General features: G+C 34.2%; 1 protein-coding gene across 1 annotated transcript; it reads right to left on the bottom strand.

Annotated features, from left to right (window-relative positions):
• Positions 1-52,858: 52,858 nt before the first annotated feature.
• LOC149412607 (uncharacterized) lies at positions 52,859-69,601 on the bottom strand. The gene is made up of 2 exons (XM_089645377.1): positions 68,138-69,601; positions 52,859-52,864 (listed from the first exon to the last, which is right to left on the bottom strand). The coding sequence occupies exons 1-2, from the start codon at positions 69,599-69,601 to the stop codon at positions 52,859-52,861; spliced, it is 1,470 nt and encodes a 489-aa protein (XP_089501503.1).
• Positions 69,602-72,089: the final 2,488 nt, after the last annotated feature.

Genomic DNA, 72,089 nt, shown 5'->3' with positions numbered 1-72,089 from the left:
CGCAGTAAAAACACTAGAAATTTTCTACTCTACCCACCATTGCTATTAATATTATATATATTAGATTAGAAGATGGAACCAAAAATAGAAACGAAATTTGTTTAAAAGACAACATTCGCTCCACGTAGGAGGCCCAGAGGAAAAATCTCTCAGAGTCTATGTCATATTTGGGGGAGCTGTGTGGAGGACCTTTAAGGGAAAGGAAGAAGATGAAATTTTAGGAAGGAAAAGGGTATCAGGGGTGGGTAATCCGTAGGTTATTGAATCTGTAGGTTAATTTGTCCAGTAGTGACGGACGTATGAATCCATCTATCCCACTGTGGTGCAAGGCGATGGGTCGAGAGAGAGTCCGGCTGGAGAGGTCAAAAGATCTCCCTAAACCAGTCCCTCCCGACCCGCCACCCAGTAAGTGGGCAAACGCATCAGCCGCCAAGACCTGGACATACCTCACCCCATGAACCCGGGCACCCATGCTAAATCACCAAACGTATCGAACCACTTGAGGTGACCTATGGTAGGGGTGTTGGTTATACAATAAATGGATCCCGGGGCGGCGGTACCCATAACCGCCTCCCAAATTAAGAAACTGGAGAATGTATGGAGAATTTTGGATGATGTGCCATACATAACACATCGCAAATAATACTACTGTCATGGAACTAGTGTTTTTTTTAAACTAATTAACTAACTAACCATCATGCCTTTCTCCGCAGGGGTAGGCAGAGCGAACAGACCGCCAAAAAACTCGGTCTTGGCACACACTCCTTGGCTCATTCACATTCATACATCGTCTTATACATACTCTTCTATTATTCTGACTCTTGATATGGCCCGACTCAAGTATCTGATTTACTTGATCGTGCCATGTCATCCTCGGGCGTCCCCGATTTCTGCTACCATTCGCATTCGCATCATACACTCTCCTCTGTTTTTTTCTCTTTGGTTAATTGCTTTTCATTAAAATACCAGCTGATGTCCTCAGCGTTTCTCAGGTTTTAAATGAGTTTTTAAATCAGACATGGACAGTAATTTTCCTATTATTTTGAACGTCAAGTGTGCAAAATTTCACCAAGAAGTATTAAAATTCTGCTTTAAGAAGTGGGAAAATGTGTAATTGACCGTTTTATTTACACTCTACCGATTTTGGAAGAACCCTTCCTTTAATTATTGAAGACAATATTAGCGATCCCTAAACGAAAATCTGAAACAGAAAAATCAGAAAAGGATACGGTCACATCTAGGACTCGAACACAAGGTTGAATCTTGCGATCATACATAAAAATAGTTGCCAATAAAAATATGCGGTGAGAAAAATGAAGACAATGTTGGTAGTTCTTATTTGAAGTATGATATAGTTAAATATGACCGAAGGAGATAGGGTCCCATTAGCTCAGTTGTTAGAGCGGTGCCCCGGCAAGGCAAGGGTCCTGGGTTCGAGCCCTAGATGTGACCGTATCCTTTTCTGATTTTTCTGTTTCAGATTTCGTTCAGGAATCGCTAATATTGTCTTTGATATTTAAATATTACAATTTAAGGTTATACTCACCAAGTTATACCAAAAAATAAAAAGAACCCTTCCTTCATCTGGAAAATATTAAAAACTGTTTTTTAATATAATATTTTAATATATTCTCCCGACGAAGGAAGGGTTCTTTCGAAACCGGTAGAGTGTAAATAAAATTAAAGTGGCCAAAAACAAAAATAAGTATTTTTATTGCTTATTACTTTTAACTAAAACATAAAACATCGGTAGGTATTGGACAGCTAGAGCCGGGGACGATATGTGAAAGAACGTTGACTCATTTGGCCACCTCATCATTATATCAAATATCCCCAGATGGGGTCGCGACTCTAGGGTTGCGGACCACTGCAATATAACACAAATAAAATAGAACGAGGATCAGAAGTTTTGAATATTCAATGTATGAATTATCTCTTCTTGATAAATATATACATAAAATGCTATAATCGAATCGCGTTTTCGGCAGAATTTTTTGCTTTTCTTTTCTCTTACCTTCTTTTAAAGCTTAAGATGTTTCATGCAAGCCTAAAAAACAATATAACAATCAGTCAATTCTCTGTTCCGACATTGAAACGAACGGCTGCGTAAGAAAGTCAACACGCCCCGCAAGAGTCCGCCCGTAGGAAGCCGCCCTACGATATCCGCCACCCGCCATCCGCCATCCGCCATTCAACGTTCAACTGGAGGAAAATATTTTATCTGATTCGGACAATTAACTAGAATAGATTGGCCCTATTTGTGCTAAATGTGACAATTTTATATTCTATCGGATTGGGCTGCTAGAATTTTTCTACGTTAATCTGCTTTTTTATTTACAAGCATTTATTTATAAAAAATGTAGTTTTCAAATAATTTTAACGAATATTTTCTTGATTTGTTGCTTATATACTTCTAAAGTTTACCAAATAATTACAAGTTCTTGCAAATGAAGGACCGATCTCATTGTTCTACTTCAATGTTGCGAGCAAATTATTGCCATTGTAGGTTGGTAGGTGGTATCATGAACCGGCCACAACGCCAAACGGCAACCGCCTGCGCCGGCTAATGAAAAAAAGGGCGGCGCCGGTCACGATGCAAAACGCCCGGCTTCCAGCGCGCACTGCGACCGAGTCACCCAACTACTACCGTTTACAGTAACCAACCAACCACTAAAAAACTACTAACTCGAGGAATGTAAAACTTCGATTATCAAATATTATGAAGAGATGATGGCCTCCATGCTCGAGGGGTAAGGCGCTCGACTATGAATCCGGAGTAAGTAATTGCGTTTGATTAATTTGGTTTGTAAATAGTATATTTGTAGCACGTTCTATAGTGATATAGATACTTTCACCCCGGTGAAAGAGACCAAATAAATTAAAATTGCGATCAATTCGATTTCCGGTCTGAAGGACAAACCGTGTTAATGTAACTGATGATAATATTATCGTATGCAATTTCAAATTTGGCTAGGATGGCTCGTAAGGTTATATTGTAGGTATTATAATATATAACGATGTTTGGTAAATAAATAAAATAAAAATGCAAAATAAAACATTGATAAAGAGAAAGGTTAAAAATAATCATATGCACGGTGTCTGGAAACACAAAGTATAAGCGGGAAGCTGGTGAATGAACATATCGATTATGTTTTCTTGATTGACTGAATAAGTAAATGAAACGGAGTCTTGGAAATGGACATTAACCCACTTCCCAACATCCGATCGAGCTGAAACTGAGAGACTGGTTATCGATGACAATGCGTTTTGTCAATTTTTCGGTACTCTCGCATACACACAAGTATTTCTCTGAAATCAGTTAATATATCTCGGCAAAGAAAAATCTCAGTACCATCCAATTAAGATTTGGCTTAAGTGATAGTGTGGTTTATTCAATTTAGTCAGTTGTTGGGGATGAAGGTTTAATCCTCAGTTAAACCGATATTTTTATGGTTTAAAAGACTTTTTGAAAGTTCACTGCAGTTAAAAGTTAGACTCAACACTAAGTAAATAAAAAGTGTTGTACGAGTAGTTCAACAAAATTTAAAAGCATATGAATTTATTTTGTGTTATTTTAATAGCTTCTAATATCGTAATGTGAGTTGCAGATGGGAGAATTGTACTCAAGTTGACTTCTAACCAAGGCTGAATAAAATAGTACACTGAATGTAATAAAGCTTTTTAGATAACCTAATTATATGTGAATTTCAACATTACTCTTTCACTTGGGTTAATATGTATCACAATAACATTGTTATCAAGGTTGTAATTGGACTATTTGACATATTTAATAATCAAAGTCTATTTTCATTGCAACAAATTTACAATTTGTTAATATTACCTTGAAGAATATTACAATGATAAATATTTTTTAATTATTCTAAAACTTTTCGGGTCATCTGCAAAAAGTAAGACAAAAAACATCATGGAATATTTTTGTAATATCATTTATGACCGTGATCTGAAGTAGTTTTACCAATTTCCCGCTTGTAGGTACTACGAGTTTCCGGACACCGTCTATGCTATCAAATATGAACAATATTCCGATGGAATAATCTATTTAATTTCGGTAACAAAGCTTTGATATGTAGAAAGTTTTATTTCTTCTGTATTAGAAATTGCCTTATCAGAAAAAGTTATTGCAAAAAAATTAGCTACGCAACTCTTTCGCAGTGTTTTTTCTTTTTCTTTTTAGAGTTACGGTAGGTAGTGATATTGCAGTATTTATTTACAGCTATATCCCTGTCACCACACCAAAGTGCCTCCGTACGTTAGGTGGGTACTGTTGTTCAATTTTAACAATAAAAAATAAACAAGTGTTTCCAATCTCAAAATATTATTTAAATTACTTTATGCGAGAACGTTCGGAGATGACGTAGCGTTCATTTTCGGGCATCAAATCAAATCTTTTGTCCACAGATAATGAATGACGGGGTAATTTTCGTAGATGCGGCGTTCTTTTTCTTTGTCGTTTCCAAAATTATTTCCATAGACAATGCGTGTTTGTAGATGCGCCGTTCTATTTATTTTTTCGGCAGGGGTACCTACGCCTCTGGTGTCATTATTCAGCGGCTGTCGGAATCCGAACACATTAAAGTAATTGAATTTATTGAAGAACCAAGTAGCCGCGGGCGCCACAGGAAAAAAATAAGTGAAAGACGGACGCCATCAGGGGGGTATAACTCCGAGAAAAAGGTGGGTCAGAAAAAAAGACACGGTAATCTCTATGGGTAATTTGTGACGTATATTTTCCACATTCCAATACGAACTTCATGCATGTTTATAGGCCGCTGTCACGAACTTCATGCATGTTTATAGGCCGCTGTCATTGGCCGATTTTAGGCTAGCCAATGGGTTGGCTCCGAATGAGAATTATATTGTCTATGGTTACGCCTTTTTTATAGTTTCTATCCTAGTCGATGGTGAGTATGTGTAGTAGTGACGTATATTTTTCAGTTACAGACTTTTATCTATGGCAAACATTAGGACCCATGGGCTCAGTACTAAAAACCCGAAGATATTGATCTAGTGAGTGGTTCATTTATGGACGCCATCTTAAATTCAAAATGTCGGATGGAAAATTATTGTTGTCCGCGTTTGAATTTAGAATTTGGAATCGAAGAAGTCGTAACGTAATGACATGTGAATTTATTATTTATGAAGGCGGTTAAGAAATTTATATTTATTATAGAAGGAGCTGCCTACCAAGATGTTGTTTAAGATTGTGGTCTAAGAAATCATAACCTGCGCATGCTCAGACCGATTGGCGCCTATTTTTTACTATGCATTTACAGCGAAATGCTTGTTTGAGGTCACTGCTCTCTGAAAAGAAAAGATCATAAAATAGTGATTTGCTTACTGGCAATGCTCGCATGAGTTTATGTATTACATATGCATAGACTACATACATAGACTAGTGTTTCTGTTTTTATGTATCTAATTTTATACAGTTAGTAAATAAACACACAAAATTGCTTCTGAAATCACCTGATTTGTAAGTAGGTACCTAAATACCTACCAACTTAATTATAAAACATGAATATTTAGAGTAACATTTAAAAAAATTCAAATAAAGAATTTGTATAAAGAAATGTCTCAATGACAATTATTTTATCAAACTTTCTTCATACCGCTAGGTACGATGATGTTGATTATTGACAGCTAGTTGTAGGTACCATGTTCGCGGCCGGACAAAAAGGTAGTATCCAAACGGCCACCATCTTGAACCGGAACCGGAACGTAATAAACCAAATTATAGTCAGATGAAATGCCAAATGATCGAGTAAGCCAGGTAATTAATAACAATAACAAGTGATTTGAAAGGACACTATTGTCGCCAATTTACATAAGACCTTTCGAATCCTGTACCCCGAACAGGCAAATGAAATAACCTTACTACTTCGGAGATGCAGACACACGCGCAACCTACGTCTGCAGGGCGAAAAGTGAGTGTTGTTAATTTATTAAACATCTCTAAACATATTAATTATGTAGTTTGTTAAGGGCCTGCAATCCCATTTTTGGTAAAAATTTACCTACAACTACCGTTTTTAATACGAATTAAAAAAATAACAATCATTTGATTCAACTTTATGACAATACACAATTCCTTTTTGCATTTACAATTTAGAAAATTATTGATATTTAATATTATTTACGTAAATAATAATTTACGAGAAAATTTGCCAACTGACGCACCATTTTGACAGAACACCGATATATAGTTTGCTTATAATTCGCGTTTGTTTGTAGGCAGTGTAGAAAACTTGAAACACACAATCGGCATAATAGACAATTATTCGGAATCGGTGGCCACGCATAGGATTACCAATGATTTGAAGAGATATAAAATTTTCAATACTCATTTTTCTTCGAGTAGAACCTACTTATTTCCTTAAAAGACCCCCCATACATCATCCTCTCAGAGAAATCAGTTTTTTCAACTTTATTTAATTTTCAGTTTAATTAATTTCTCCTTTCTTCCATCTCCTTTTTCTTCTCATACACCTCGCAACAATATCGGTAGTGACATAATCCCACTGATTTCAGGCTGTTAGGATTCTTGTGTGGTCATCACATAAAATAAATGAGATTTTGGTCCAAGCCTTCCATGATAAGCTTTTCTACATTTGTTTCTGTGTTACGTATCTCCAGCGAATCACGTACCTAGTATTATCGGTGGAAAGAAGCCTTTAATGTCGAAGTCCAAGGTCTAATTTGTGTAATAATTCGTGATTAAGGCTCTAAATGCAGTCCGGTGGCGTACGGGAGCGTTTGAAGTGAGGGCCGATCATCCTATGGTGCACCTGGCACGTGACGGAATGTGCAGAAATGCAGGGACTACACATCTTTATTTTTTTGAGTTCCTAGTATTCATCAATTTTTTTATATTTTTTTATTATTAGGTTTGGCTTATTACCCAAGCGTTTTTATTTTATTTTTTATAAATATCACCACAGGAGCCCTTTAAATGCTTTAAATTAGTTTAATTTAAAATATCAAAAACAAATCAATTTATTAGTATCACCTAATTTTAAAACAACACAGATGCAAAAGCATTATATTGACCAAGCCAAAAAAAACTACACTAATCTCCCTTCTGAACTGCGTTGTATTCTCAACCAATCAGAACAAATAAATTAATTTTTTTTATTTAAAAAAAAAACTTAACTAAAAATTACATTGAAAAATCAATATTCCATACAAAAATATTATTATAACTTAAAACTTACGTAAGAATCGTGGTTCCCTTATCAGTCACAAGAACTCCTCTTTTCTGATAAGGTATACACATAACCAATGATGATCTAAAATTTAACATTTTAAAATATTTATGTATCTTTATTCGTTATATTACAATAAAAAATTAAGCCTTCTATTTTTAAAGACTGTGAAAATGTTCAGACTTGTGGGTAAACTATCAAGATTGAAAAAGGCACAGAAAACCGAAATTTCAAAATTAAAATGATTATGTTTTATTTATTTATTTTAATAACTTAGTAAAAGCTCAAGTTGCATTAGTTATTATTTATTGAAGATTTTTAAACGAAAATTTGAAACAGAACAATCAGAGCGCAAAAAACAGCAGCTCCAAGGCAAGGCGAAGGCCCTGAGTTCAAGTCGAATGAATTTACAGGTTTCCTGATAAACTTTTGCTAAATTTCGATGTCGGAACATGTGTTCATAAACATCCGAATATGTTTGCATTACAACGAAAATTCTTTGTATCGTCATAATAAATTATCAAGGCAAACAGATAAAACATTCTTAAATTGATATTTTATTAATAAGGCCTGTTAATTTAACGTGAGGGCAAAAATCGATTTCTCTCCGTGTAGGTATTTACATATAAAATGTACAGTTCAGAAATATATGTATATGATTTTTCATAAGTTTGAGTTTTGTTTCGAGTTTTTTATGTATTAATGTATTAATCTAAGTTTGTGAATGAATGCTTATTTCTATTCTGTTACTCCGGAAGTGCACAAAATCAGAAGAATACATGATCCTTGTAGTAAGAACAAAGATAAGGTATATTTTTTTAAATGTCCGCGACCCCGAATTCACCACCCCTTCTAAGTAATCAATCTTATAATCAAACCTTAATCCGAGCGTCTGCATCGGAGAACCAATGACGATTATCCTGGAGTGTTATTTCCCAGTCAGTGACGGCTTCTGCTTCAGAAGTCCCGACCGACTCGTGTGACTCGCCTGGTATCTGGTCTTCTGGACTAAGAACGTCGAGAGTGGAAAGCCATGATGACTTGATGGAATGATTTGCGTAATCACATGTGTTGCCAGATTGCTTTCGACCGTCAAGCTAGTAGCTTTGATGGACGTGTGTGTAATATAATTTATAAATCTGTGCCTGGGCTTCCATGTACCTCTCTTCTAATGTATCTGATATTTATTTATTTATTTATTTTTCATGTTCTCCGTAAAACGGTTATTCACCAATACATTGTGGAGAAGATTACAAATTAGACAAAAAGTATAGCAAAACACATAAAAAGGTCAGTTTCACTACTTTGTGACATACGTCAAAAGATAATTGTTAAACTGCCTGTAGGTTACGTTAAAAATGTCGATGGTCAATGCAGACTCGTTGAGCAGTTCAGTCGCTCTGTTGACTGGGGCGTTCTGATAGGCAGAAGTCCTCGCTTTTGGAGCATAAAAAAGGGTATGGGACCTTCCACGAGTATACTTGTCTGGGACATATAAGTTAATCTCTTTCAAAATAGGTGGATTATGTATAGTTCCAGAGATTATCTTTAAAAAAATCTACTTATTCATCATATGCAATTTTATTGGCTCTTGAAGTAGTAATAAATAAAAGTAATTTAGAAGATATTTTAGATAATTTTAGAAGATAATTTACAAGCGTATTAATATTATTTATAGGCTTGCGAATTTCATTTGTTCTTTGCTCGCTAAGAGAGATATTTACGTTCATCAAGTTGCTTTCTGGTAGGGGCCCTGACAAGATAAGATGACTGAAAGAATGAAGTTGACTGTCTTGAAAGTGCATCGCATTGTTATGGCGATAATTACCTCGAGGTATCGCAGTGGAACCCACTGTATTATGATTGTGTTTTGTGCTCCTTCTACTTCACAAAAATACTGAGGTAAGTGATTGGTCTTCCTGTTTTATTTCTTTCCATACCTTGTTAATTCCTACACACACTATTTCACCGCGTTTAAATTATTTACAGTCCACTTCCACGTTCATCTGAAGCTATAATTCATAAACAGTATCGGATGCATCATTCGTGTTTTCCATTCTCAAAAGTTGCATGTATCTCCGGAGGTGGCAGTGTTTCGTTAGTAGTCCTACCAGTGAGTGCACTTTCCAGTCCATATTGATGGCTATTATTCTTCTTCAGTTTATATAGTTGCCTGATTCGTCAAGTGGGGTAACAATGATTACTATCAATAATTTTAGATTTTCAAATATCATCTTCTGAATGCATCTCAGGTTTAGTTCATTCCTCACTCCTGCCCATCCTGCTCTTTCTTCCACGCGGTTAGTCCTCTTCTCATTCAGTCTGAATCTGGACACTTTCAAGGGGGGTCCTTTTCAGTCTAGCTTTTTGACTTTTTCGGTGTCTTGTCGTCTGAGATTATATCCATATGGCTGTCTGTGAGACCAATAGAATCTTACATAGTCTCGTGCTCAGTTTGTAATTAATTTCAAATCGGTATGATTCATTTTATAGAGTGGCAATTTGGGAGAAGGGTTTGGGTTCCGCCGTCCCGGAACCATTTATGAATAGCCAACACTTAGGCCATAGGTCACCCCAAGTGGTTCGCTATGTTTGGTGATTTAGCAGGGGTGCCCGGGTTCATCCAAAAACTTCTAGATTAAGCCTCTTAGGAGGTTTTGGTTGATCGGGTGAGGTGTGTTCAGGATGCGCCTGCCCGCTGTTTCATTTTGACATAGTTTGAAAATTGCCTTGAAAGCCGAAACAGCTGTAACAATAACAAAAACCTAAAAATATTTGCAGAACGTAAAAATAATATTATTAAATTTAGTTTACATTTAATTTCTTAAAATTAAATGGAATTCTACTAACTAAACACAAAACAACAAATAAATTTCACTTATATACTATTCATTCCTGTATCCATCCTTGTTCTAAACAGGATACTTGATTTCAACACCTTATACATATTTTTAGGTAAACATGTTTCAAGTTAATCTCTAGAATTATACTTAATCCACCTACGTTGAAAGAGGTTAACTTGTATGACTAACAAGTATACCCGAGAGATCCCGTGCACTTTTTTGTGCTCCGAAAGTGAGGACTTCTGCCTGTCAGAATGCGCCAATCAACAGAGCGACTCAATTGAATTAGAGCTGCTCGGGTGTAGACCATGTTAACTGACAAAAAAAGTTTTGAAAAAAACATTTTTGAATGTTTGGATGCATAAAAATAACATAATTCGTAAAAATTTAAAAGAGTCGTTATAATTTGTTCTTTTACTTTTGTTATATGACAAAATAAAGGTTAATTGCAGTATTATGATTTAAAACAAAATAATCAGACTTGAAAAATGGGAAAAAATGTTGTGTACCATCCTTTACATGAATACACGAATCAATTAGTGGTATACAACAAATTTATATGTTTAAAATTTAATAAGTGAAAAAAAATACGACCGCAAAATATATTGTAAGTGAAATTAATGTTAGTTCAAGACATAATTTTTATCCACGATTTATCATCTAAATATTCACAAGATATTGTGAATCACAAAAGATGTAATCGATTGATTGTTATGTTTTGAGAATTTTGTTATGTTTTTTTGAACATTTTGAGATAAACATTGGCATATACAAGTAGATGCCATTAGAAAACCTTTTATATAAATAAAAGTTGTAGCGTTTTAAACGTATTAATTGAACACACTTAACATGCTTTACGTGAAACAGGTTAGAAATACACAAAAATCTTTCGTGGTCATATTTTCCTTACTAGAAATGATATGACCACGGGTTATTGTTTTGGGCAGAAAATTCGGATCTGCTACACTGTCATCACTGTCAAAAGAATCCACAGAATTAAAAGTGTTTGAATCATTTTATCTATCAATGGTGGTATGTGCCAGCCATCCGCCATCTTGCATCACTTACCGTTCTTTACATGAAACAGTATGTCGGATACCATTGATTACATATCTCAAATCGTCTGTTAAACAGTGCTACCACTACAGGAGTGATCTCCAGCGAAATAAAACATCGACAACAGACAGACAAACAAACGTTTACAAGAAAAAATGATTTTTGCAAAAATGTCATTTAACATGGTCTACCTCCAGGAATAGGAAAAAAACAAGAAACCAGGAATAGAAACCTTTTAAGATATTATGTTCAAAATTTGTAATATTATGGAAATTTTTATATTTATTTCTTGCTAGAGCAATCCCGATGAGTTACAAAACTCATTGTAGGACGAGAGGAATTTTGATATCAAAATTATAAGTTTCACGAACGAAACGGTACAAAGATAGAAAAATATCATAATTATAAGTTTCACATACAAAACAGTACATAAATAGAAAAAGGAGGTTAAGTAGAACAAACAGAAGAAACAAAAAAGGAAACGGACAGGGAAAACGACATATACACATAAGCACAGAGCCAAGGTAGGAATTTGGAAGAAGTTACTTACCCACTAATCCATTGGTAAAAATAGATTATGCCTGGTTACAAATACAGGGGATAGAAAAGGATAGAGAGAGAAAGAAAACAAAGTACCACATGACAAGAATTACGTATTATCGTTTTTATATGTTTGAAAAAAATATTGTTTTAAAGCCTTACTTTGAATTTTTGGATTAAGCTGGCTGTTTTTATTCATATCTGAAAGAGAGTTATAGAGTGTGTAGCTTTAATATATTGGTGTATAACTGTTTATAGAAATCATGAAAAATAAATAAAATGCAAAGGAATTAAAGGAATTATGAGGTATAATGTCGCTCTTGATTTTATTCAGTATGTTGCCTGATGTGTCCGATATAATCCCTGAGGCTCAGCCGCCAGTAGTGGCAGTAGTGTATAGTATGCAGCTACCGGACAGCGGATGGCAGCGGACAGCGGGACATGTCACCCGTCGGAATTCAAATAAAACGGTTCACTAACGTGTGAAACACCCTGTGAATAGCGTGGCTTGGGCTTGATAAATTCTTAGGCGAATTCACTCCATTTTACAATATAAAAGAAGGATACTGCGCTCAATTGCCATAATTTGCTTCGGAAGATGTTGTTAAAGAAACATGATCGGTTAGTGGGTGTCAAAATCTATATCAATCAAAATCAATCACCGTCTATTAAGAAACCCCGAAACTTTCAATATTCCTTTCCAAATAACCAACTTAACCTTATTCCAATCTCTTGAGCGAATGTGTACACTATAAAATCCACTGCAGTTTCCAAAGTCCCCAGAACTTAACAACACTTATTGTTGTTTTTTTACATACTTATTGTTTTATTCTTACATACCGTCCTTGGACAGTAAGTTGGTATTTATTATTCGTCATTTAATTTTATGTTATCCCCATTTGTTTTTATGTTATCCCCTGTCTGTTGATAATATACAAATAATGTTGCACTGTTGTTTGCCTATATTTCATTTCATCTCATCTTTTACCGTATTCTCTTGCCGTATTCGGGTCGGTGACCCATGGCTTCCACAAGGCACCTCCAGTCATCCCCTCTGGGCTACTTCAACAGCCTTCATCCATTGAGGGTCCAGTCTCTTCTTGTACAACATCCTGAGTTGATTTCCACTGATTTATCTAAGGTTACCAACTGGGCGTCTTACCTTGTAAGTATTTTGTATGGAAATTGACCACATTATTTAAGATTTTTCTCTGAAGGATACTAGTAGTTTAATGCAAAGCTCATTTTGGATCGTCTAGATTATATATTTAGTTTTATTTTGCCTTTAAACTGATAAGAATGTAAAGGGAAAAGATGAAGGAAGAGGAATATAGGAGAAGGATGCGATATGCTCTCGATACATTGCTTACATATATACCTACGAATGAATTAATTTGTAATCGCACACATTACTTCGGTTAGATATTTCTGAAGGTTATTTTGGATATTATGAAATTGGGTGACTGCGCACATGTATGCATACGGTAAATTGGCAATTTTTTTACTGTTAGTTCTGCATACTGTGAATGAATGAATGAAAAAAAAACTTGATTGTGTGAATTTTTATAAAATTGGTAAGCCCAGACGAGGCTAGGCCATTGTTAATATTTTTAAATAATATGATTTGATCGAAAAATTAAACGTTGTATTTGAAGTAAGTTGAAATTGTGTTTTTTTTGTGGATTCAATGTTGTTGCTTAAATTTTCATTGAATTCTTTTGATTCCTTCAATGGGGGCTTGGTAAAAGGAGTCCAGATCGGTATGCAGTATTCCAAGTGTGGGTGGATATCGCATATATACCTACGCAGAGAAAAGGGAGTACAGAAAGGTTTTTGAATTATGATTCCCGCAAATTTTCAACAGTATTATTAAAACTATTAGGTATTTTAATTTTAATCAACTAAAATGGCTCATGCGTCATCCAACAGAAGTAACATTTCCAATAAAGTCGGACACATCCTCCTTAGCAGCTGGTATCCTGATGGCAGAATACCGCCTGTACCTAATCCCGTCCACCTTCTCTCCATGCTGTCCTGTCAATGTCCGGGATTATACGCGTGTTACGAGGCGACTATACAATATTATGCAAATGCTGGACAGTGGACTCCCGAAAGACACCAAGTGAATTCCATCAAATTTAACAAATATTTTGTTGTGGGTTTTTAATACGAATCTACAGTTTTATTCCGAGATTGATGAAATTTTGTCTTCTTCACCTTTAAAATAATAGAATGTGCTTTTTAAAAACCCCCATTCCATTATAACATACAGAAAAGTCCTAACTGCTCACAAACGTCTGGAGCCAGTGAGAGTCTGGCATCCCCAATTCAGGTATGTTGTGTGGCTGAAAGTAGTGGGGGAAATAATTTCCCTCATGGCCTACGTCACCTTCAAGTGTGCTGTGTGGACGGTATTTTTAAGCAAAGAAAGGAGAGAAAGTTCTGGGAAGGAAAGGGTATCAGGGATGGTTAGGAATCTAGGGATCAGTTTGTCCAGGAAAGATGAACGTATGATCTATCTCTCGCGCTACAGTGCAAGGCGATGGGTCGAGAGAGACCCGTTGGAGAGGTCAAAGTGTCTCCCCAAACCAACCTCTCCCGATCACAGAACACACCTCATCCAATAAGCCCGGGCACATATGGCAGAGGTGTTGGTTATTCAAAAAATAATTCCCGAGGCGGCGGTACCTACCCAAACCCGCATCTCAATCAAAATGTACACCTCTATGAAACCAAACGTTTCGATCGCAATTGGAGAAAAAAATATAAAACCCTATCATTTTTTAATAATTATTTTGCCGACTTCCTGACAGCACCTGAAATATATCGATCAATATTCCAGAGGCCTGGAGGGTTAAATTTTCCAAAAACAAAACTGTATTTCATCATTATTACGAAATTCAAATGGATGACGATATTCGATGTCAGGGAAGTGTGGGCAGATCGCGTGCTAAATGGGCTAGAACCGAAAGGTACTAATTTAGTGGCGACATTGGTTTCCATTCAAATTTACGTTGATGACATTTCTAGTGTGAATTATCTATTCAGTGTATTAACGTCACATAAAGTAATTTTAATTCGTTTCAAAAACGTGCAAATACATAACCACAAATTTTAAAAACGTCTCTGACAAAAAATCCCTCAAAAGGTTCGTTCAAATTTTAAAATACAAAGGGTTGTTTCCCTTTGATAGAAGCCAATGTATCGTTTTTGTCCCCTTTGGGAGTAGAGTTTGGGATCTTTTTGTCGGCAAACAATATCAGCAAGCCACAAGAATTAAATGTGACAATCGAGTGTTTACATAAATAATATACAGGATAGTAAAGTCGCCTTCGACAATTCGTTGTTATATTAAAGGAGATGTCATTGATATTGGGTTACGAGTATATATTATTTTAATTTGTTTTTGAAAGGTTTCAGGCTGATGTGTTATATTTAGTCAATGGTTTCAGGAATCAAAATGTAAGTTTTTCTTTTGAAAAGGGATGCTCTGAATGATAAAAATATTAGTTATTAGGTATTTTTTTAAATGTTCATTGCCTCCGAGGCTTAATTTAAAAATAATTGCTTTCTTTTTTTACATTATTTTTATAAGAATCCCAACTGCTTACAACTGTCTCGAGCCAGTGAGACTATGGCGTCCAGAATTGGGGTACATTGTGAGGCTGACACTAGTGGGGAGGGAAAGGAGATGAGGTAGAAGGTGTGGAAGTACCTGGCTATTCAGATCTGGTCACCAAACACGGCTAAAGCCATTTCAAGCAACGTTTTAATTCTGAATGGTGGTCTTACACCACGGCGAAACTGAGAGTATCTTCCACTCCGGTTCAATTTTTAATCACGCATGCACCTTTCACCGACAGCGTAAGTTAGTACCTATGCTTTTATTGTCTGGTATTTGTTGTGTCTTTGTTTAACGCTTGTATTTAACGTCGGAGGTACCTAAATCTAAATCCGTTTTAACAATCGCAACATGAAAACGAGAAATAACCTAAAAATGTATAAATCCATTAATCCTTTTTTCCAAAGCGTTAAGGATTTGTTATTTCCTTTGGTTTAGCTTCGACTTTTGACAGTGGCTTACCGAGAAATGGGCTCAATGGGACGTCTCGCGGGGTAAATACAATAGACGGCGTCGGAATAGAACCCTGTGTCATCGGCTGCCGAGTCAGGTGAAGACGGACTGAAGTAAGCCGAAACAGTAGACCACCGGAGTAGAAGTTATAATGTATAATAACTGTTAAATATAATTATACTCTTGTAAAATTGTGGGTTTCGAAGTAGATACGCGCGCTGATTAGAAATAGGTTTCGCTAAATACGGCCACTTGAAATTTCTATATCAAGAAATAAATGAAAACAATTAATGATAGACTGGATTTTATTTTGCATTTAAATAGTTTTATCACCAGAAAAACATTTTTATATTTTATCGTCGTACATCTAGTTTTATTATAAAACGTATTTTAAATTTGTAATAAGGATTTAACCTTCTCCCCAGGGACTGACTAAAATGAGTGAAGTACTCTATCACTTAAGCTTAATCCTAATTTAAATTGAAAGATTTATTTCGAATATAAGTTGCTGTAATTTTTTATTATTTCATCCAATTTCAGAGAAATGCATGTGCGGGGGCGTATGTATGCGCGAGTGCCACCAAAAGTTGATGGAATGCATCGTCATCAACAATGAGTCAATCTGCCAAGTTTCAGCCTGATTGTATGTAGGAAAATGGGTTAATTTATACTTCTAAGATTCCAATTCATGAAATCAATTCATTAATTTATTCATTCAATCAAGAAAACAAAATCAAAATTCAAATTGGATGCGTTTAAAAACAGTTTTCGTTTACAAGAAACTTATTTATTAAATAATATAAATATGTATAATAAAAAACTTCATCTTTGGTAGTCGCTTTTCTACAATGTCCAAATGGATTGTTGCAGGCTTGTATATATTTTTCAAGGTTCCATGATAACTCAACACAGTGACAATTCAACACACTTTTAAAAAGTGATATAGAGCCATTAGAAACGATGAAAAAAAATTTAAACCTAACCTAACCCAACCTAACCTACTTAACCCAGTTAATTAAGTTTTTGTTTCAACACTTTCCTTGACTTTATATAATTTTTTAAAGATGTGATGAATTATCATTTTGATGATTTATCCGGTCACCATTTTTCACATTACTTATCCAGAAAAATCACACAAAAAACCTGCGAGAAAGAAAATTGTGACCAATCTTCTACTTCGACTTTGTGTAATTTTAACATAAGTTTCTCCTTGAAATTTCCAGGTACCTGACAAACTTAATTTACACCTTTGAAATAATTATTAGTTTTCTTGTAAGAAATGGAGATAACGTCATATTCTTAAGGCGATGCCATACTTAGTTATGCAAAATCATGTGTTTTTGGTTTGAAAATTTGGTCGCCTAGAAATGTTTCAGATGCTTTATTTAAATACTGCGAGTAGAATACATCTTGGCCTTTGAAATAATCGAGTATTTTTTAGATAAGTCTTTTTACAAGCCCAGAAAAAAATAATGTACAGGCCTATGAAAACTGCTTTAAAGTTCAAAATCTCCTACTTACGAACCCATTTTCGGTTATAATTTTCTTGTACAATGTGGCAAATTAAGTTATTTATAAAATGATCGAAAAAACATTAAATATTTATGCCTGAACATCCTCAAAATAAAATAAAACACTTTTTGGTCATGTTTTTTTCTTGCATAAATCAAAACAGGCGGATGGTGTTAAGCGGGAATTTAAACCTTATCGCCATCTACGTAAGGGGTGTTATTGATAGCGGCTCAATTTAAAATATTACGTTTTATAATGTTTTTTTAAGAAAAAGATGATGTTGAAAAATGGTCGAGTCGAATATTTTTTTTGTAATCGGGGGCATTTCTATCGGTGCAGAAATCTGTAACTTCAATCCAAAAATTTGGACTGTGAGTTTTTGGATTGTCGAAAAATTCTTTCCAATCTACCAGGATCTCAGAAAGCAACAAGTATCATAATCTGTAGGTTATAATACCAAAAAAATTACAGCTTACGAGCGTGTTAGAGCTGCACCCGTAGCGGGATTAGTACGACGGAGAACTCTTCTTGGCCGACTGCTTCCCTGGTATGCGCATTCGGGAAGGCCGATGACTGTGACAGGCGTGCGAATGCATCACTGCGGAAGAAATCAAACCTTTTTCATTATGCAGGGTTTACAGCTTTATAAAGAACATCTGGACATATTGAGATGAAGGTAACTAACTACCCACTGATTTAGACTGCTGAATGAATGACAAGTGATTAGGTAAAAATATTTTTTTTCTGTCCTGTAGAAGGAAAGATAAATAAAAATAATTATTGGTTTTCATCCCATTTGACTAAAATCTACATTTTAGCTTTTGAGTACTAAGACAACAGTTGTATTCGAATTAGGTACCTAATGCTGGAAATCAATTGGAAAAAAACGGAGCGGTATTTGTGAACCCCAACGGTTGTTCTGTGCTTGTTCGTAAAATAAATAGATTCCTGTCTGATGTTAACAGTATAGTTCGTGTCCTAATATTGTGAAAATATTACTAATTATTATAATCATAAAACGCGTTACTGTAATATGTTTGATTTGCACCATAATTGAGAATCAAACCATCAAATGTGGAAAGGTGGAAAGTGTAACAAACCAACATGTAAATTACTTCTCAGATAGTATAAGCCAAATGTTGCACAGATGTGATTTTAAGGCATCCAATGTTAATCAAATAGAATTACCTCACAGTATGTATTTACCAAAGGCAACTCTCACTGAGATAAAAAATATTGTAAAAAAATGAAAAATTCAAAATCCTTGGGAATGGACAACATAAGAATGTACGACATAAAAAGACATATAGATATTTTAGGACCCATTATAACGCACTTAGTTAATAGACTTATTATAGAAGCTGAATTGCCAAATGATCTTAAATGTGCTATTATTAGACCTATATACAAAGGAGGAAAGCACTCAGAAATAGGAAACTATCGACCTATCAGTATCTTGCCTGCACTTGAAAAAATTTTTGAAAAATATATTTCCTTAAAATTAAATAAATACTTAGAAAAATTTGGCATTATAGACCAAAAGCAATATGGCTTTCAAAAGAAAAAAAGCACAGAGAATTTACTACAGGATTTTTCAAATTATATTAATAATGAATTAAACCATAAAAGACACGTTTTAGTACTATTTATAGATAACTCCAAAGCGTTTGATACAATTGACCAACAGAAATTATTAAAAATCTTAGAAGCAATTGGAATTAGAGGTGACCTACTTAATTTGTTTAAAATTATTTATTTAATAGACATATCTGTGTAAAAATATTAGAAAAAATGAGTGGGAGGAAAAAAATCTGTGCTGGAGTCCCGCAGGGGTCAATTTTGGGTCCAACCCTTTATATTATATTTATATAAATAATGAAAAAATATTTAAATATGTAAGACACTTTGTATTATGCTGGCGACACTGCTCTTGTCATATCTGATGAACAATTATCCATAGCTATTAAATATATGCAACATGACTTTACGTCCCTGATAAAATGGTCACATGACACAGGTCTAATCATTAATACCAAGAAAACTAAATTGATGCACATACGGTCTCCACATGCTTCATTTCAGATCATGCCTAAAATAATTTCACATAACTTTATATGTATTCATCAAAACATTTTATGGCCCTGTATGTGTGAAAGTATTGAACTGGTAAATGAATACGTTTATTTGGGGGTGACTGTTGATTGTCATTTCAAATGGGATACACAAATAAACAAAACTTGCAAGCGGCTGAGAGCGATAGTGGGTAGGATATACAAACTGAAATGTTTCGTTCCGGTGAATATTTTAAAAATTATTTATCTATCACTCGCAGAATCAACTTTACGGTATGGTTTAACTACTCGGGGTCACTCTTGTAAAACTAATTTAAGCCACCTGCAATCAGTACAAAATTCTATGGTTAAGTTATTAGTTAAAAAACATATTTTTTCACAGAGATGAAACATATCATTGTTGTATCGGAATTTAACAATATTACCGGTGCAGGCCTTATTATGGTACAAAATATTGATTCAACATATATCTGAGTCTGATTATAAAAGGAAAGTGGAACATGAATATAATACAAGGTTTACAAAGAATGAAGGAATGCTTGTTCCAAAATATAATAATAAATACGGACCCTAGAATTTAACGTGCCAAAAATGCTTAACATGTTACCCATTAATATAAAAAATTGCAATTATACAAATAAATTGAGATATATGCTGAAACAATGGTTACTAAATAGAGATAGTTTATATTAATTTAGGTGTGTTAATTGTATAGTTATAGTAATAATATTATGTGTGTATGTATGTAATTGATCATTAACATCCTGTTGACAAACTGCTTTATTGCAGTTTAACGGGATTGTAGCTTGAAAACCAATAAAAAAAACAAAAAAAAAATCGTGTCTAAAAAAAAAAATAACGATATTAGATAAAAAAAACAGTCAATAGAATAAACTTTGGAGTTCCTCAAGGAACCATACTGGGGCCACTCTTATTCTAAATAAACATGGTCAAACCTAAATAGCTATATCTTCTCATTCGCAGACGACACTGCAGTATTTTATCTTAACTAAAACGTAGAAATTTTATAAATCTCAACTGGATCTCAAACAACTGGTGTAAACAAAAAAGTGAATAAAGGTTATTGATTTTTTTTTTAAATCATTTGGTTTATTCGCGTGAAAATGAACTAACTTCTCGTTTTACGCGAAAAAATACGCGAAAATTTCAGGCCTCCTCTGAAGTATGGCTGATAATGATATTATTCTGTTATATGACTTGTTGAAAGAATCGGAATAGCTAAGTTTTCACAAACTTCCTCATTCCTTTCTCCTTCCAATCTCCATATTTTTTCGCTTCTGACCATTACCATACTGCGGTTGCCAACTCCGGAAAGTTGAAACAGTTATGTGGTTAACGCAAAAAACAGTCGTTTCCATCGCAAAAATAAAAGCGAGAGCTATTTTTTTCTAGAAACACAATTAATACCTACGTTAATTTCGTGACTCTGAGGAGGTACTTTTACCCTCTGGGGTAGGCAGAGAGTATGAACTGCCAAACGAGTGGTCAACTGAGAAAATTAAAAATAGCAAAATTGGTTAATGGAAAACCCGGATGGTTTCAAGCGAGGCCGCCAACACAGACTTCTGATTCATCCAAAGTGCAGTAACTCTAAATGACCAGCTCAGGCACGGGGGCTCCATCGAAACCAGAATCAAGTTAACTTCTCAGAAGATTGGCGAACTGTAGAGGATCCGTGGATACTTTAACAGTAGGTACACAACTGTTGACCCCATACGACATTGATCCCTTGTTCGACTCGTTCTTGAGTTCGGATTTCTAGTCGAGACCCCTCGATCACGGAGGCCGTCATTGTATTGTTCTTAGACTTCTTTATATGTTCATCCGCTCTACATGCCCAAACCATTTAAGCGTCATTTTCTTCACTATTGCATTATTTTGGAATCTCCAGATTTTTCACAAGATGATTTTACCGCATATACGCCTCAGGGATCCCATGTATACAACACCACTAGTGTAGTATAATGTATCTGATCACTCAGATGGATAACATTAACTTATCACACGCTCCAAATTCATATTACGCATCCACTAATTTGTTCGACTTACTTAATTCTCTGGGGGGAGGGTGGTTGGGAAAAATACAGTTCGCAACATACCAGTTGGGCCCATGTCTAATGCGGGATTACTTGCAGCGTTTTGCTATTATACCGTATCGTGAAATATTTTTTTTCTTCAAATAACCAACAACCCTGAAATCGGGGAAAGGTGGCTCGTTAGTTTTGAATTTATGTTATTTGAGTATATTTTTATAAACTTTAGCAAACATTTCTTAAGAGAAACTACATACATGATTTGTGGTGGTTGGTAATGTTTGTCGTGGTAGAAAGCTACTTTAAATATACAATTAACTATTGTAACCGATAAAACTAGATGTCGAATAGCCGCCGCCCCGGGAACCAATTGATTGGATAACCAACATCTCTGCCATGGGTAACCCCAAATGATCACTAGGTTTTTTTTGTATTTTTGGATTAACTCCTAAAAATTTCCATGTTAAAAAAATTGATAAATTTTGTAAAGCTGTATTTTGGGTGTACAGAAATGGTTTTTGGTTCAAATTATAGAGAATTTTGTTTTATTTGAAACACAGTTATCTAAAACTAGTCTTTTAGGGCAAAAATTGCCGAAAACTGAAGAAAAGTAGAAAATTTCGCGGTTTTTTGGATTTTTGACAATGTTGCGTTCGGCATACAAGGTCAAAAACTTGACTTCTTCATTAGGCCAACATCAGAAACAACTCTGCAGAAAGTCAGAACTAACGGATCTGACGCAAGGTCTGATGCATATTGTTACTGCACTATACCTACTTACTTATTTCTACATTGTAAATTTTTTATTTGGCAATTAACAGATATTATATACGGGTATATGTAATAATATACCCAAATTTCGCCTACCATAATACGGGCATGTGCCTAGAGCGATAGTCGAAGAGCTTCTTTTTACATTCCAGACTCTGTTGAAAATAATTTCCCTTAGGGCTTATGTCATCTTTGGGGATGCTGCGTGGAGAGTATTTAAAGGAGATGAAGGACAGGAGAGTTCTGGGAAGGAAAGAGGTATGAGCGGTGGGTAGAAATCTAGTGATCGGTATATCCAGGAGTGTCGTACAAATATATCCTTCCTGCTGTGACGCAAAGCGAAGGGTTGAGAAACCAGTTGGAGAGGTCAAAGTGTCTCCCCAAATCAGCCTCTCCCGATCTGGCACGCCAGGCAGATGGTGGGCAGGCGCATCCTGAACACTCCTCCCCCAATGAATTCTAGTGAAAACACTAATTGTAGAGAACTACTTGGGGTTACCTATGGTATAAGTTATCCAATAAATGGTTTGGTATGTAAAAAACATTGCACAAAATCTTATATTATGAATAAAGAAAAAAAAAGTTTATCGAATAAAAAGAATGACCGCCACTGCTTCGAATCGGGGTTAGATCAGGTTGGTTAGGCCGTGTCCTGCGGCGTGTGTGCAGTAGGTGCCACCACTGCCGCTAGTCAGCAGTTGAGCAGTGTCTAATGTCCCGCCGGGGGTGGTGGGGAGTATTGTTGTCGGGGGGTGGCGGGGGGTGGCGGGCTGCCCCACCGCAAACTAATTTCAAGCTCCGCTGACTCGAGTCCCGCGCGACGCTACTGCGCGACATACACTCATATTGTATAATATGTTGGTATACATATATTGATGGGTAGTAGTATAAGAGACACGCGCGCCACTGTGATGTGATGATGTATATATTTATATAATAATGTGTGACACGGCGCGGCGCTTTGACGCGTGTAGCGTGAAATATCATATTTCTGAATTTCTGTTTTCAGGAGGTGTGGCTTAATACAAACTACAGGTGTAACAGATATGTTCACATGCAGCGTCCTTTAATCCTGTACGTCTACCTAATGGTCTCTGTGGTTAAGTGGTTACTATCCTTGGTTTACTATCAAGAACGTCGAGGGTTCAAATTACGGCATTCGCACGTAAATTTTGTTTGATTAATTGGTATTATATCACAATTTATTAATTAAAAATTATATTTAGGATAATTTTTAGAATCTATACGTTTCTTGAAATAGCTTTAGCCGTATTTGGTGATCAGATCTGATTAGTTAGGTACTTCCCCATCTACCCCTTCCCTCTACTTTCAGCCTCACAAAATTCAGGATCCAGTAGTTTTTTTAATATTAACTCCACGCAGGAGACCCTAAGGGAAATTATTTCTCTCAGGGTCTATGTCATCTTTGATGATGCTGAGTGGAGGGTCTTTTTGATGAGAGGGGAGAGTGAACTTGTGTCTTGAAACGTAATATTATGATAATATGTTAAGAATAACATCCGCATGTACCCTGATCAATCAGTTGCTCAAAGGAACTATCTAAATAATTTGCGAATCGAACTAAAAAATAGGCAATCATCGGGTGAGCAAGACATTACAATCAAGTACATTAATAATCACCCAACAATTGTAAAATTAAATCCAAAAAACTGACCTACAAACTAATAATATATTATCAAAATGTAAGAGGACTGAGAACGAAACTTCAAGAACTAAAATGTACATTACCAACGATGAATTACGAAATTTATGCTCTTACTGAAACATGGCTAAATGCTGGCATAAACGATCAAGAACTGGGATTTTGAGATCATTTCATTTACAGAAACGACAGATGTCAAAGTTCCAGCAATAAAACAAGAGGTGGCGGCGTACTATTGTCAGTATCAACCAAACTGAATTCGAAGAAACTGAAATGCCTTCACAAACATCTTGAACAAGTGTTTGTAATGGTTTCCTTAAAAAATGAAAAACTTATAATCGGTTGCACATATATACCACCATCCTCCGGCCTGCAAACATATAAGGAGCACCACCTTGAAGTTGAAACTATGAGAAGAAAATTTCCTGATGCTACATTTATTCTGATGGGTGACTACAACCTCCCAAATATTGTATGGGACATTGAGAACATCGCGTCCTCGAGTCCGGACAACATCAATCATGGCTCCCATGAAATTATAGAAATGTCGAACTTTTTAAATCTGCATCAGAAAAACCATGTGTACAACATCAATTCTCGTCTTCTCGATCTTGTCTTTACAAATTCTTCTAATGTTAATACCACCCCCCTCTAATAATCAATTACCTCAATACTTATGTTAAGGTAATTGACCCCACGATTGTCAAGCGTAATTTTGAAAAAGCAGATTACCCAAAGATTATAGAATTTTTATCTACTTATAATTGGACTTATGATCTCACTTGTAAAAGCTCAAATTTAAATGAGGCCTTAAAATACTTTTACAATGTAATTTATCAAGCAATCGATAGATTTGTACCCCTACAAAAATATTACACTTCTAAATTCCCTAAATGGTTCGATTCTGAACTAATTAATCTAACGTACGATAAAAAAATTGCCCACAAACGTTATAAAATAAATAGAACGCTAGATAATTATATCGCATTCTCCATTCTGCGTAAAGATTGTACTAGGCAATCGAAAGTATGTTTCAAGAAATACACCAACAATGTTGAAAATTCTATTTTAACAAATATTAATAAATTTTGGAATTACGCTAACTCCTTTCGGAAAAATAACTCTAACTTTCCCGGTACAATGTTTTATGGGAAAAAAGTGGGTCATGAAAAAAACGATATTGTAAATTTATTTGCAGATTTCTTCAAGAGTGTATATGTTGAAGACAATGACAACATATTATCTGATAAACCCCAATTTACCGAAAGCTCACTCAACTTGCATAACATCCATGTGGTAGTAGATGATGTTGTGACTTTTATCAAACAGCTGGATACCAGGTCGAATTCGGGGCCAGATATGATTCCCTCAATATTACTTAAAAACTGTATTCATGTTCTAGCTCTTCCTATTACTATAATTTTCAATTTATCCTTATCTACAGGTTGTTTTCCTGAAATTTGGAAAAGTAGCTTTATAACACCTATTTTTAAAAAAGGAGATAAATGTCAAATTGAAAATTATAGACCCATATGTATTATGTCATCACTACCTAAACTTTTAGAAAAGATTATATTAAGTAAAATCATGCATCAAATTAAACCAATTATATCAACATTTCAACGTGGTTTTATGCCAGACAGATCTACGTCATCTAACTTATTGCTTTACGAAAATTTTATTTCTAATGCACTGTCCAAGGGTCTTCAAGTTGATACAATTTATACTGACTTTAGCAAAGCCTTTGATACTGTTTCTCATCGCATTTTAATGGAAAAATTAGAACACTTGGGAATAAGCGGCAACTTTCTCGAATGGCTTAGAACTTACTTATCATACAGAAAATTATCTGTAAAAATTACCTCCACAACTTCTTACACTTTTTTTGCCTTAAGTGGGGTCCCCCAAGGTTCCCACCTAGGACCAATTCTTTTCCTACTATTTATTAATGACATTTCACTAATTTTCGATAACATTCACTTTCTTCTATTCGCCGATGATCTAAAGATGTTTAAATCGATCGGTAATTCTTCTGATTGTTTAACTCTACAAATGAACTTAAATAAACTTTATGAATGGTGCATCGTAAACAAATTACATCTTAATATCAACAAATGCCAAACGATCAGTTTCCATAGATCTAAAACCCCTTTATTATTCGACTACTCAATTAACAATGCCAATCTAAAAAGAGTTTTTGAATTCAATGACCTTGGAGTTATCTTTGACTCCAAATTACGCTTCTTGAATCACATTAATAGCATTACCAGTAAGGGATTACAAATGCTTGGATTTATTCTCAGAATCGCTAAAGACTTTAATAACATAAAAACTATAAAATTACTGTACACGTCTCTGGTTAGAAGTCAGGTTGAATACAATGCAACCATTTGGTGTCCTCATTTCAACTCTCATTGTTTACAAATTGAAAAAATTCAAAATAAATTTTTACGTTTTATTAATTTCAAAATTGGTATTCCTATTATTGAAATCAAGTATGTCAATTTACGCAGTAAACTTAACTTATTGAAATTATCTGAAAGGCGAAAAATATTTGATCTTCTTTTATTATATAAAATTGTGCATTCAAGGTTAGACTGCCCTGACACTATAAACTTGCTATCTTTACATATACCTCCAAAATATACTAGACGGAATATTTTATTCTACAACAATAACTTCGCCACGAATTCTGTGTTAGAAAGAATACATAGGTTGGGCAATGAACTAAGTGATGTCGCTGACATATTTAATTTAAACTTTAATACATTTAAAGCCAAATTAGACTACCACTTTTTAAATGTAAATAATGTATAAGAAATCATTATATTTTATTTCGATTTTCTATTGTTTGTTTTATACTGTTGCTAAAAATGAAATTTGTAATTTTTATGTACTTAAAAGCCCAATAGGGCGTCAATAAATAAATAAATATTGTCTGTAAACGTAGTACTATGCTAATATGTTAATATTGTCTATAATCATAATATTATGCTAATATGTTAATATTGTCTGTAAACGTAATATTATGCTAATGTGTTAATATTATCTGTAAACGTAATATTATGCTAATATGTTAATATTGTCTGTAAACGTAATATTATGCTAATGTGTTAATATTGTCTGTAAACGTAATATTATGCTAATATGTTAATATTGTCTGTAAACGTAATATTATGCTAATATGTTAATATTGTCTGTAAACGTAATATTATGCTAATATGTTAATATTGTCTGTAAACGTAATATTATGCTAATATGTTAATATTGTCTTTAAACGTAATACTATGCTAATATGTTAATATTGTCTGTAAACGTAATATTATGCTAAAATGTTAATATTGTCTGTAAACGTAATATTGTCTTCAATTATTAAATATTACAATTTCAGTTTTTACTCATTAAGTTATTCCAAAAAAATAAAAATTATAGATCTTAGACTTAAAAATTAAGTCAATAGATATTACAAATAAAAATAAAAATTGATATATTTATCCAAGACACTACCTAGATTGCGTTTAGTTCTGGAAAAAATTTGCAATCATACGTAAAGATAGCAGATAAAGATAGCATCAAAATATTAGTAAAGAAAAATGAAGGTAATGTTGGTAGTTATTAGTCGAGGTAAATGTGATCGAAGGGAATAGGGTCGAATTAGCTCAGGGGTATTAGGTTGGTTCTATTCTTGGATGCGACAGAATCTTTTTCTATTTTTTTTTTCAAAATTCGTCAATATTGTCTTCAACGATTAAAAATAATACTATGCAAATGGTAAGTATATTGCAAATCTCATCAAATAAGTTGTGTTCACACACTGAGAAAACTTCCTAGTACAAAATATTGCTAATTTATTTAAACTCTCTTCAAATTGTACGTTTGCCGGTTAAAAACGGGATTGTAGGCCATTAACGAATAAATTGATACGTTTTTTTGTTGTTTGTTTTTGGGGTGTTATGCCGTGTTGCGCTAACTCCTTCTTTAGCCGACGTTATGTGATGTTTACGTGATGGACACTGCAACGCTGTCCGAAACGTCGGCTAAAGAAGGAGTTAGCGCAACACGGCATAACACCCCAAAAACAAACAACAAAAATGCTTTTGGCCGTGAAAATCTAAAAACTAACCAAATTGATAGGTATTCTGATAAACTTTTATGTAAAATACCAATGTTTTGTCACGATGTCTGAACACGTGCTCATACGTAGCATAACATTTTTGCATTTTGCCAAGAAAACGCACCAAACGCAGGTGGATGAACACGTGTTCAGATATTATTATGAACTTACTAACATCTTATCAGGAAGCGGCTTGCAGTCCCATTTTTAACAGGATTACCAAAAATTTGAAGAGATTTTTAATAATAACAGATTATATTTTGAATCGACTAAAAGAATCTTCGGGGGGTGAATTCAAGTCGATAGAAAAAAAACACATGGCAAGATTTACGATCATCAAACGTTCGTCGCAAATTGCCCACTTTACAGACAAAATCACAATCATTAGCTTATATTGTCGTAATTACCCAAATACCCACCAATTTTTCTGCCAATCTGCCACATTTGCAACAAAACTACCCTAAATATAATAAATACATAATAATTGTATTTTCACAATAAAGTTATTTTTCACGTGAATCCAATCTCAATATTTCCGCGAGTCCCCCCTTAATTCTGTGAATTTATTATTAGGTTATAATGCGTTTAGTTGGGCGGGTTATTAAGAGGGGCGTCACCTCGCCGGTGCGCTCTCCGCGGGTTGCCGCTCTCTACAACAGATGGCGGGCTATTCGCCGAATTGGCAACTATTCGATAGTTCCATTGTGATGCGCGATAATGGGCGGTTTATAAGCCGTACTTGGTGATTATGTTCGTTTTTGACGGGTTATTAAAAATAAATTCATGTGGAAAATGCTTCAATTATTTTAAATACAAACAATGATTGTCCTAAATTAAAAAAAAAAATAATCCTAATTGTTCTCAACGCCAAGTGGATGGAAGGACATCACGGAGAGATATGTACCTAAATGCAATACGACAGCTACACCACAACATTACGAATATAATAAAAAATAAAAAAAAGCGAGAAAAGATATCACAAATAAAAAATTAAAATGTTACATTTTTACCCAAAACTGACAGACTGATTTTACCGATGATTTTCATATATTTTTGTTTGCTATTGTGTTGCTATTTTGTACATATTTTCACTGATTTTACTATCCAATATTTAAAATATTTTACAAATAATTACTGCATTTTTTTGTAACAAGATATACCTACCTACTATTTTAAGCAATTGTACAAGTAAATAATAATATTTTTTTAAAATATTGTATAAGTTTACGGACTAGATTCCCAGTTGGAGCGGAGAATATTTCTCTACTAAATGGGTAATAAAATTAATTCATTAATACTGCTATTATTAACTTCTACTTTTTCTTCATAATTTAAATAAAAATTAAAGAAAAAAAAAAGTATACATATATATTTTTTTTTTTTTTAAAGAAAGACAAACATTCCCGGGTTACGAATAACCCAACAATGTTTGAAAATCTCCTACTACCACCACAGAAAGCCGAAAATGTTGCTTGTGTTGTGATGGAGGACCAGCCGAGGAATCGAACACGCGACGCTCGGGTGAGACCCAAGCGCTATGCCCACTCAACCACTGACCGGTCAATATATATATATATATATATTTATGCAAACGTCACAACTTTTATACAGTAATTTAAAGGGGTATTAAGATCTGGTCAGTGGTCACCCTACACGGCTAATTCATTTCAAGAAATGATGATACTGAGAGTATCTACTACTCTAGAATGTACTTAATAGGCCTGCGATATATTTTTTAAATAAAATTAAAATTAGTGCCCATCGGAATTTGAACCCGCAGCTTCTTCACAGTAACAGTATCCCGGCATGCGCAAGTAAATTTTATTTGATTATTTTTTTTTAAATTTTGTTTACTCAGTGACATGGTCATTACAATTATTGGGTATGTTTAGACCACCAAGCTAGGCACGTGATCGTGTGGTTTTTATTTCACACATTACTCATTTAAAATAATATACAGTATGTTTGCGGCAGGTTCTAGAGTAGAAGACTCGCTCAGTATCGCTCTGGTGTAAGACCACCATTCAGAAGAAGGTGGGGAAGTACCTGGATATTCAGATCTGGTCACTAAACACGGCCAAAGCCATTTCAAGCAACGTTTCAATTCTGAATAGTATACTCTTTTGAATAGTATAATAGCATAGCTATTAATGAATTAATTTTGAATCAACACTATTTAATAACATTACTTGCGCACGCCTAGATTTTCAACATGCAACTTCTGAATTCGTATTCGCGAGCCTTACCCTTCAACCACGGAGGCCGTCTGTTATGACGTGCAAAAATATGAGGTATTCAAACCTACCTTCCTTCTAGATTTTACGCGAGCAGACTGAAGCATGAAGTGTTTTCTGTATTATAATTTCCGAATATAAAATAACTTTTGCCAATTTATTTATTTATTAATTAATTTATTTATTTATTTTGTAAGAAACAAACAGCTTTTATATAATATAAAATTATAGATATAAATATACAAGTTAACTGAAGTCAAGCCACAGAAGTTTATTATGTTAAAGTGCATTAAAAATGAAGTTTTAGTATCTTAAAATTAATTTGGTGTTAGGAAAGGGAGAAAAAGGGGAAAATAGGAACAGGATAGGAGATGCTCCCGATACATTCCATACTCTTATATTAATAATCGATCGTACGCATTACTTCATATCGATATTTCTTTAGGTTATTACCAAAATTGTCAATGCTGTAAAATTTTGTATTATATTGTGCACATATACGAGGAATTGGGGAATTTTTTCGAATGTTTGTTCTACAAGAGGGTAGATAAAATAAATCAGATTGTCGGGTTGATCTAGACGGAATATGAAGATTTATGAAATTGGTAAGTTCTGGTGAGTCCAGACCATTATTTAGGATTTTAAATAATAAGATTTGATCAAAAATTAGACGTCGTGTTTGGAGGGAGTTAAAATTATGAAATTTAATGGATTCGGTATAATTTGAGAAGTGTAAGTTTGTAAGTTTTATGCAAAGGTTTGTAGGATCTATTAATTTTTGACGCTGGCAAGATTTAGTTAATCGTCACACTGGGACGCATGCGCGTTCCAATTTCTACAGGTTGATTTACCTTGATACAACAATGATTGATGGTTTTACATATTATTAATATGTTGGGTTCCCAATTTTAATGTGAATTTAAAATACTCATATTCTGTTCGGCTCGCCATACTCCACCAAAACTCAATTCAAAAGATGTTCAGAACTGAATAAATAAAAAATCTATTGTCCCATCCCCTTGGAAGGCCGAATTTTGAAAGACTCCCCGCTGGGAGCTTTCGGCAAACTCCGGTTTTGTCGGCACCCGTCGGCGAAAAAAAATTACACGGGCGTGATGCGATATTTCTATCGGGGCGTGCTGAGTCGACACCAACATTCAACTACTCACAATAGGGAAAACACAGACAAAAAAGTGGTTAAGTTTTTTTGTTTAATTTAGAATTAACTTACTGAGTACTTCACTTGAAAAAGCGATCATCTATGTAGATCTGACATAGTTTTGAAGATTGATCTAGGAGGGGAAATGAAACCTGTTGTATCATATTGGTTACAATGTTAATTTTGATCTGGAGCCCCAAAATAACCCTTGATTCTATGCAGAAACGGGCGGTCGGTTCGGAAGATTCCTCTATCTTAACAAAAGGATTGTGATCTTCAGAGCAGGTGGGAAGGCTGTCCTTGTTCTACCAGTATTTCAATGAAAGATGTAGCGAGTAACTAGCATCATCGATATCTTAAACACCGATGCATAGTCGGGAAACACGCTAAACGCGCGCCTAATATTCGTACACGGTTGAAACTTGTTACATGAGAACGAGTTGTTTCTAAGACACGTTCTTGAGTTCAACAGCTCGGCTTTGGAAAGATTTGCTAGCCTCTGTGTTTACTTCTTTATCTCTGGCGTTCACCATTTAAGTAATATACAATGTATAAAGTGCTTTCTAAACTCAGAATTAATGGCGCACAGCACACCTTCAGAGCATCGGACCATCCCTCAAAAAGACCTTTGAAATTTTTTTCCTCAGAGTCTCTTAGGCGTCGTTGACGTAAAAATATAATTTAAACACAGATTATAATATATAGCCTAGTGTCTAGTACAATTACATCTAAACTACTTATTTTATATTTGGGGAAACGCGTAAGAAACACACATAAATTAATTACAGGTAATAACAAAAACCTGGTAATTACAGAAATATAAAGAACATTATACGAGTAAAGAAAACTATAAACTTATTAAAATAGATACCTAATTAATTAGATGCACAAAAATGTTTTCTGGGATCAGCTAACATTTTAGACTCTTGTCGTGTAAGTTTACCGAGATATTAAAGAGCGTAGTAACGTTGATTGCCATCCTGAGTACGGAAAGGTTAAAACTTTATCAAGACTCTCCCATGTAACGAAAGGAAGGGAGTACAAATATCTTTGTTTATTTATTCTGTTAATTAATTTATTATCTTTGAGCACACCCCCATGCACGAATCTTGTAAAATAATATCGGGAAAGATGGTTCGCATGATGGTGAATTATAATCACTGACCTCACGATCTATCGGGCAGAAACTAGATATTATATAAACAGTTGCATACAAACACAGAGGTCAGGGATCCAATGTCGAATTGTTTTCAGGTGCATCGAGCCGTGTTGCTTTCGGATATAAATTTAAAACAAATATAAACGGGTGCTGTGTCAAAAGAATGATTTTGAAAATTTAATTGAGGAAATAATATTGCGTTTAGCGGCGAACTACTTGGTTATCCAATGTATGGTCTCCGTTTCCGGGGCGGCGGTAGCCGTACCCGCTTCTGAAATATTGGCTTATATTGTTTGTATGTGCATTATGTGCACCTTGCGATTGGGAATCAAAGTGTCAGTAGAATAGAACAAGAGTAGATAGATTTTATTTATATGGCTCCAAAAACCGTTTTTTCTTCTCTAAAGGTAATTAAATACTTGAGTCGGGTAAGTTCAAGAGAGTCTTTTAAAAGGGTATGTATAAAAGTGAATGAAGCAAGGAGTATAAAGGAATGTTGTTAAATCGGTTAGTTTTAAGAAATTATATATATTTTAACCACTTTACCTCGGAGAACATCCCAGAAGAAATAGAGCAGGTACCAAAGTTAGCTCTTGAGGTATTCCATATTGAAACTAGAAGTCCCAATTACATTATTATACGCACAGTAGCGGCTCGGGTATTGAATATATTTATAGTGTAGCCGCGGGCGCCACAAATTGGGTGGGTTACAGAATGAAAATGAATGAGTGAGCACAAGCTCGAATCGGACGGCTCTGTCCATCCATCAACATTATATTTTCTATATCAAGTTTATCGGCGTTTCCAAAACGTTTATCGTACGTTTATTCACTCTTACTACACTTAAAATTATAATAAATTTGATCAACTTTGAGCTAAAAAATACTAGATTACCCCTTCACCCAAGGAAACTGGTAAACTTTGAACATGCAAAGAAAAATGGACTAAGACTAAGACTAATATTTAATTATTTTTTAATGTGAGTACCGGACAAGAAACCCAACTACTCCTAACCGTCTGGAGCCAGTGAGACTATGGCATTCTCAATTGGGAACCGTTGTGAGGCCTCAAGGTAGTGAAGAGGATACGAGGGAGACCTGTAAGAAGAAGGTGTAGAAGTACCTGGTTATTCAGATCTGGTCACCTAGTATGGCAAAATAGATTTCAAGCAACGTTTCGATTCTGAATGGCGGTCTTTTTCCAAGGCGTTACTGAGAGAATCTTTCACTATGTTTCGTCATTTTAAACATATTTTCTGAGCATGTTTATTTATGTTTTTCATTACACACTCACAGGACGTTCACACGAGTGAAAACAAACCAGCTATAAAACTTACGTAAGGCAAAGACGATAAAGTACAAAAGAGTAAAATGTAATATAAAGGGAAGAAAAAGAAAATATAAAAGAAAACGGTAGAAGAGAATACAAGAAAATACCAGAAGAGAAGCCAGTTAGACTATTGCGTACTGAGTGGTAAAGTTAAGAATTTATTTTTCAATGTTCCTGGCTTTCACCGTTCTGAAGGGTTCTAGGCCATCATTTCAAATTATGGAGAAAGGGAAGGCAAATTTATGTAACTTTATTTATATGGGAGCATTTCACAATTTTATGCAATGTATTGATACCGAGTTCAGATCTAGAAGAGATGAAATTTTGTGACATGAAAGTAGTTTTAGATAACGCTTGTTAGATTTGAGGATATTTGCTTAGAGACAATTCAAAAATATGTGATCTGAAGATCTGACTTCTAGACCACAGTTAGTACAATCTACGGAGGAAGTACAATAAACCTGACTTTAGATGAATATAGGTCTAGTCACTAAAGATTATTACAAGCACCGTTCCATTTCTGAATCATGGTCTCTCACCAGGACGATATGTAATAGATGCGATCATACACGTATATTATTTTTGATTTATACGTGAGTTGAATATCGTATCAGCGTGATTTTATTTTCAACGGTATCTATCTACTAGGGCATGTTTTGAAGTAGCCCCCTCTGGAAGTGGAGACCAACGAATATTTTGATTTCGAACTTACATCGATACATACGAGCAATGAATTTGGTTGTGTTGTATTTGTTTTATGTTTATTGGAAAGAATGATATCATCGAAGAAGAAGATAATACTAACGGTCACAACTAGGAATCGATCCCAAGATTTCATATCTTACCAGGACAGCGTTTTAACCACTCGACCGTTGGAACCTAGTTATTGAATAGTAAGTTGCAATACTTAAAACAAACGAAAAATATGTCACAGTTATAAACATTAATAAAATTCAATTTTCATTGGAACAACTTTCATTAAGGACAGGTTGTTTCGGAGGATTTGAACAATTCATCAATTTTCAATGTTGATTTACGGGTTCTGTGAAAGTCCTAATCGTATTCTGTTATTATATCATTGGAAGTCAGTTGCTTGACAGAACTTGAAAAAATCTTTCAAAGAACTTGAAAATTAACTTTGAAATTTGAATAATTGTTCAAATTCTCCGAAACAACCCGTAACTTAACTTTTGAAAGTTACATACATCAATGTAATATATAATTGAATAAGAAGATAACATCTAAAAATCTAAACGTAACATGAAGCAGAACAAGACACAGAAAATAAAAAAAAGATGACGGTCACAACTAGGAATCGAACCTAATAAAACCGGTAATACCTTTTACCGTTATCTTTTTTTTATTTTCTGTTTCATGGTTCTTTTAGGTTTATTAGTATTATCTTCTTCTTCAATGATAAATTACATTGATGGGTATACACTTAAAAAAAGTTAAAGAAAAAGTTGTTCCAGAATTACATTACTTAAAGCTTACATAAGCTTTTGAGTTGTGAAGGTGAACCTCTAAATTCTATTTCGATGATTTAAAATAAAATTGCTGTAAAAAGTGGTCATGTTTGCCGTTACCTGTCAATGAATGAATTATTTTCTTTCTGAATTTGATTTTTTTTTAAGTATCCCCGCCGAGTAAAATGCTAATTATGTGAAGCACATCCATAATTTAAATATCGCATCTAGTCTGGCCCCAAAGGTATTGTGAAATTAGAGGATTGCCCGTTATTTGTCTGATTTTCATAAACGTTACAAAACGGACAAAAAATACCAAACGTTATCTGAAAGCTTTGAATTTTGTGAAACAAGGACAAAGGTAACAACAATTATCAACCGGATTATCCACACTGCTATTGAGTATAAGAAACGCATAAAATATTTAAAATTAGAAACATTGAATAAAAGTCTGTAAAAAATGGCAACATTTTTTTTTCAAATTTATAAATAACCATTTACAATCTTTACCACAATAAAAATCAAAATGAATCTTTTCTTTTCTTTCTTTTTTTAAAAGAAAGACAAACATTCCCGATAATCTCCTACTACCACCACAGTAAGCTGAAAATGTTGCTTGTGTTGTGATGGAGGACTTAGCCAGCCGAGGAATTGAACACACTACGCCTGAGTAGGACCCACGCGCAATGTCAACTCGGCCATCACCCCGAAACTTTACATATTCCCTTCCAAGAAACCACATTAACTTTCTCCCAACCTCCACTAATATCCAGCGAAGATTCCGAACATACCGATAGTGCCCAAGAACTATACAAAATTTCTCGAATCTCTTGTTACTCGACCCATACTTTAATGTATCTTCTTTTTGTTGTTGTAGTTTTAAATACTTAGAGAGTTACTAATTAAATTCGTACATGTCGGTTCAACATTGGTGTTGTAAAGCCGGCCTTGAGCCTTGTCTTTTAGACCATTCTTAATGCCGGCATAATGTTTGTTTTAACCAAATGAACGCCATGGTAATCAGTCAAGTTTCTCACTGTAATATTTACACAACATTTTTTGGGCTGTTGTTTTATTCTTACTCATTGTTGTACGCCGTTATTCGACGGGTTGTATTTATTATTTATTATCTGAGTTAAACTTATATTAACCCTTTGCCTATTGTGTAAATAAAAATATTATAGACTTTATAATTAATGAAACCAGTGGTTTTTTCCAAACAGCAGATTAATTAAATTTTTTGCTTTATTGACATAGTAACGGCACTAAAGCAACAGCACGTGGTGACTTTCCCACTACGTTATCAAGAAAGCTAAAACACATAATATCTTCCTGAGTAACATGACAAGAAAGCAACAATGATAACTTCCAGACTACAGTTAAAAGTGATTGAGCAATATTAAAGAGTGCAACAAAAAACTAACTTCCAGACAAACAACATGAAACAACAAAAAAATATTGACTACCGTTTCAAGAAAGCTACGTAGATTCCCGATTTATGTGGCGAGAAAGCCAGTAACTTTACAAATAACGAAACAGTTTGTAGCTTCCCAGGTAATGTAACAATAAATCCCTTAACTTACGGAGTAAAGTGGCAAGAAAACAAATACACATGTTCTCAAAGTTCGAAAGCATCTCAGTAGATGAATAGTATATCGCGGTTGTGGAGCCGAGCGTGTTATAGCTTTCATTTGCTGTCTTCGTCAATTGTTTCCCGAAAGCAACAAGAAACGATAAATTCCCAACTAACGTAAAAAGACAGTAAGTACACACAATTACAGCCAATCAATGATATCTCAGTGGCAGTAAATGCGACGAGTGTGGCCAAGTATGTGATAGCTTTCATTTGATGTCTTCGACAGCTGTTTCCTGAAAGCAACAAGAAACGGTTAATTCCAGACTAAATTTCATTTGCTGTATTCGACTACTATTTCCTGAGAGAAAGAATAAACGGTAACTACCTGAATAATGTAATTACACATTCATTTCAGTGATGAGTGATATCTCAGTAGCAGTAAACGTGACGTGGTTGTGTTGTTGTGTAGCCGAGTATGTAATTGCTTTTATTTGCAGTGTTCGACTACTGTTTGGTGAAAGCGCCTACAAAGTTCCAGTGACGGACGATATCTCTTCAGGTTTTCCATGTCGACATGCAGAGGTGACGTCTGCCCGACTACCGTTTCGGGAAATCAATCAATAACATCTTCCAGCGCCATTACACGCGTATAATGGCGGGCTCGTTCCCACGATGGACGCCAACAGATTTATGCTGGGCGGGTTCAAACTTGACCGCTAAAATAAAAATACATTTGAGTCGACTTTGTGTTCTTAATTAATCACATCTCTTTTTACCAATGGAGTTTAGTTCATACAAACTGTAAACTGTTTATGGTCTAAGAAAAGAAGAAGGGAAATAAATATAAATAACTGAATTGAGAAAATCATCTTTTAGGAAACAATAATTAATAATTCTCAGGGCGTTTATGGCTTTACTTGTATGGTATATGTGGACTGCAGTGAACTTTCTGCTCTTTCCATGTATTTATGATAGTCATTTTGTTTACTAAAACCAAATTAATCGAAATAAATTAAAGTAATTAAAACATTTAAAACAAAAAATTACACATACAGATTTTTTTTATGTTCTTGGGTATTTTAAATTTATTTTTTGCGTATTTATTAAGGTCATGATTTTAAGTATTTTTTATATGACAACCTAATTCTATCACCGTTTTTTTTGTACTTTTTAAAGCATTTTTTTAAAACTTGTAATTCTTATCATATTTTAAGTAATTCAAAAAAATATATAACGCATAATGCACTGACGATTATTGGCACCCGTCTTACAACAGACGTAATTGAGGCAGGTCACGTACTTGCATTTGTTAATGCATGAATTTATTCTTTAAAATTTACTTAATTTAACATAAACACGCTACAAGGTTCACAGAAAACTTATTAATCCAAGAAGGAAACATAACTATATTTCAAAACGGACCACACTACATGGCCATTAAAGTATATAACAACCTTCCAGCATCAAACAAATAACAGACATACTTAAATTTAAATCATTTAAAACATTTCTAAACAAATGTCACTACACTTTAAATGAATGACTTACATAAATTAAATACCTCTGTTTTTTATTTTTTATTTACATACATTTGTTAACATGGAATTGTTGGATTATGTAATATAATGTGTATTTGTTGGGTTAGATGGAAGAAATATGATGTAACCTATAAGCTATACCCTTTGTACTCTGTATTTTTGTGCAATATTTTTTTTTAAATTTTTATACTTTTACACTTTATACTCAAATTTATATTTAACCTTTACACTTTATACCTTATATAATACATTAAACTTTATGCTGTATACTTACATTGTACTTTTCACTACATTTTTATCGTATGTTAATGACACATGTCGTGCCGTTTGTACTTTAAAAAAATTATAATAATAAACTCCCCGGTTGGCAGTGAAATGACAGTTGTTTTCGGAAAACAAAACGCGTAAAAATGAACTCTCTAAACATTGTCGAACATAGTAAACCACTGGTAGACGATCTAAAAAGAAAGTCTATTGATAGCCAAGCAATGATGCAATATAAATAAATCTTTATTTTCAACGACCTCAAACTTTTAAAGGTAGTTCATGTCTGTCTTTCTTTCGCCTTGTGTACAACTAAACATTGTTTTTCTATTGTTGGTAGCATTCGAACCCCCCTCACCTCTATAGACAGCCTCCACGGGTCTTCTCATAAAAATTTGAATTATAAACCTCGAGATGAAATAGATTAATGTCGGGTTCATCAACAACAAAAAAATCCTCCATCTTTTCAAAGCTGGGCTTTAAAACCATCTACCATGTAACCATGGTACCTCCAACTGATAATAGAAACTAACAACAAATATCGTACGAAGGTGCCTATCTTCTCTTATGAGCTGCTTCTATGTGAGTTGTAAGATGGTTCAAGGTATACAGGGTTTTCCAATAAAAGGTGTTATTTTGAATAGCCCGCTATTTCGGTAGATGTTACTTTTGAAGCTGTTATTTTTTGACATTTGACAAGTAGAAACTACGTCATTAATAAAAATGGAACAATACACGCTTCAAGAACGCATTGAAATAATTATAATTCACTTGAGTGAATCAAATGCAAATCATCTTGAGTGATGAGGCCCATTTCCACCTCGGTGACTTCGTCAACAAGCAAAATTATCGCATCTGGGGCTCGGAAAACCCAAGAGTTATTGTTGAAAAGCCTCTTTATCCTCAACGTGTGACTGTTTGGTGCAGTTTATGGTCCGGCGGAGTCATTGGACCTTACTTTTTCGAAAATGAGGCTGGAGCAACAGTTATGTTGAATGGATTGCGCTATCAGTATTAGTATTAAATACTGTTAAAGTGTTTACATTTGTAAATTTTATAATTGTTGTGTTTCTGTTTATTTATTGTTTTTAAGTTTCTTTGAAAATGGACTATATGTAAATAATTTCATTCGATCGTGTTAAAACCACTGAAAATACGCGGATAAATGTATAGGAAGCTTTACCTAATGATGATATTGATATTCGTTTAGTCCTGTTGGTTTTTGGAAAATTCTATCGCATGGATGTCTTACAGTTTTTAGGTGTGCACCATATACAATCACAATTAATGTGATTAATAACACGACGTTTTTAACTTGGGGATGCAATTTGCAGTATTTAATGACCTTCTCACGAGAATTATTATCCGAGCAGCGAGATAAGATGCACTATCAACGTCGACAATATTACGAATCAATAAACAAGTGACACATGTGTCTTAATAACAATCACTGGAGTAGATCTTATTTCTTCCGTTCTTCTCAGATAAGACTTTTAGGAAGGAATTAACAAAGAAAATGACAATTTGAACAGGACATGGAATGGAACCCAGGAGGTGGAATAATCACAAAACTGTTTTAATATTAAACAGTTGTTTTTTTATGTTTATTTATTGGTATATATATTGATAAGTTGAATTAAGTTTTCCTTTTAAATATTCAATAATCTTTTTAACCAATTTACAAAAAGTAGTTTCTTTATTAACAAATTCTGATGTGTAATTATTACAGTTGTTTCGCCTTCTGAAGTCATTACCAAACTGTCAAATGTCATTGTTTCCGGGTAAAGTTCGGACAGTTATATATACAAACCAGATAAAAACAGCATCAATATTGATTTTACCAAAAATTCTAGCTTCACGTTGAAGTTAAAAGTTCGGACACTTCGAAACATTTCCAGACACACTTATTTTTCACGCGGATTTTATTTTTTCCAGACCATGCAATTCTGAAATTTGTATTTAATTTTATTCAGCTACGCCAGGTTACGCAATTGAATGATGTATTCACGTCGAAAATGAACATTGTTAAATAAATGTTGAAGACTGGACCATTATGTAAAGTATAAAATACAGTAGTATCTCTTAGGCCACTGCGTTGGGAGGAATAAAAAATCCATCGCATTTACATGCATAATTTTTATCTATAACATGTCTTGCGTGAGCAATAAATCTTTAGAAAACTTGCTCCGGGCCAAAGTATTTGATGTAAAGGTTACGTTGAAAAAATACTTGGAGTAATTCTAGGAACTATCCAGTCTTTTCAATGAGCCTTAACTATTGCGAATTATAAATGGTTAAATTTTAAAATGTTCAAGCGTATTGTCGATTTATTTGATCATTGCTTTCAACTTGTTAGGTGAGCCTTTTTGTATGGATTCCTCACCAAATAAATTAAAACAGGAAGCTAACAAATCCCTGAAGAATACCTTAAAGCTCCCTATGCGTAAATAATTTTTAAAAATTAGGTGGATTTATCTCTTTCTGGAAAATTTTCAATTCGTAATTTTTCAACAATAGTCGAGAAATATCCAAGAAGAGCCAAGAAAAATCAAGAAGAGGCAATAAGATACTAGCAAAATAAAGAAAGATTAAAGAGGAATCTAAAGTACAGAAAAAGCAAGAAGAGACCAAAAAGGCAAGAAAATGGCATAATGGCTGGCAAAATGAAGAGGGAAGCAAATATAAGCGGATGCTAGAAAAAAAACAATGCTCGATCAGTTATTTTATTTCTTCCCATCCTAAATTCCAATATTGGCTTTTTAGGTTGCCATGTATAATGCATACCGGTCACTAAAACCTCAAGCTCCTTCCCATTCTCATAGGACTTGGAACGTGTTTGTTGCCCGTTTTCTCCTCTAGTGCAATGGGGAAGTACACACGTGTAGTATAGCTACTGCTATTCTCTGTTTCCTTGTTCTGTCTTACTTTCACCATTGCTGTCTATGAGCCTCCTCTTTGTCCATTTGCTGTTCTTCATCAATCTTTTCTAATCAGGCTGAGGTCCTGAGATCAATTCCCAGCGACCGAATCTTTATATGATTTTTCTTTCAAATCTTTGTTTTAGAGTCGCTAATATTGTCTTCAATGATTAACAATTCTTTAATTGAAATGTGTATACGTTTTGTTTAAATGTTTGACAGATGCTTAGATGAATTAATAGAATGAAGTTACGTTAACGAGATAACGCGCGTTGTTTCACTGAACTAAGTCCAGCGGGCATACTTTAGCGGCCGTTCATATAGCTAATTCATTCGTACACATATATTCTTTGAACGGCTATCTTTTTCATGAGCGATGCTATTTTTTTGTTCCATTAGTATTAAAATATCGTGTCTTGTATTTAAATAATGTCATTGTACAGATGTCGTAATTTTCAAGTTTACCAACAATAAAAAGGTGGATTTCTTTTCTTGAAAGGCAATGATCCTGAGGCAAATATATTTTTTTAACTTTCAGCTTCACAAATCCCACAATTATAATATCTCGTGATTTTTCACGGGTCTGCGCTAGCAAGTACATAATTAAATACGATAAACACAACAAAATATGTTTTATGCCTTTTGATACGCTCCAAACAATGTAAACAACTTACCAACGAATTTTGTACGGTCAACAACTATTGCCAACAGTGTTTTTAGTTGGTGGCTTTTTCCAAAGACATAAATTCCGAATTATGCCTACATACGAAGTACTTTCTTGCTCGCCACACCAATTTTCATGCTTAAGTAACTTTAAATTATTATTTATAACCCAGACTTCTTGGTTTATTACTAATAAAGCACAAAATGGATTGACAACCTGGCATTACCTCGCGCTACCGTTGGCCTTCCTGCTTTGCATAATTCCACGCCCGGCTGTCCAGATACAGTCGTTTATCATCGGTTACGACGACCAGATTCATCACATCTCGAAGATGGCAACACTGAGATGAACAAAACGGAATATTAAACACACGTATTGTTCAACATGTTTTATGTCTGAACACAGATAAAGCTGCTTCTTAGAATTCCTCTTCTGCTGGCAGTAAAAATGATCGTGCAAATCCATGAATGATTTATTGTTATTTCTAAACGTTAAATCTATCGTCCTGGGCAAGGGGCAAACCAAAGATTTTAAAAGAACGCTGTCATACCGGCCAAGAACTTAAAACCTTTTCATGTCCTTTTTCATATATGCGACCTCTCCTGGAATATGCTTTCCATATACGGGGTCAATATTTTGCTCCGATAAGATGTACTCGTAGATCTAATAGAGAGAGTACAGAGACAAGTCACAAAAATACCAAGAGCTTTGAAAGACCGGCAATATGAAAACAGACTCAAGTAACTAAGGCTACCAACGTTATAAAATAAGGAAGAGAAAGGGTTGACAAAATTTAAAATTTTATTATAGTTTCCCTGGCATCCAAGAAATCTTCACCACCAACACAAACATCCGTGGACACAAAACAAAAATTAAACACCTTTTACATTCAATCCTAAGAAAGACTCCCTTGCAAATAGATATGCATGGAACTAACTTCCACAATCTTCGATTCTACCAATATCAACCAATTTAAAGTTCTATTGAATTCTTGTTTAGTGAGAAGGATTCAATTACTGTTTAAGTTATTTTGAAATCAGATATGAGCTCATCAGCAGTATGCTGCCTGTTCTTTTAATAATAATAATGCCCTGTGTGTAGTGTAGGTTTTACTTTTACTCTTCAAAGTGCTTTGCCATCGTTCCTGTTGTGACTCCCGGTGTCAAAATGCTCTTCAATAAAAACTATTTGACCAAACAAAACACCATGGACTTTAATTCGTGATTATTATAATTGGGCTTGGACTGGACAGCCATAAGGTAAGTGTCCTTAATAGTGTGAGTATTGTGTTCTGTGTTTGATTCAACCATTGTTGCGATACCTAATAATATATACGACTTGACGAAAAAAAGGCTAACTTATAAAAAAATAGAGCTAGTTTTATGAACAAATCGATGCGTCACAATCAAGAATCGATGCGAGTTTTAGGGATATTATGAAATACAGAGTGAATAGTTTAATTGAAATTCTTCTGGTTTTCAGAAGTCAAACATAATTATTGTCAAACGCTGTCGGCAATCAATTAGAAAATATGAATCGTTCAATTGGCGTTGAATGAGCGATTCATAAGATGGCAATGGAATGGAGAACGAATCGTTAAATCAGTTCGAGAACTGTTTTAGGAAGATTATTTATTTATTTTTTATTTATTAACGTGTACCTGGCGTTGCTGCTTATTATCCTTAGGAGATAGACATATATCATTGCGGACTTTTCAGTATGACCAATTTAAAATGTACAATTCCGTAGTACATTATTTGGATATATCTCATCTATTTGGCCAGCATTAGCAATGCAGTGCCCAAAAAAATATTCTTACGTCTTGATTATAAAACATCGACTTTTTACTACTTTCTATAAATATAATATGCATGTACCATATATGAAAACCTTTCGGAAGAAATTCTCAAAATGGTAGTGCCTATCAAAATCCGTTGCGTAGTTTAGAAGAACTAAGTACACAAACAGACAGACGGGGATAGCGACTTTATTTTATACTATTTAGAGATTGACGGCAGAAGTGCAATTTACATACATGATAATTATTGACAGTATAATATAGAAAGAAGAAAGAAAATAAAATGAAAATATAGATTGTAGATATAAGTAAACAAGACAAAAGTTTAAAAAATACATTAGTACAAAGAAATCAAGAAGAAACATAAACAAAAAACCTGTTATGCAGTGACCTTCTTAAAATATTCACTGCTAAAATGTTTAATTAGTACATTAGTATATATTGAAAACATCAGCTAACATAGCATAAGAGTTACCAAATGGTGTGTAATCTATTTAAAACAGAATTATAGCCTGAAACTTAGTATAATTGTCACATTAATACATAATAGGGAACCTTGATTTAATGGTAGGAACATGAAAGTGAATCAACATTAATATATCAGGGCTATCTAACTAATAATTTACAATATTGTTGAAATGTAACGAATACCCAAAATTCGTATAACACCGTGGAAGAGATAAACCGATAATGTGTGTTAAGCGCGTTTCCATGTGCCCAAAGTAAGTTCGTGTTTTCCTTACTGGCAGAATTGATAAAACAATATCAAATATCGAAATTCTTTCTTGAGTCACTTGTTGAAGCAACTATTTGCATGTCCCTTTCACGTGTGTTCCTGCATTCCTTCATCCAATTACCTGTCCATGTCTGACAGTGTGGAGTACATACGTACATCAGTGATAGAGAAACAATCTGTTCTTCATTACCTGGAGTCTGTTAATAAAACATGTTTAGTTTTATTAACAGACTACCTTAGTGGGTCACAACCCGCAGTGTTTTCCCCGAGATCATAATATCGATTCGCAACAAGACGTATACAAAAGATCCATTTCGTGAATAAAACTACCAATTGATTCGCCTACAATATTTGCGACTCCCAACACTTCTATGAATTATCTGCTCAGTGTATAACCCTGATGTTTGGCGTTGTGTACGTATATATCTTGTATCTAGTTTTGCAAGATAGCTGATGTTTAAGAGTCAACTATTAAAGCCAGTACAATTGGTGTTGTTAACAACTGACCCCTCCCAGTACTCGCCAAGCACTGAAATAAATATGATATACTGCCAACTCAAATAGCTGCACGGCCTCAGAGAGATAGTAAAATGTGTTACAAAGTTGCAAGGTAGGTACCTACACATTAAAACTGACCCCCACAATACGAGCCCATTCGGGTGGTCGAAAATTCAAAATAATTCCCTTATTATTGAAAATAATGTAACAATTATTATTTAAAATAAAAAAACACAATTTTTTATCTACCTTGTATCAACTGCAGAGAAGTGTCTACCTGCGAACTGGTATTTTTTTAAACATTAACTCGATGCAGGAGGCCCTGAAGAAAATAACTTCAAGGCATATGTCATCTTTGGGGCTGCTGTGTGAAGGGTCTTTTGAGGAGAGGAAGGAGTGAATATGGTTCTTGAAGAAGTTGACCTGTTGAACTCAAGTATAATTCCCAATCATATTAATTCTTGATTATTGAAGACAATTTTAGCGATTCCTAAACGAAAATCTGAAACCGAAATATCAGAAAAAAAGATCACATCTAGTACTCAAACCCTGGAGTCTTTCCTTGCCGGGGCACCCTAGTATTCATCCCAGACTTGCAGAAAAGTCAAAAGATGAGTCACATTAAAATTAAAATAAGATATGTTTATCTAAAGACACTATCTAGATTGCATTTAGTTTGGGTTGAATCTTGCGATCATACATAAAGATAGTTGCCAGTAAAAATGTGCGGTGAGAAAAATGAAGACAATGTTGGTAGTTCTTATTCGAAGTATGATACAGTTAAATATGACCGAAGGAGTTAGGGTCCCATTAGCTCAGTTGGTAGAGAGGTGCCTCGGCAAGGCAAGGGTCCTGGGTTCGAGTCCTAGACGTATTGTATCTTTTTCTGATTTTTCTTTTTCAGATTTTCGTTTAGGAATCGCTAATATTGTCTTCAATAATTAAATATAACAATTTGAGGTTTTATTTACTAAGTTATTCCAAAAAATAAATATTAATTCTTTAATCTGAACGCTAAACCGTTTGTCACAAATTTCGCAAACTTAGGTACCTACGTCATTTTCATGCATAATAATTCTTACTCAGAGGAAAATAAATCGTCCCAAAATATTTTTCAAATTTACCAGGTTGACGCATAAAGCTATTTCATGAAAAGAATTGTTTATATTAAAAAGTACCGACCATTTATTGAAACCGGTTATTACAGAATTTGTTCCTGAAGTCCTAGGAAGACCAAAAACGCATTGAGCACGTTTAATTAGGCATGCAATTGTAATCCACGAAAACTCCATTAATATTGCGTGATATAGACCAGTGCTCCGCAACCGGTGTGCCGTGGCACACTGGTGTGCCGTGAGCCAGACACAGGTGTGCCGCGGTCAAATTCAATGTATTTGACATTTTACAATATATCATTACGTATTTAATACACAATGACAAAATATTTTTCATAATATTGTCTATTTTTGATTGTCTGCCGATACTGTTAAAAGACGTATTCACAATATATTAGGAACATGATTAGAAAACTGTTATTGGCTGAAAAATTTGCGCTTCAGATCGACGAAACAACCGATATTAAAAATAAAGCACAGTTGATAGCTATTGTACGTTTCGTTAACGAGGACTTTATTAAAGAACATTATTTATTTTGTAAGGAGGTTCAAAACGAACTACCGGTGAAGAAATTTTTCAAGTAACCGATGATTTCTTCAAAATGTATAATATTAAATGGAGCAATTGCATTGCTGTTTGCGCGGATGGCGCTGCAGCAATGACGGATAGTAAAAAGGGTTTTGTCTCTTGTGTAAAACAAAAAAATCCAACATTACAATTTACACACTGCTGTATACATCGCGAAGCATTGATGGTCAAAAATTTACCGGAGGAACTTTTGAACACGATGAATTGTATTAAAATCGTAAACATAATTAAATCAAGAGCCCTAAACTAGCGAATCTTTGGAATACTCTGTGCACGAATGGGAGTCAAATATGAATCCTTATTGTTTTATACTGAAATTCGTTGGCTATCTCGAGGCAAAGTTTTGGCTAGATTGTTTGAGCTTCTTCACGAGGTGCGTGAGTTTCTTTAAATCAAAATACGCCCGAACTATATCAGCACCTCGATGATAATTACTGGATAGCCAAACTTGCACACATGGCTGATATATTCGAGCATTTGAATGAACTTAATAATGAACTATGACAGAAAGAGTTGCAAAAAGGATGTTTGGAAATGTACCAAAGAACCTACCATAGTACAATTGAAAACAAACAATTAACTGTGGATCTGGCCCAACAACATTTAAATATGCTTCAGCAGAAATTTGGTCGGTATTTTTATTCCATTAATACGGAACAATACGATTGGATTCGAAATCCTTTTGCAACCAATGCAATAAATTCTACATAAGCACTGCCTATGCAAATTCTAGAGGAATTTACAGATTTAAATAATGACATGACATTAAAACTTCACTTCTCCGAAGATCCATTAGATGTTTTCTGGATTTACGTTAAAAAATAATATCCTCGCATTTCCGTCAAAGCATTCCATTTTCAACGACATATTTATGTGAGCAAAGTTTTTCAACGCTTTTTTTTATATTGATTAAAAATGATAATCGGTCATGCTTAAAAGGTCTTGACCAAGAACTTCCGTTTGCGCTTTCAAAAATCGAGCCGAATATAAAACTTTTGTGTTCTTGAAACAATCACAGGTTAATTTAACAATCAATCGCTCATTAATTTATTATTATTTTATAATAATTGTTAAGATTGCGTAAAAATAAATATGTTATAGTTATATGTATGTATGTATACTTTTCAAATAAAAAACAAGAAATCAATTTAATACCTATATATTTTAGCTTTCGGTGTGCCGCGGAATTCTAGGAAAAAATTTGGTGTGTCGTGGGTGAGCAAAGGTTGCGGAGCACTGATATAGACGACGCGACGGTGTTAAGATAAATAGTTCACATGTTAATCACATCCAGCAAACTTCTTTAGAGAGATCGTTTAGAAATCCAAGGAATTAAATAAATGAAAATTATTACGCAAAAATTAAAATTTCACAAATGTCAAAAAAATTGCCGAGCACAAAATTTTACATCAAAGGACATAAAATAATCTACTTCCAATATAGAGATCTTTATAAACAAAAAGCTAACTCCCCTCCAACAGTTTATGGTATCCGGTACTTGACGGCTACACCAAAAATAAACGCCAAAACCACATTGATTTACTTAACTTGTTGGGGACGGACTCAGGCACCGTTGCACTGTGGAATCTAAGAATATTGTAATTTCGGATATGCCGACTTACCTTTCTGTTCTTCTTCCGCTTTCTCTCACTTGCGCTGGTTCATCACAATGCACTATTTACCACCAAATTCGCGAGCTCACGATGGATACACAAGTTTCAACACGGTCGAACAAGGGAGGTTCTGTAATCAGACACAGCTTAGGTGTTGACAGGATGATGATTTAAACCATAAATAAACCATTCACATTTCAACTGAACTGAACTTACACTAAGTCGGCATTGGAAATGTAGAGATTAGCTAGGTGGGCAACAATAATATTCATCAAGGAAATCAAAAGGAAAGGAGATAAAAAGAATTTGGCATTCTCAGACTATAAAAATATTACCATTCGTTATTTCGGCTACTCTCATTAAAAATTTAGGCGTATTAAATCTATCAAAAAATTTATATATAAAAATGCAAAAATCAGTAATTTTAAATGCGTGTAGGATATTCATAGATTCTTTAAATATTTATGTTGAAGGATCAGTAGGATTTATAGGCTCTGTTAGGAGTTCTACCGAGCCGAACCCTCTGATATGAAAATATCTGGAGTCAGTGAATTATTTTCCCATTTGATCTCTGGTGAGTTGACGTGTTGTTCTTGTATTCTTTTGTATTTATGTTGCTTATATAAGGTATAACTATGCTAGGTTCCAATATAACTATTATACTGAAATACCAATCTGTTTAAACACAACAATGTTCATCTACTTATTAAAGTTATTATTTCAGTTTTGTGAAACTACTGGCAATAATGATAAAATAACAGAACTTTAATAGAACTTTCACAGATCTTGAAAATCAACTTTGAAATTGTTCAAATTCTGTGAAACAACCCGTTCTCGGTATCATTTGAACTGATGAGATCCTTGTTTGGTGAACTTATATTTTGGACTTCAAACTACAGAACTGAACTTAAGAATGCTGCGAATTATGAGCGTGCTTAAATATTTGAGAGACAGTTGGAACTGTTGTATTCATATCTCAAACCTCATACTTTCGTTGTTTTCTTTCCTCAGTATGGTTTTTGCAAAGATAAACGTGTCAAGCTGTGGAAAAATTTAAACGTCAATATAAATTTGGCATCACTTGCGGACCTGCTCAAGAAATAAAGGTAATATGAAAGCAAAAACTGTTACATTCATAACGTAGTTTCCGTCGCAGCGAGTACATTTTAATGGTAAGAAAAAAAAAAATTGTGTTGAAAAAAAGAGCTTGCGTGACTGCTTAGTGTTTATATCCATTAAACTTGCTTCTGTTTATTGTTCGGATATAATAAAACGCCTGTCCACTGTGAATTCAGTCCCCAGTCGATGTCCGAGACTTAAACATATTCAGCCTTTGGGGCAAATTCGATAAAAAGCCTTAAATCTCTTGATAAAGGCGACCTGCAGCTTGTCGCTACCGATAAAGGTATAAATTATCTTTATTCCGTGTCCGTCGTAAGGTAAATGCAGGGTATAATATCACAAGGTTTGGTTTGAGATAAGATAAGGATTAATTGTAGATAAAGATGGCGTGCGGATAAACTTGTAATAATTAGGGTATAGGGTATCTATTATCTTTTGCCTTGGACGTGATATTATTATCATTTTAAATAACAGGGGCTATCTGCGACATTTTTTACTAGTTGAAAGTAATTTGATCTATTTACTAGTAATAGCCAAGAAGACAAGGTAAAAGGATAGGATTGGACATTTTCAGTTTAAGTGACGGATTTAAAAGCTGTTAAAAGGATAAACATTGAGTGTAAAGGAAGGTGTTTAAAGTATTGATGACCATCTCTAAAGTACATGCAAAAGTCCGTTTTAAAGATATTTCAATGGAGCCTGCTTAGAGGGATTTAAGCTGTTGATCCCTTGCACCTACGACAAACTTGACTGACTTCTTGGACTTGATGGAATCGCTCTTCTGTGTAAAATGTATTGCTTACTACCATGCCCTAAGCTAGCCTATTAAAGTACAACATAATAGTCTGCAGTTTTCATGATATTAATAAATATCATGCAATCTAACACAACTCAACCTAGCCACACCGTTTTGTATTGCATTCAATTTTAGCTAGTTCTTCTTCAATGGGATGGGTATAACTTTCAAAATAAGTTAAAAAGAAAAGGTTTTTTCTGAATATTCATTTAGACTTTTTAAAAGTCAATGTATCCCATATAAATAAAAATGGGATAATAATAATACACGGAGAAAACATAATTATAAAAACTACGGTTAATTTATTTAAAATCTGGTCAAATTATTCGTTTTCCTGTTAAAAATGGGACTCCAGGCCTTTATCGAATGATTTGACAGGGTTCCTTAAAGTATCAGTTAAACGCGAATGATTTATGGACGGTGGAACACGTGTTCATACAAATACTGATCCTGATTATAACATTGAAATTTCTACAGAACGGTTGTGTTTGACGTTAGCTGTTAACAAAATTTATAAATGTGGAAAAAGTGTGTGTTTTTTAAATTTTCTTGTGTAAACACGTGTAGTTTTTTTTATGGACAAACGTCCTACATTTTTGTAGGACGACTAGTGCCTTAAGAGTTGAAAAAAAAGAAAAAAAAATTGTTAATTTTTTTTTTTCACTATGGTTGCCATTGGCATTGACTTGCCCAATTGATTTATCTTAAATCGTGACACAAAATATAGCAAACTGAAATGTGCTTGAATTTGAGATACCTATTTAGAAAATGTTCCCAAATTACAATCCAGGGGAGGAATATTAAAAACGTGATCGCATGAAGCAGAAACAATCAGAAGAAAAGACCGGTACATTACAGATAGACACAGCCGTAAAATTAAATGAAATATATAAATATATAATATATCATTTTCTTTTAATGAAATATTTTCCATTTAACTGTGTTAAGTCTGTCTAGTCTGTTTTAAAATCCATGTAAACTGTTCATTGAATTCTCTTTTAAATTCGTTTTTTAATGTAAAAATATTTTTTATTTTTCGGAATAACTTATTGAGTAAAACCTCAAATTATAATATTTAAATATTGAAGACAATATTAGTGATTCTTAAACGCAAATCTGAAACAGAAAAATCAGAAAAGGAAACGGTCACATCTGGGACTCGAACCCAGGACCCTTGTCTTAAAAATATTTGATTTTGTTAGAATTAATTAATGTTGACTTCAATGTTGTATAACATATTATAAATAGTATTGTTATTATTTTGTAATATATTATCACTAAATAAATAAATTGATATTAACATGCTGATATCGTCTCATTCCGTCATGATATTTTTTTACATAATGGACACGTGTTCTCGATATATTCTGAATGACTAATATTTTATCAGGAAATAGGCAAGCATCACTTTTCAACAGAACGGGCGTGTCAACTTGACTGTCCTCAAACGGAAACCCTTCAAATTGATGGACAGTGCATAGTCAAAGTTCTCTCACATCCTAATTCAATGAATAAATAAAAACTTATAATTTAAATTAAATTCAATCCGAATTATCCGGAAAAACTTACGTTTGCAGACGATATCCTTAAATGTACCACCCTGCTTGATGTAGCCTAACCAAACCGATCATAACTTTCCCTCATTCCTGCCAAGAATCCCAGGAGCACATAATTACCAGCAGGTAGCAACTGATGCTAGACTCTATTATGCAAAACTCGTGGTGATAATTCAAGAAAATTCACGTCCAGAGGGTAATCATAATCACCTCGCGGAATCATTTCGCACTCTCTTAAAGCGTTTATCTAATTTGCGTTACACGTTACACCGCTGCAAGTCGGTTCTTCTCATTGCATTATGCATGAAGGTGGTATAAGCAAACGTTTTCGCGTTGGTCGTGCCGCAAGGCCACGAAGGGGCAGTAAAGTGCACAGAGTTTTTAATTAGGGTAAGCAGTAGGAAGAATAACGAATTAATCAATATTTAAAAAGTTACCACAGATCTGACAAGTTTTCGCAAAGAAATAATAATAGTGTTGTATTATTTTCCTTTTTGTCACAAATATATATAATGACATCCTCACTGGGATCTCCATTTACACGTTATTCAAATTTCGTAGTAAAGATAATATAAAGTAATTATAAATATACAAAAAAAATTGGGAAGAAGCATATCGAAGCGCAAATGTAGAAATGAACAGGTTAAAACAATGGTTAGATGACAATTACTTATCCTTTAACTCGGACAAAACTTACTACCTAAAATTTACACTAACGGACAAAAACCTTTCAATAATAAATTCGAAAATCGTTATTCATAACTCTTGTAAAAATTATTCTGACAATTGCAACTCACCAAAATGCTCAATACTGACAACAAAAGAATTTCATTAATTATTTGGGCATAGTAATACATCAACACATTAAATGGACATTACATATTGAATACACTATTAAAAGAATGCGTAAACTTTTATAAATTTTCCTTAAATTGAGAAATATCCTTCAAAAACCAATGCTATAGAAGGTTTACTATGTGCTTGCCCAATCAATTGTCCAATAGGGAATAATCAGCTGGAGAAGAGCGTAAAGAACTAACTTAGCCCCGCTGGAAGTGGTCCAAAGATGACTCATTAAAATAATTATAAAAAAACGGTCAGATTAATCGATTCGTGAATTACTCCAAGCATTAAAAGTTTTAAAATTAAACAGAATCTATCAAAAATGCATTCATTCAAATCAAAAAAAATTAACTAATAATAGAGTCATTGAGCACCAGATCGAGAACCAAGGGAAAAATAATATCCCTAAACTCAATACAACAACGGCACAACACCATTACACATAGGTACTCAGCCATTAAATGTTTTAACAAACTCACTAAAGAAATACAGGCAGATAAAAATTACATTTTTTTAAATAAAATCAAAATACACTTTTACTCGGACTAATTTGGTTGTTTGGTTTAATATTGTAAAAAAATCAGTGTTACACATATACACGTGAATTTAAAATATAGGTATATGCATTTTCTGTAATATATATATATATATATATTTTTGCAATATCTAGCTTATAGACATCTGTTATTATGTACACATATGTTCATAATTTCAAAGTTTATAGGTATGGTAGTATTCCCAAAATGAATTAATGTAAAAACTTAAAACGACACTCCCTCCCCAAACATGAGTTATTTTCTATTAGGGAGGTGTTCATTAAATTAACAGCTTAGAACCTTTTTTGCGTTGCTTATATGTCTTGCATTTTCGTTTTATACTATTTTATATCTTTTATAACCAAATCGTTGATAATTACTTAGGTTTGTTGGTTTCAGTCTGTATTTGGTGTCAGTATATTATCTATTTCTTATTTCCCTATTTTTGTATCCACCTTTTTATTTGAGATTTAAATGTTATAATATTGTTATTGTGAATTTTGAATGCGAGTGCGATTTTGTTGTAGAGTTTAGTACCATAGTATATGAAGCTTTTATGCCCAAATGTTAGTGTATATAATACACGTGTTAGTTGTTACTTCTTGTGTTTTGTATTTATGAGTATAAAGGAGTATTGTTCAAGAATATAGTTGTTGAATTGACACGATGTTAAGTTCATTGAAGATTTTGTCGGTGCTGTTTCTTACAGAAGGCTGATAACGTTAACGAATGTTGGCTGGATTATCTAAGCCATATCAAATATCCAAATAACCGCTTCATTTATGCATTTTACAAGCCAATTACTGGATTACATACAATTGCAAGAAAATCGACATAATATGATAAAATTTCGTTAGTAAAGTTATACTAATTAACAAGGGTACCAACAGATGGAACTGATTGCTACATTTGTGATTTATACCAAAATGCACTGCATTTTTTGTTACTAACATAAACTTGAATGAGAATCGCACAGACATCTTTAAAAAAATATTTGTGTCGAATAAAGATAATGTGTTTTTTTTAATATGATGAACGGTCCCAAGATTTGATTGATTTCTTTTAATATTATTTATACGTTAATGGCAGACGGTATGTATGTATACCTATGTGGATTGCACGCCCCTGTGAATGGAGCATATTGTAATACTGCTCCGTAACGCTAGCGATTAATATTTAATATTCATTGGCAGATGTCAAATTTTGCGCGAAAGATTATTTTTTCATGTGAATACCGCATAAGAATCCCAACTGCTCCATGCTAATCGGAGACAGTGAGACTATGTCATCCCCAACTGGGTGTGTTGTGAGGCTAACAGGCGTGGAGAGGGGAAAGAGATGGGGAGGAGGAGGGTTGGAAGGTACCTGGCTTTTCAGGTCTGATCACCAAAAACACAGGTAAAGCCATTTTATTCTACATATGAATGGTGGTCTTACCTAGGTGATACTTATAATATCTAACGCTTTGGAACGTGCCGCAAGTCCACTAATATTATAAACTCAGTCTGTCTGTGCAGATGGAAAAAACAATAGCGCATGTTGCGTTTACGTCCAACAGATGGCGCTGTTTTTTTTTTTTTTTTCAAAAATGCATGTTTTTGCAACAGATTATGCTGTTTAAAAAAAACATGCTTTTACATTCCACAGGTGACATCTACATTATAAAAACGCACGCGTATTCGAATGCAACTTTGTGTCAAAATTTCAGAGCAATCGGTGAAGAGCTTTGAGAGATTTATGATTTTGAACAAACGAACATTTACGTTTTTTTATTGATATAGAAGGTAGATAGATGCGTAATAACACATATTAATTAAATAAAATTTACTTACTATTTTTAAGAATAAAATCATATAAAGTAATTTTTATGTACCGTACAGGAACACAAAAATTATACACAAAAGTTATAAATTACATTGTGGCCATTCAAGTGGTACCTAGTTATTTTCATAAATTTATATTCTGTGTATAGTTGTATTTTGTAGCGAAGTAATGCTATAGATATAGATAGATGTATAGATAGATTAATTAATTTTAAACCGTATATAATATATACGTGGCTAAAATTTTATTCAATTGATAAATGACCTTGTTTATCAATTGAATAACAAAATTACATTATTAATGGATTGAAACTGACAGAAAATAACACAAATAATAGTTAATACATTGAATTGTATAAATCAAAATATAAAATATTATCATTAGAATATAAATTATTGACAATGTGTTTTAAATCGCACAAAACACAGCCGTCTTCGCTGTCATATTACTCGTATTGCTGTGAAAATGCGCCAGTCTGCGCATGGGCCAGTTGCAATGTAAAAATGCAATGTCGCGAGACATTTTTGATTAGTAATAATTCGATAAAAAATTTTGCAGTCTTTGTACAATGTGTTACAAAAACACCGTTTAACGGTTGTGTAGCGGTTTCTTATTAATAAGCGTGATAGGGGGTAATTATTTAAAAAGAAACTCATTTTTTTATGACTTACGTGTGTGTTACACATAGCGTCACGATTATTTTAGTGTAACTTACGGTAGGTATTAAAATAAGTGCTGCTACCTTTAAGTAGCTTCCCAAACTCCTAGAAATGTTGTCCCATCATTTTTGAGTGGCAATTTTCTAGTGTAGGTAATGGCAGCACTGCGCCAATAATTTTGTTATTAAAATCCAAAAACTAATTCCAGCGAGTATCAATTTCAAAACCAAAAAAAAGTTAATGGCGTTTCGAACGAGGGTGAACCAAAATATAAAATTAGAAAATTATTCCCTACTGTTTCGATGGCCCACGTCGATGATATGAACTTAACCAGGATGGCCTTTGCTGAACCAAAAACATGCTTACTTATTTCTTCAATCGTTACATTCTTTGAGGTAGCAAATAAAAGTTCAATAAAATGAGTAGAATATTTCCATTTGGTTTCCAACAACAACAAAAAATATTCCCATACATTTTTTTAGATATTCAATTTATTTTAAACGAGCGGAGATCCGTGAAAAATACTGTATATTGTAATCGTAGGATTTTTGAAGCTACGAACAAATTTGTCGTTTAAAACTAACATTGCCAATTTTCTTTGATAACGGATTAAAATGGGTATTGCTAATTTATTAAGAATCTCATCTAATTATTCGTAATATAAATGCCTCAGGTAATATAAATAGTTTCAATAGTTTTGACGCAACAAATGTACAACAAAAATATACTATTGAAACTATTAAAAAATACTGAATCCTCTACCATACCGCGTATTCATTAAACATGGTCAAATCTCAATGACATAAAAATATTCCATGTCATAAAACCACATTCGGACAAAGAAATTATATTTATTTTGCGATGAAACTCCACAATATCCTTTCCCTTGGTGTAAAGCGAATAGAAAATTTGAATGATTACAAATCAAGAATGAAAATCTGTCTGAAAGAGATTAATGAAAAAACTATGAACAAATTAAAAACGACATAGAAAACTAATAAAACAGAAATAAATAACTTTAGTCCGCCTCAGCACAGGTCTAAAAAATACAACTTACTATATCTACATATTTTTAATATCATATTTTGTATGTAAATTGTTTAAATAGTCACTATAATAAAAAATAATAATTTCAAAAATAAATATTGTCAATTTTATTCACCTGTATTTTGTTTGGTTAGCAAATTAGATAGACGTCGAAAAATTTAAACAAAAAATTATATATTTCAAAAAAATATTTAATTAATTATAAATTAAAGAAAATAAAATGATTTTTTGATTTACCTACTACTACTTACCTTATAAATTTATACAATCATTTAAAGCACACAGAACGATGATTAATTCAGAACTGAGCTTTTGAAGTGATTGATTTCTGCTTAGGATATGTTACCTGCTACCTTAATATATGTTCTAACTTTGTAATCTCTGTAATATATTGGTGTGCGACTGTTTTACGGAGACAACGAACCGGTGCGCGAGAATCTATTACGTACATAAGGCGGATGAAGTACCTTTCTGGTCTGTTCTAATTCACCGCGTTATATTGTTGTATGCTAAATGTTCCCAATATAATAACAGGCGAGGTTTACCTGCGATTACACTAGCGCATTATTTAATGGTACGTTTCGGAGAGGCAATTTCCTCTTCTTCCTGCCGCGCTGTGACGGGAGGTGTTATTACCTTCTGAGGCGGGGGCGGTCACGTGCCGGTCACATGACACCGTTGTGACACCTCGTGACGTCAAAACTTCCACGTGCGGATTTACCTGGATTACCTGAGCTTGTTGACTGCTTTTTACCCTCCTGTGGTCGCAAATTATTATAGTAAACGGTATGGTAAGGGAATCCAGGACCATTTGAAAATTTGATGCCCTCCGTTGTCGAGGGGTAGGTAAGGCTCTCGACTAGAGACCTGAGTGGAAGATACTCTCAGTATCGCCCTGGTGTAAGATCACCATTCAGAATTGAAACGTTGCTTAAAATGGCTTCAGACCAGATCTGAATTACCAGGTACTTTCCCACCTTCCTCTTCCTGTCTCCTTTCCCTCCTCACTACCTTCAGACTCACAAATTATCCCAATAAGGGATGCCATAGTCTAACTAGCTCCAGACAGCTTGGATCAGTTGGGACTTGGTTTTTTGTAATAAAATATTAGTCATTCAGAATATATGAAGAACGCATTTTCTTTCCTAATAAATATCATGACGGAATACGACAATATCAGTATTTGTATGAACATGTGTTCCGCCGTCCTATAAAACATTCGCATTTAACTGATACTTTATTAAGAATGCTGTCAATTTGTTGAAAACAAAGAATTTGACCAGCTTTTTAATAAATTAACAGTATTTTATATCGGTAAGTTTTCTTCGTCTACCGCCGATTGTTTCATTTTTACCTACGTTCCACTAAACTTGTCGTTTATGAGAATGATGGAATGATTCTAATGATTCTAACCAGCGGTAATCCTATATTAAGTCATTTAGTTATTTAATTTCGGGAAAACATTTATATTTTATCATGTTTTACATGTGTATTAAGTATATGTATCAAAAATAAAACCAATTAGTTAGAAAGGGGTTCCATGATAACTCAGCACAATGACAATTCAAAACACCTTTAAAAAGTGGTATAAAATAAATAAAAGCGATGAAAAAAACTAACCAACAAACTTAATCTATTTAACCTAGCATTTGTTTCATCACTTTTCATGACTTAATGTCACTTTTCAAAGGTGTGTTGAATTTTCATTTTGATTAGTTATCCGGGCACCTTAGAAATGATACAAACAAATATTAGATAAACCAAGACGAAATATGAAACAAATTAAATTAATAACACAAGAGTTACTTATGAGTCCATGACATTTCAGAAAGTCAACCATGGTATGGTTTGTGACAAGATATTCATACTGAATATTCATTTCAATCTTGAATTTCTATTTTTTTCAGTGCCTTAATACTCCCTAACTATTGGAATATAACAGTACCACCGGATTTGGGTAGTTGAACTCTTGTATGTTCGTTGTAGATAGATCGAAGGTACCTACTGATAATGTCTACAAATATAAGGTGCAGCACGAACGACCGATAAAACCCTATGTCAATACGATGTTGACAAAATCGTCATCCATGGTCAGTTAGCGATATTTGCGAGCACGAACAAAATATGATTCCAACAGGCGGTTGACAAAAGCCGCTACTTTTAGTGCTGCCTCCAATGTGTTGGATACGCTGTCAATAGGCACAACTGTTTGGATGAACAAAATGGGTGAACTAACAAAACTCTAAGAACTGAAAGATATTGTTAATTAATTAATTAATCTACGACGCGATCAATTGATTCCGTTCCAACTTGAAGAAACAAAAGTTGTTAGTTATGACTAAAGACCTCATGAACTAATTATTTTTTATTTTTATTTTTATTTTAAATACATAAACGGCTATACTGCCTTTTATAAATAAACATATAATAGAGTACAAAGTAAGAAAAATAATATTATTACATTATAGTAGTTTTAAACTTAAAAATAACATACAATTATTTTGTGTATCACAACCAAAAATAACAAAAAAAGAACAATGAGAAATCTCATTGTTTGTTGTGAGATTTCTATTATCTTAATTATCTCCCTTTTTAGGTATATTTAATATAATAACCAATATTTCAATATATTAGTATTTTTAACTTTTAATTAACCGTCTGACGTTTAGGAATGACGATACTTCTAGAGATCCGCCAGTGTTGCCAGCGCATATCGAATTTTGATTTATTGCCTTATATACATCTGTCTATCAACAGTGCTCGAGAAATTGGTATAAAATCATCAGCAGTTACATCTATCGATCCGACATTGTAAAGTTCTCGATTTCACTGTGCTAAAGTAGAATTTATGATAATTGGCGTAGGTTGTATTCAGTTTTCAATTATGTAGTTACCTTCCTACAGTTAAGTAAATGAAATAATACAACATTTTGAAAACCTGGTAAATTTTGTTGTGGAGGTAATGAAAATATTTTGATTATTTTCCAATAAAAAACTAATATTTAAAAACAAAATACATAATAACAAAAGCGTTTTCCCCTTTTCATAGACAGGAAACCATCGATATTATTCCGACAGTCGATAAACCTTCGGGGGTAATTTTATTAAATTTTTTATCAACATAATTTGAACAATTTAATTCTAAATTGCCCCCAATGTGGCAACATCCTTCGGCTAAACGTCGAATTGTCTAATTTAGGGACCCTCTGGTCTTCCTTCTTTAGGGACCACGGGGTTGAGAATACCCCGAGGAGATCGCTCATACTACTCAGGGTTGAGGACGATCATTGGAATAAATATAATACGCTAAAATGGTATCGTAATGTTAAAAAATTAAGCATTTTTATTAAATATAATCTAAACAGTCTTCAAAACGTGTGTTTCAACACGAAATTTAGTGTTCTCAAAATCCTACACTTTAACACGGTAACTTGTGAGATTGCAATTCGAAAACAATGTCATTTCAAAATTCCTCCTATTTAAAAGAAACATTCATTGATTTTTTTATTTTTTTTTAAATATTTTTATTCTAGATAAAAGAAAATTACATTTTCACTTATTTAACTAGAAATAAAATATATATTACACATAAATATAAATATATTACACACCGATATTATTCACTTTCATTGTTTTGTTGATTGAGCATGAAACTGAGCAATTTTTTTTTAAATATACCTATACTTTTTTCATTTTTAATTTCGTCTGGGAGGCAATTATATATGTTGCTTCCCTCGTAACCAATGGATTGCTTGCCATAATGAGTATGTATCGTGTTTAAATGTATTTTATTGTGTTGCCGTGTAAAGTGTGTGTGTACTTGGGACGTTTTAATGAGTTCTGTATTTGTATGTATGAGTTTATTATTTATTTTGTAAATAAGGAGACATGTATTATATTCATATAATTTTCTTAATTTTAATAGTTTTGTTTCTATATATAATTTTTTTGTTGATGTTCTAGGTTTGAAGTGAAATAGTTTTTTGATTACTTTGTTTTGTGTTACCTGTAGTTCGTTTATATATGTTTCACACGTATTTCCCCAGATTTCAACCAAGTAGTTTAAATGTGAGTGTACGAGGCTATAATATAGACCTTTTTTAATTTTATTTGGTAACAGAAATGATATCCGGCTGAATACGCTAATTAAGGGGGTGATTTTATCTTTAATATCTTGAATATGCTGTTTAAAAGTTAGGTGTTTATCAATGCACAGTCCAAGATATTTCTCCTGTATCAGGATTTGCAGATTGTTATTTTCAATTTTTAAGGGTACATGAGGAGGAATTATTTTACGAGTTGAGCTTAAAATCATGTATCCTGTTTTTTTAACATTCATTGTTAATATATTTGATTGGAGCCAACTGTTAATTTTGTCTAAGTCACTCTGTGCATTTTTTAGTAAGATGTTTAAATCTTTACCCCAGTAGAAAATTGCAGTATCATCTGCATATAAAAAAATATCACCGTTTAAATCTAATTGGGAGATATCATTAATATAAATTTGGAACAGAAGTGGTCCTAATATGGATCCTTGCGGAACTCCGTAGTTTATTGGTAGGTGGTTGCTATTTTGATTATTGATGCTAACGAATTGCTTTCTGTTGCTAAGATATGATTTGAAAAGATTAAGAGCAGGACCAACTACACCAATTTTCTCGAGTTTCTTGAGAAGTATGTCATGGCTTACTGTATCGAAGGCTTTTTGAAGGTCAATTAGTATATGTTTCGATAGCTCTTGAAAAACTTTAGCGTCTTGTCGGGTGCAAATTGATCGATATACGGGAACGGGAATAGGAAATTTGAGGATGCCACCAGAATTAAAGGAAAGTCCTACCTTGTACTGGTATCTCCTTACAGCTTCCGTGATAGCACCAAACTCACACAGTATTAATCTATTTCCGTCACTAGATATCGACCACGAAAGAAATGTCCATTGAAATGTGACCCGAGACGCGTATCGGTAGATGGTAGAAATTGTACTAGCGAGCGCCGGGGACCAAATCCCTATATCCCGATGGCAAGGTGGGAACAATAGGATGTAGATAATAAATAATTATAATTTCTTTGCGTTATGCCCGAACATATACCGCCCGCCAAAATTAACAATTTTTCAATACCCATCGAAACTGGTCGAACCCGAAAAAAAAAAAAAAAAAAAACAAATAAGCTACATGAAAACAGTAGGTATATGAAAAGAAACTTAATCCTAACAGTTAGTCTATTACTTACAAACTAGATGCACGCGAAACTAAAAATACACGTGCAAAATACAAAAAAAAAAGTATATACGAACGTTACTATTTAGTCTATGGGTAAAAGGCAAAGCTTTGTCACAGGCCGTAGATATACCCCGTCGTTGGTTTGAACTGAGGCTACTCTAACGACCCCGTCCGAACCTGGTTTCACCTCCTTTATCCTGCCGAGCGGCCATTTTAAAGGAGGACTCCTGGTATCCCTAATGACTACCAGGTCATTTACCTGGAGGTTACGTGTAGCCTTGTACCATTTAACGCGATTTTGTAACTCTTGTAAGTACTCGGTATTCCAGCGCTGCCAAAAATGTTGCGTGATTTTCTGCAAGTGTTCCCAGCGATTGAGTCGGTTGGTCTTAACCTCGGAATAATTATATTCGGGAATTGAAATTAGCGGTTCACCTATTAAGAAATGACCTGGAGTGAGAGCTTGAATGTCTTCAGGGTCTGATGATAAGGAACACAGCGGTCGCGAGTTTAGTATGGCCTCAATCTTGGTTAAAATAGTAGTAAACTCCTCGTACGTTAACGAACTATCTCCTAATACCCTCTTTAAATGATTCTTTACCACTCTTATGTTACCTTCCCATAGTCCCCCGAAGTGGGGACTGGAAGGAGGATTAAAATTCCATACTATTCCCCTTTCCGAACATGTGCGCATTATAAGTTCATCATCACGACATTTATTTAAGAATTTTTGTGCTCCAATCAAATGGCGTTTAGCCCCAACGAAATTTGTACCACAATCAGAATAAATGGCTTGACAGATACCCCGTCTTGAAACGAATCTATTAAGTGTAGCGATAAAGGCCTCAGACGAAAGATCCGAGAGTACCTCGAGATGTATCGCCTTCGTTGACATGCAAACAAAAATCGCAAAGTAAGCCTTGTATGTTTTAGCCCCTCTGCGTTTTCCTTCCTTTATGCTATATGGGCCCGCTAAATCCACCCCTACACAACTGAATACGCGACTCGGTGTGACACGAGCTTCTGGCAGGCTGGCCATGAGAGGAGTTGTTGGTAAGGCTCGCAATCGTGCGCATCTCACACATTTTGAGACTAAATTCTTTATTTTATTGCGGGCAAATATAATCCAGTAATTTTGCTGAATCAGGAACTGCAAGGTTCGTGATCCGGCATGCAAATATATATTATGGTAATATAATATAAGAAGCTCAGCTATTTTACTATTCTTCGCAAGGATTATTGGAAACTTAGTATTGTAATTTAAACGAGAATTGCAGAGCCGCCCGCCAACGCGAAGTAAATTCTCGTTGTGAAAACATTTAATTTTTGAAAAGCCACTGTGGTCACCCCATCTCCTTTGAGCTTTCGGAATTCAGCAGGAAAATGAAACTGCTGATCGCATTTTAACAAGACCATAGTCGCGTGGTTTATTTCTGAGCAGGTTAGAATTCCACGCTTACAACCGCTCTTGCTCTGTTGCCTAGCATTGTTTATGAATCTGAGGGACCACGCAACCACGTTCACGAGACGTGTCCACGATGAAAACCGGAAAAATCCTAGGCCCTTAAAATAGTCATGCGGCTCATAAACCGTTGAGACGTGAGACTTTACCTCTGGCAATTGTTCAACCCTTAATGTTTCCGGTAAAGCTAACGGCCACTTCTGTAACGACTGAACTAGCCACGGAGGGCCTTGAAACCATAATTCATTATCTATTATTTGAGGCGGATATAAACCGCGAGAAGCTAAATCTGCTAAATTCTCCTTTGAAACAACGTGATACCACCTTGCGTCCTCGACTTGATCGAGTATTTTAATTACGCGGTTCGCGACAAATGTTTTTAAGGTATGAGGAGGTGCCTTAATCCATGATAAAACAATTGTAGAATCCGAAAATAATATTATATCTGTAATTGGTATAAGAGTTTCAATCGACGATTTCGTCATTTTTATCAGTTTCGAAAGCAGATGAGCTCCCAGGAGCTCAAGGCGCGGTATTGACAATGTCTTCAGTGGCGCAACTTTAGATTTACTAGTAAGTAATGTCACTTTAGGGTGTGCTTCCTTCGTAACCAAATATACACAAGCAGCATAACCCAACTCACTAGCATCTGAAAATCCTACTAAAATACAGTTTGACTGTTTAATTGTATTGCAATGTCTAGGTATTTGTAAAAAACGTAACGATGGTAATCCATTTAAGAAATTTTGCCACAAAATGATAATATTTTCAGGGAGCGAGTCATCCCAACCTATCTTGATTTTCCATATTTCTTGCAAAAGGCATTTTACTTTGAAAACCACAGGGGTTATTAATCCAATAGGATCGAATATGCGAGCAACACAGCTTAGTATTGCACGCTTTGAAAATACCGTTAACTTTTCTTCCACGGAGTATGAAAAGGTATCCTTTTCTGGATCCCAAATTAAGCCTAAAATTTTTAACGAACCAGATGTTTCATCATTAAATACAACCTGACCACTTGAGTGTATCCGATGTTCACTCGGGATGTCCTTTAATACCGGCAGCGAATTACTCATCCATTTTCTTAATTGAAAGCCTCCTTTCGCAAGTAGTTCTTTCAGCTCCCTCTGAAGCTGAAAGGCGCTGTCTGGCTCCCAATCACCAGTAACAATATCGTCTACGTATGTATCCGACAACAGTGCCTTGGAAGCTTTTGGGAATTGTGCACCCTCATCCTGCACTAGCTGATGTAAAGTTCTGATTGCCAAATAGGGCGAAGAAGTCACACCAAACGTGACTGTGCTAAGTGTGTATTGCCCTACCGGCTGCAAAGGAGAAAAACGCCAAAGAATCCTTTGATAGCTAGTGTCTTCTTCTCTTATTCGAATTTGCAAAAACATTTTTTGAATATCCGTAGTAAATACTACCGGGTATATACGAAACTTTAATAAAATTTGTCCTATCTCATTTTGTAATTTGGGACCTGAATATAAACAATCGTTTAAAGAAATTTGTCGGTCTGATTTACAGGAAGCGTCAAAAACCACTCGAATTTTAATATCATTACTAAATTTTTTCACGACCGGATGATGGGGAATGTAATTGGTATTCCGTATCTCAGTCGATTGGGTAACTCTTGACATGAAGCCTTGCTCTATAAAATCCTTCATATATTTACGATAATGTTCCGCTAAGGTTGGATTTAACGACAAACGTTTTTCCAAATTATATAATCTCTTAAGAGCGATATCATATGTACTTCCTAAATTTACTTCCGATTTATTTTTAAAAGGTAGCGCTACTACATATCTGCCACAAATATCCCGTTTAACCGTTGCCTTAAATATCTTTTCGCATTCACTATCATCTTTATTGTGAATAATTTCGTTAGAAATCTCTTCGACTTCCCAGAAACGTCTTACCGCGTAATTTAAGTCGTTGTTTTCGACTGCAGTTAAAGCTGACGTCACAAAAACCTGTGTGTCATCTTTCATTTGTGCTACACATGAACCCATGACTACGTATCCGAATATTGTATTCACGGCCAGCAAATTACATTTACGGCTTGAAATACATCCTGGTCTCCATATTTTTGATATCAAGTCAGTTCCCACTAAGAAGTCGATATCGCCTGGAAATTGAAAATCTGGATCCGCCAGCTTCAACTGTTTGAATTCTTCAAACGGTTCATGCATATTAACGGGCGGAAGCTTGGACGTAATATTTGAAATAACTATCGCTTGTCCTGACACAAAAGAGTGATTCTGAATGGGATATATTTTACAAGTAACTAAACCTTGCACATTGTTGACTATTGCATTATTGACCCCAGTGACAGTACCTAACCATTTCTTCGATTTTAATCCCAAAGCATTATATAATTTTTCAGACATGAACGAAATTTCACTGCCCGAGTCAATTAATATCCTGGCGCGTTTTCTGCGTCCTGAAATGTCAAGGAATTCTGCCAGCGCGGTAGGTAAAATAGAGCGTTTTGTCACTGTGTACGCAGCATTACAGTTTGCTGAGTTTTCGTTTTCAGAATCGCGGTTCGGTGAAGGTGACCTTTCGTCACTATGTAAAAGGGTATTGTGTGACTTGTTACAACTTCTACATCGAAATTTAGATCGGCAATTTTTAATTAGATGTGGATTTAAACAATTGAAACATAATCTTTCTCTTTTGACGAAGTCCCTCCTACTGTCTACTTGTAATCCAAGAAATATTTTACATTTTGTAATGTGGTGATCGGCTTTGCAATGATTGCAAATAATTTTCTTCGTGTAATCATTTTTAACAAATAGAACCCGTTTAGACTTACGATTTTCTTTTAAATCTGAAAGCATATTTACGCGGTTTTGCGTTGCCAAGAAATCAATTAATTTTTCGACATTCGGAATTTCATCCTTATCAATCCTAGATTCAAAGGATCGCCGCGTATTCAAATTTATTTTTTGTAAAACAAAATGGCAAATAAATTCCTCGAATAATTTGTGTCGTTTTAGTTCGTATAGACCGGAAAGATTTTCACGTAAACCATTTAATATCTCCACATTGCTAGTGAAATCGCAATTTAAAATAGAGTTTGCATAGTGTATAAATAATGCTCTCGACTCCGAAAATTGATTTAATAATGTTTCCCAGGCTAATTCATAGTTTTCTCGTATTATTGGAATTGTTTTAACCAGGGATAATGCTGTGCCCTTCAAAGAACTTAGTAGGTAGTGAAATTTTTCAATATTAGTGAGAACTATATTTTCGTGAACGAGACTCCTAAATAAATTAAAAAACGGAGGCCAATCTCTAATGTGGCCACTGAACGATGGTATTTTTATTTCTGGTGCCAGAAAACTTCGACCCGGGCGCTGCAATTCCTCGCCTGATGAGTCATTATGACCATTCTTATTCGCCTCGAGAGTGTCACGCGCCGACGTGACCTCGAAGTACAATTCATCAAAAACACGGGAAACTTCCAAAATATCATTTTTTGACTCAAATTCGGGAAGTGAAACCAGGTCCGACAGTTCGCATTGTATGTTTTGAAATTCCTCATATGTCGACTCGATTTTTTCCATTCTAGCCTTAAATTGACATAACTTTGAACTTATACTTAAATCTTTAATAAGATCATATGCGGCTTGTATACGCCCAAATAATCTTTGCCTTTTTAACTTTAAAGAACCAATCTTAGATTCATTCTTGTCCATTTTGAAATATGTACTGAAATTACTACCCACCTATGAAATACAACCGCGGCGCGCGGTAAGAAATAATAACTACTTGAAATAATCTTTTAATCGTACGATTATTGAACCATTTACTATTTGAATACAATTCCTACGCATTAAACTAATCTTATCCGGCTGAAGACCAATGTTTCGATAGCTCTTGAAAAACTTTAGCGTCTTGTCGGGTGCAAATTGATCGATATACGGGAACGGGAATAGGAAATTTGAGGATGCCACCAGAATTAAAGGAAAGTCCTACCTTGTACTGGTATCTCCTTACAGCTTCCGTGAAAGCACCAAACTCACACAGTATTAATCTATTTCCGTCACTAGATATCGACCACGAAAGAAATGTCCATTGAAATGTGACCCGAGACGCGTATCGGTAGATGGTAGAAATTGTACTAGCGAGCGCCGGGGACCAAATCCCTATATCCCGATGGCAAGGTGGGAACAATAGGATGTAGGTAATAAATAATTATAATTTCTTTGCGTTATGCCCGAACAGTATAGATAAAATATAATTTCCACCATCAATGCTGCTTCTAAGTTTACTGATTAAGTCATTTATTGCCGCAAGTGTGTTTGATTTTTTCCTAAAGCCATATTGTTTTTTATATAAGAATGATTTTTTTGATAGAAAGTTGTTTAATCTATCGTAGATTACACGTTCAAAGATTTTAGATAAGATTGGTAAGATAGAAATGGGTCTGTAATTTGAGGTATCCGTTTTGGACCCACCTTTGTGAATTGGTATTACCTTAGCAATTTTGCAACTATCTGGAAAAGTTCCCTCTTTAAGACACTGATTAATTAACTTTGATAAAATAGGAACCAATTCTGTGGAGAGACTTAGAACTGTTTTACATTTGAGTGTATCATAACCAGCGCTTGCATTTAGTTTTAAGGATTTTATTATTTTACTTATTTCTAATTCCGTGGTAGGTTGAAGATATAGTGATTCCATGCTATCATGCACTAATGTTATTTCATTGGCTAGATTGTGTGTCATTTTGTTGTGTATATTATTAGCTAAGGAGGAGCCAATGTTACAAAAGAAATTGTTAAAGTGGTCGCATATCTCTACGTTGTTTGTGACTGTTTCGTTGTTAATGATTAATTTATTACAAAAAGTATTCGATTGGTTCTGTATGATGTTGTTTATTAACTTCCAGGTTTTTTTACTGTTATTTTCGCATTTTTTAAAAAGATCACCGTAGTGTTTTTGTTTTAAGTTTCTTTTTTTCTTAGTAATATTATTTCTTACTACTAGGAATTCTGTTTTCAATAACGTGTTGTTTGGTTGTTTTTTTAGTTTCAGGTGTAATCTGTTTCTTTTGTTGATTAATTTTATAAGGTCTTTGGTTATCCAGTCTGGGTTATTTATGTTTTTTGTGTTAATTTTAGTGATGCTATTATAATTAATTTTATTTGTGAGGTAGTTTACAAGATTGTCATAGTTTAATACCGAGTCGTCATTCATGTTAAGATGAAAGGGATTTTGGATGATATCATTCTTTAGATTATCAAAATCAATATGTGTATATTTTCGGGACGACTTTATAGATGTGTTTTTAGTATATGTGTGAATTACATCAAGGAGTAAAATATTGTGGTCGGATATTGAATTATCACAGTTCGTTAATGAGTATTCTAGTTTTATGTCGGTGAGTATATGATCAATGATTGTGTTTGTATTTTCTGTGATGCGTGTTGCGTGTTTTTTGTTTATTTTGTTCAAAATGATATAATTATTTAAACTAATTGTATTTGTGTATTTACGAGTGTGTGTATTAGTTGGGTCAAGTAGATTTATGTTAAAGTCTCCAAATATAATACCTCTTTTATATGTTTCTAGCTGAGAGGAAAGTGTCTCTAAGAAGTCTTTGAAAACAGTATTTGGTTTTTTATATACTAATCCTATTTTAAGATTGAGCTTGCTTACATGAATCCATAGAAAGTTGTTATCAGAGTCGCACGTGTTATCAATCACATTGTATTCTAAAGAATTTTGTAGAAAAATAGAGAGTCCGCCACCAAGTCCAGCTCCCTGCGGCCGGCAGGATGCTTCGTGTTTGTATCCTTCTAAGTTGAAGTACTTCAGGTCCGCTTCTTTAAGCCAAGTCTCACACAAGAGGATGATGTTGAAGTTCGAGTTAGTGGATTTCAGTAAGCATTTGATGTCATCTAGTTTACCTCTCAGGCTTCTGACATTTAGGTACATAAAAGAGAGTAGGGTTTTTCCTTTAGATGTACTTGGATGTGTATGGCACGAAATTTTTTTAATTCTGATGTGTTTTTTTAGTTTTTCTGAACTTTTAGTTTTACTTAACATAACCATTTGTGGCTTTCTCTCCTCCAATAATATTTGGTGCTCTTCATGGTGTGATATAAAGCTTTGTATGTTTAGGTATAAGATCTGTTCCTTCAGCCTAAAAAATCGATTTTTTTCCTTTCTATTTCAACTTTTCTTTTATATACTGGGCATTCCTTACTTGTAGCTGAGTGATTTGTATTAAGTTTGAGTCCCAATCTTTTATTTGTTATTATGCAGTTTATGCACTGAATATCCCCATCATCTGTGCATTCTTTTATGTCATGTTGTTTTGCACATTTAGAGCATGATTTTTGATTTTTGCATTCTAGTGCCTTGTGGTTATATCCATTGCACTTAAAGCATCTCATTATATTTATGTTATTGTACACCCGGCATCTGTCCCACCCTATATATATCTTTTCGGCCTTTATTATTCTCATGTAAGTGTTTCCGTCGACTTCCGCATACACTGTATAATTTATCTAGATTTAGTAAAAGCTCCATACTTCTTGATGGAAATGGACTTCAAGCTGAAAATAGAATTAATTAAGAAATTAGTGGATTATTTTTTGCGTGGAAACGCAAATGCACATGAACAAAAATATCTATACTAGCGCAGACACAATGTGAGAAAAAATGTATTTCCCTCAGGATCTTGTCATCTTTGGGGATGCTGTGTGGAGGTTTTTTTTTAAGGAAAGGAAGGAGAGGAAGAAGAAGGAATGATGAATGGGTAGGAATCAGTGGGTCAGTGTGTACAGGAAAGACGGACGCTTGAATTCACAGTAAGACGCTTTAATTCACAAGAATGTACAAGTACATATTGAATTATTTGGCGGTTTGGGAATAAGCTGACGTAGCTTAGTGGTGAAACGAAAAGGATTGAACCACTGTTGAAATACTTACAAATAATGAGTTCATCCTCAAATAATTCTCTAAACCAGCCGCGTGTGGGCCGCCATTGACAAGGCTAGAGGAACCAACATCGGGGATTTGCTAAGTATGTAAGAATAAAAGGGATAAAAAATTTCCAAAATTACATTTATTCCTACAACTTATAGAACAAGAGAACTCTATTAAACATTATAATTATATCTCAGGGGTGAGCGGCCAGTCCGAAGAACTGAGCGCACAGGTGGAATTTATATTTACATTGAAGAGTGACAATAGTGTGGTGACATGAATTATCTGACCTGCATTATCGTGTGAAGGGCGCCAAACTACGCATTAAGCGTTGTTAAATTTATAAACAGAGCAAACGATGACCAAGGTAGAAATTCTACTTGCTGACGGCCTCATCGCTGCACGTAAAATTTGTCGACTCGAGTGCTCGCTCGTATCTTCCTGTAGACACAACGTCCCCAGCTGGCTGCCCGTAAAATACTCCAGTTGGTGGCGTTCGTGCTCCCGCAAATCTAGTCTCGAGCTCTCCCTCGAAGTTGCAATACAGCATGCAACACGTCAACCAGTGCAAGGTATTGACAGGTGTTAGGATCTCTGTAGCGAGGCAAGATTGAACTGCTACAAGAGCACCTGACCGAAAATCAGAAGGTGCGGGTTCGATTCCTGTCGGCGGCATTTATTTTTAATTCTTATGAACATTACAGGCAATATGCTCATAATTATTTGTTATTCTTTGTGCCATGCGAATTAACGAATAATAACGAATTTTACACATGATGTAATGCACTTCAATTCAAAGCACATCCTAGTTACAGAGGTCATTGACACGGAGTTACAGACACACCACCAAAATTAGTTTTTTTAATAATATGTAAAGCTATGCGGTGCCCATTGTTAATATTTTCAATTGATCCATCTTTCAAACCCTTATAAGCGGAAAACGCTATTTTTTGTGTACAATTTTCGGTAGAGTAATCGGTGAGCGATCTCTCCACTTGAAAACCCCTCGCAATCCATGTTTTCAGTATTCTCTACATAATTAGGAACATGTGTAATGTGTTCCCATTGTTTTCATAATAATTACATATAATAGAAATAGCACTTCATGGCGTGTCCAAAATATTTTTGATTTACATTTGGTTAGTGTTATTCCGCGTGACAGATTGTTATCAAATGATACAATTGCTGCGTGTTGATATTTTTTTGGGAATCCTGACGAATTTGATATTTTTTATCACTTTAATCAAATTATTTATTCATTTGGGATACAGGTAAACTTATAACGTACAGGTTTGGAGCAGTTGGAACTTTTGTCAGGTACCTACAAACCTAAAAAAGATCCATATAAACAGATTAGATAATAATGAAAAAATATGTTTTTTAAATTATTATGTTTAGGGATAAGTGAACCGTAAAATAAACGTTTTTTTAAATTGTAGAATTATTAAGATAACGAATATAATTTACTTTATTAATTATTGAACTAGTAAAT

The sequence above is a fragment of the Hesperophylax consimilis genome, chromosome 22 (genome assembly GCF_061612785.1).
Source record: "Hesperophylax consimilis isolate HC1 chromosome 22, BYU_Hcon_1.0, whole genome shotgun sequence".
NCBI lineage: Eukaryota > Metazoa > Arthropoda > Insecta > Trichoptera > Limnephilidae > Hesperophylax > Hesperophylax consimilis.
This window is presented reverse-complemented; position numbering and strand designations above follow the sequence as displayed.

What these genes read in the sequence shown, in the direction of transcription:
- LOC149412607 (XM_089645377.1), bottom strand. Translation starts at nt 69,601, where the DNA reads ATGTACCTAAATGTCAGAAGCCTGAGAGGTAAACTAGATGACATCAAA.